General features: G+C 39.6%; 1 protein-coding gene and 1 pseudogene across 2 annotated transcripts; one reads left to right on the top strand and one right to left on the bottom strand.

Annotated features, from left to right (window-relative positions):
- The first annotated feature begins 24,434 nt into the window (after positions 1-24,434).
- Positions 24,435-26,096, top strand: LOC143621347 (putative receptor-like protein kinase At5g39000 pseudogene; annotated as a pseudogene). The gene is made up of 2 exons (XR_013151498.1): positions 24,435-24,502; positions 24,822-26,096. The product of XR_013151498.1 is annotated as a putative receptor-like protein kinase At5g39000 pseudogene (transcript).
- Positions 26,097-28,889: 2,793 nt separating this feature from the next.
- On the bottom strand, positions 28,890-35,957 carry LOC143621382 (monogalactosyldiacylglycerol synthase, chloroplastic-like). Its single transcript, XM_077092820.1, has 8 exons — positions 35,205-35,957; positions 34,961-35,133; positions 33,645-33,806; positions 33,423-33,564; positions 32,509-32,733; positions 32,268-32,330; positions 29,594-29,668; positions 28,890-29,387 (listed from the first exon to the last, which is right to left on the bottom strand). The coding sequence occupies exons 1-8, from the start codon at positions 35,733-35,735 to the stop codon at positions 29,151-29,153; spliced, it is 1,608 nt and encodes a 535-aa protein (XP_076948935.1). The 5' UTR covers positions 35,736-35,957; the 3' UTR covers positions 28,890-29,150.
- Positions 35,958-72,089: the final 36,132 nt, after the last annotated feature.

The raw sequence follows: 72,089 nt of genomic DNA, 5'->3' as shown, positions 1-72,089 counted from the left end.
ATCAGGCGAAGTTAAAGTTAAGGCGAAGTTGTTCCCAACTTCGCCCCACCCCTAACTTCGCCTATACAGTATAAATCATAACTTCGCTCATGGTAATAGGCGAACTTGTGATTTGACTCGACATTTCTCTAACTTAGACCGTTTGTGATGCAGATATGGCAGCAGTAGCGGGAGCCGGTGGTGCTGGTGGTGATGATGGAGGAGATAACAACCGTCAGTTTTTCCCGGGGCATAATATATATATTACTTTGGACCAGGATGCGAGCGGTGTTGATGATTTTCGCGAGATCATAACTTTTCTTATCCGCTCGCGTATCTTCCACGCTATTACTACAACCCTGCCCATCTCGTTACCTAACATAGAAGATTTCTGGCAGACGTTTGAGTATGATTGCAAAGTAGAGCCCCCAGTTATGCGTGCAACGGTTAACAATCAGGAAGTGCAGTTCTCTTCTGAGCAGATAAGGGTTGCTCTGCAGTTTGGGGATGAAACGAGAGATGATCCTACAGACTTCGTGGCTCCATTCAGGGATGGTGCCTTTCTAAGGATGGGATATTCTGGTCCATTGGGGGATACACAGAGACGCAAGGGTTTCTTGTTAGATCAATGGCGCTTTCTCATGCACGTGATGATCATGTGCATGTTGGGTAGAAAGGCTGGTACGGATGGAATGGGTGCGACGATGCAGTCGGCGATGACAGCACTGACTTACAATAAGCGTTATAGCTTTAGTCAGATGGTGTTCTACGAGATAGACCGTCAAAGACGAGCGGTGGCGCGTGAGAGATTCTTAATGAACCCAAGATTCCTTCAAATGATCTTGAATCACGTGGCTCCCTCGTTACCTCAGCGCCGTCCGATTCGGTATGTGGAAAGTGTCAGCAAGCGAATCTTCGCCCAGTGCAGATCATCAAGTGCGAGGAGTAAACCAGAGCTCCGTCCTCGACATACTCCGTTGTTTGGGTACTTGATCAATCCAGAGTATGTTGCAGCTCGTGGGGACGAGTTTCGGGATCTGGCACCACAACAGGCTGGAGCACCTCAACCACCACCTGAGGTACAACAATCTCCGCCTGCTGCACCTGTTGTGGCACCGAAGGAACACGTCGACCTTGAAGCTGCTTTCGGCGGTCAAGGATTTTTTGATATGGAACGTGTTGATCCAGCGGAAGAGGTACAGGTCTCGGCTGCACAGGTTTCTAGTGTGGGTGTGTCAAAGGCAGCTACTACCGTGACTGATACGGAAAGAACTGATTCTGATTCTTCAAATGATGATGTGGCTGAAGCTAGACAGATTTTGATCACTCAAGAAAGAATTCATGGGAAGAGAAAGAGAGACACCGATGACAGTGATTCGGATTTTGAAGAAGATTTACATCGGTTGGTTCGTAGAGCGAGAAGGGAAAGAGCGGGTGCAGGTTCGGGAGCTGGTGAGAGCTCAAGGGTGGTTCGTTTTTCGCCACCCGCACTGTCTAGTATGACTATGGTCCCCACATCATTGACAGTTACAGGGCCTAGCGCCGCGGATGTTCCCGTGGTGACTACCTCATCCTCCTTTGGCATACCACCCACTACATTTCAACTCCCGGCTCCGGATATTGTGTCCTTGCCCCCTCCAACTCCTACTCCATCGGAGGGCGTTGCAATGTTTGTTGAGTCGACGGTTGTTGCCACTGCAGGGTTGTCTGTTACGATACCACATGCGGTTACGTTTCCAACTGTTTCTGATGTGCCGGTTACCTTGGGAATCCCTCCTCCGTACGCTCAAGACATTTCACATATGAGGTTTGATTTCGATGCAACCCTATCCGACTCGGAAAGAATAGCAGCGCTTGAAAGGGTCGTGGCAGAACAGTCAAGAGTATATCTAATCCAGACTCACGCTATTCAGCGCCTCGTTGCAGAGAATCAAATTCAGTCGTCCCTCCTGATTGAGCATGGTAAAATTTTTGATGCCTTGAAACAGTTCTTGGAATCTCAGGGGGAGACGAGCTGTAAGGGTGACGAACTGAGGATGAAGAAGAGAAACGATCGAGACGATGATCCCAATGCATCGAAAGATGCAGGTGGAGAGTTGCCAAGAACTGAACAAGCTCTTGGGACTTCCACAACTCAGGGGGAGTCAACTGGTGCAACTGGCGGATCGGGGGGTGATGACGTGGTGGTAGTGGATGCTGAGGAGGTATTGGATGATGATGTTATAGGTGATGATGATGTGTTACCGATGGAAGAGATCGAGAAGATAGGGGCTGAGATTGTGATTGACAATGAAGTCGAAGAGGGAGAGATTGTGGAGGATAACGTTGAACATGAAATTCCAGCAGTTGAAGAGTCAGATCTGGGTCAAGATACGGGATGTGATGAGACAGAATGGGAAGAGCAGCCAAGATGGAAAGAAGGCTACGCTCAGTGGTTCGTAAAGACTAAGAAACCGGCGGTCCCTACTATGTTCAAGAAAAGTTACAACATCAAAGGGTATGCTGAATCGAAAAAGGGGATAATATGCTGGTTATATGATGAACAGTTGAAAATTTTTGTGATTAAACGGTATGATGGGGTTCAGTATTTCAAGAGATTGTTGAGGTCGTTGAATACCTTGCCTGAGTGTGAGGTGAAGGACTTAGCCAGGTTGGGGTTGATAAACAGGAGTGATGATAACATGGCTAGGATCATTGGAAAGATAATCTGGAAGGAAAGCATAAAGGAGAAAAAGTTCGAGCTGTTGAAACCGCAGAAAGGAAAGCTCGTTGAAGACAAAGGCAGAGGAATGAGAGCAGATGGCAAGCCTTGGATGATAATGAAGTATAAGCCGATCCGGTGTCTAAAAGAAGTGCCGATGAAACAAATGCCCAAGGATGTGCTCAAAGATCTGAAATGGTGGTACGTTGATAGTGAAACAGCTGAAGCAGTGATGGAGGATGAAGATGAACAAGAGTTGATGAGAGTGTATGATCCTATGCACTTAGTGAATTTGTCTCAAGCAGACTTGGAGGTGCTGAACGAGAAAAAGATATTTTACATTCCTGCTTGGAAAGAAGAAGCCAAGAAATATCAAAGAGTAGTTTCAGTTTTTGTACGAGAAGGCGTTCATGCTTGAAGACGGGAGATACGAGATTTTTGAAATTACGAGACACGTGATTGAAAATGAGATATGAAGCTACTACCAAGGGGGAGTCTGTTGGTACATGATGTCAGTAGTTCAGTATCGAGTGTCTGTAATAATGTTAGTTTGGTTTGTATTGGTGTTTAAGCGAAGTTGTCTCACAAGTTCGCCTGTTATAAGCGAACTTGTGGACAAGCGAAGTTATCAACAACTTCGCCTAGTCTGTTAGGCGAAGTTGTCGATTACTTTATATATTAGGTTTACGGCTTATTTTGTAAAGATGATGGAGGACGTGTAATTGGTGATTGGATATCACGTGTTATTAGTTGCAATACAACGTGTCTTTTGAGTATTGTAACGTGTGTTTACTTGTGTTTAACTTGTATCGTCTTCTACGCTCGTATCGTCTTACGTAGGGATTCCGCACCTACGTAGAACGAGATATTCCGTGTAGATCCGGCTGGGAACCTACAAGTACGAACAATGAAGCGGAGTACGAAGCATTCTTGGCCGGGATTAAGAATTGTGCGAAAGATGGGAGTGAAAAACTTGGAAGCCCACGTGGACTCCATGCTAGTAGCCAACCAGATAAACGGGACGTACACGGCCGTGAATGACATAATGGCCCTGTACCTTGCGCAAGCCAAAACCTTTATGCGCGATTTTAACGATTGCAAAGTGGTGCACATCAAGCGAAGCGAAAACAAATCTGCGGATGCGTTAAGCAAGCTTGCATCATTAGCCTTCACCCACTTGGGAAAGGACATCCGCGTTGAACTTCTTGGAGCACCATCAGTCCCGCACAAGGAAATTTGTGTCATCCAAACCGGCACGGAAACATGGATGACATCAATCATAAATTACCTTGCAGCGGGTATACTACCAGAGTCGAAGACACAGGCAAGAAAGATACGCTGTAAATCACTGAACTATCAACTTGTTGATGACATACTTTACAGGCGTAACTTTCTTGGCCCACTCCTCAGATGCGTTGACGACCAAGATGCCGACTACCTCCTAAGGAAGTACACAAAGGCATATGTGGAGTACACGCAGGTCCACGCGCAGTTGTAGCTAAGCTAAACAACGCGGGATACTTTTGGCCGGGGATGCACACGGATGCGCTGGCCTACATCAGAAAATGTAGGTCATGCCAGCTTTACGCACCCAACACGCATCGCCCGAAGAACGAACTTGTTCCAGTCACTTCTTCATGGCCATTCCAGAAATGGGCCATCGATGTGACAGGCCCATTTCCCACAGCAGCAGGGAACGTTCAGTTCCTAGTGGTAGCCATCGACTACTTCACCAAGTGGATAGAAGCAAAACCCTTAGCCCAAACAACCGCAAAACATATCAAAAAATTTATTTGGGAATTTATTATTTGTCGTTTTGGACTTCCACAGAATTTGGTGAGCGATAACGGCACCAACTTTGCTGACCAGAAGCTACAAAAGTGGCTGAAAGAGCTTCAAATCACCCACACCTTTACCTCAGTGGCACACCCGCAGGGTAATGGTGAGGTGGAAAGAGCAAACAAGAGCATCGTCGACGGCATAAAGAAAAGACTCTTGGAGCATAGATCCGGCTGGGTGGACGAAGTTCCACATGTCCTTTGGGCAAACAAAACGCTGAAAAAAGCAAGCACGGGCGAGACTCCGTTCAGCCTCACCTATGGCACTGAAGCCATGGTTCCAGTCGAGATTGGTCTACCCTCACCAAGAGTCATAACTCAACCAGAATACAATGATGCGGAAAGATGGTTAGACCTTATGCTAACCGAAGAGCGCAGAGACCTAGCCGCAGCGCGTGAAGAGAACTACAAGCGACAAATGCAAAAGTACTACAACACGCGGGTGAAACTCTGCAACTTCAATGTCGGAGACTACATACTGCGTAACAACGAGGCTTCGAACCAAGAGCGCCCAGGAAAGCTGGCCCCGGTCTGGGAAGGGCCATACATTATTAAAGAAGTTTTGGGAAAGGGTGCATACCGGCTCGAAAGGCTTGATGGCACCCCCATCCCAAGAACATGGAATGGAGCTCAATTACGCAGATGTTACATGTAGATCAATTCCAAACTTGTAAAGAAAAGGCCTAGAGCCACTTCTAATGGAAATGATTCTCCTTATCACATTGTGTTGATAGCCTTACCTTTATACTTATGAACTGACCACACTGATATGCCGGTATTCACCGCATAAATAAGTGAGGGAGGAAGTAAGTCGTTGCGTGTGGAAAGCGGCACAACCCGCATAAACACAAAAACAGTAAATATTTCTAAGGGGAAGATGAGGAAAACCTTCACGCATGTCAGATATAGATAAAGTTTGGTCATCCTACTAAGTGAAAGTGACGGTCCTACCCGCACAATCATGATAGAGGAAACAGAACATTAACCTATTATCTAACACGCGTCGAAAGGTTAACTTATTCAAAACACTTAGAAAATTGCTAAGTTAAACTAAAATATGCATGAGCAAATCATATAATGTTTACAAGGCAAGGCGTTAACAAAACATTTATATTCACAATAAAAGTTGTTCAAACATTACAAAATGGCTAGGTATCTACCCGCCTACAAAAAATACAAATCTATCCTAACGGTGGGAAGGAATCTCAAGATTCAAGCTTCGGGACCACTTCCTCCAAACCCACTTGAACCCGCACCATCAGTCGGCTGCGGCGGTTCGAGGAAAGCTTTGAGAACAGCTAGCCCGTCATCAGCAGCAGCAACTTCATTCACCTTCTCCACAACCGGATGTGGGAAGGCAGCATACTGGTTCACGGCTTGATTATAGGCAGCCTTCTCCCCATCCTCATGAGAAGCGTTGAGGGCGGCGCTCATGGCATCATCATAGGATGTGTTCGCGAATATCCGATGCACAATCTACAATAAAAAATATATATAAAAAACTTTTCTAAGTATAAAGAAAAGCGCAAAGCAAAGAAATTATGGAGCTATGCGTACCTGCGGCAACGATTCTCGTACAAGCAAATCCTTATTGGATAGAGCTTCTTGAAGGGTAGCTTGAGCTTGATCGCGGGCGCGTTCGGCTTCATTCTTGTTGAGGTTGGCAAGCAACACGTCCTTGGCAGCAGCCTCTTCAACGCCTTTAAGCTTGCGCTTAGTGCGATCAAGCACAACCCTCTGATCCAAGAGCTCCTGTAGCTTTTTGGCATCCTCTAAAGCCAAAGCCTCATGAGCCTGCCGAAGCTTCTCCAGTTTGGCTTTAAGCTCTTCATTCTCAGCGCGCAGAGGCTCAGCAACGGCTTCAGCTTTGGTGGCCATTTCGGTCGCATTACGTGCAGTTTCCTTGGCTAACCTAAGCTGTTCGTTAACAGCTTGAGTTGCCTTGGAACGGGCCTCATGCCTGGCTTGGATCTCGGCCTCAAGGTCCTTGAAGGCCTTTTCTTTTTCAGCAGCGGTGGCGGCAAGCTTCTTGTTCTACTCCCGCAGCGATCGCACCTGAGCCACCTCCAGGCTAGGCGCAGTCTTTAACTTGTCGTTTTCACGACAAAGTAACTCGACACGCGGCTGCATCCGGGCGAGAAGAATTCGAAGCTCGTTGGACAACCTGCCCTCCTGGTAGCTAGCCATAGCCTCCCCCAGTGCACCGCTTGGAGCGGCATGGCGCGCCCAGTCGATTCAGTCTGCAGCCGTCCTGAGAGTCGTGCCTCGGCGGATATTCCACCTTGGCGCATAGACCTCATTGGAATCTGAAACTGCAACAAAAAACAGTTAAGAAAAAATGAATCAGGAGAAATAACAGGCCAAAGTAACCCCACGCATCTGTAGGGTCGATAACAGGCCGATAGCCGCTAAACCCATCACCTGAACCTAAAGGATATCCATCCAAGAGGTCAAGGAGATGGGAAGGAGGCAAAGGTTGGACTCCCTCATCAACAGAGGTAAGTCTAGAGGTTCCAACTCTAAACATACCTGAAGAACTGGCCCCAACAGAGGTAGTCGCTGACGCCGAATGCGACAATGCAGAAGCCATTGAGGTAGACACCATCGGAGATGAACTCATTTGAGATGAACTCATAACCGTGGTAGCAGCCGCAGATGAGCTCGCGGAAAATGTCACCGCCGGTCCGGTGAAGGATGGAGTAAAGATGGCACTGACGGTCGGCGGAGATGACGTCATAACTGGAACAGTTGCTTCAACAGTATGAGCAACTGAACCAGCACTAGAAACAGGCGAAGCCGCCTCAGATAGGTTGACCAAACCTATCGTCGTGGGTCCTGAACCGCTTCCTCCCGCACCGCTCTCGAAAGCGGATAAGTCCACTCCTGCATGAAGAAAAACAAAAGATATTAAAAACAAAGGCGGAAGGAAATGCGGAAAAGGTACACAAAAAATATACTTACTGGCTTTCTTGATCCTGAAAGACCTGACAGGCGGAGATAGACCCGATGAAACTGGCCTCTTCGCGCCAGTCACCTTCGCAGCGCTTGGTGGCTCGGAAGTGACAGCCGTTGTCTCAACCTCTGAGACAATGGTCTCGTCACCACCACCAAGGTTCCCCGCCACCTCCTCACTTTCAGTCTGGGAATCAGACTGATTCCCCAGGTCGACGACGGAAGCAACCTTCGCCTTGCCCTTCACGCCAGCAGCCTTCTTCTTCCTCACAAAGAAAGGCCCATATGCGGATCCCTCATCAGAAGATGACAAAATCAGAGGAATTCCAGCAGAAGTTTGAGCATGGAGAGGACGAGGATTAAAGAACTCCTTACCTGGCCGAGTGGCGCTTAAAATTTCGTGGCCCGGCGGGTAGACCTCTACGAATCTATCCGACGTCTGCTCCAAAATGGGCAACTCGTTCTCATCGAGATCACGAGTACTCAACCGTGCGGGACCACCAGTCTCCCGCGGATGCAAGAGCGACTGTAAGTCGTTCCCCTCTGAAATAAAAAAAATACAATGTTAGAAGAAAAACCCTAAACCAACACAAAAATTGGAGCATACCGTAAGGGATATAGTTCAAACCGTATTCAAGGACGATGGGTATTTGCGGCGTCCCAGACCCGGCATCCTTCCACGCGCGGCTCATCCCAAGCATCACCATCCCAGACTCCGCGAAGCGATAAACCGGAGTCTGGATCTGGGAGATCTTGGTGAACCATTCCGTCATCGCGATGGGGACGACGAGAGCGGAGAAGTAGAAAAACTCCCGCTTCCAAGAACGAAGACTACGCTCAGTAACGCAGATCTTCAACCCCTTGATCCGAGTAACAAGGGTATATCAGCCCTGGATGCACCTCCAGGTGTAGATGGTCATCAGACGGTCGACGCGGTGCTCGATGTCCAAAATACGGCACACCCATTCGAAATAGCGAACTTTAGCAATCGCCATTGGGTGCACCTCCGTCAAATGAACACCGTATTTCTCCAGAACACGGTACACAAACTTCGTTAATGGGAATCTTAGATTCCCATATAGGAAGAACGAAGCGTAAACCCCTATCTTGCCCTTAGGGGCATCGTACGCCGTCTGGTTGGGCTCCGGAAACTCTGGCTCATACGGCTCCAGCATGAACTTCTTGACGATGTAATGGTATACATCGACAGAAAGAGTACAATGGCACTCGCCAGCGGTACTCTTATCGTCCTTATCGGACGTAGACGTCGGGTTCTCGAGGTAAACGTCAGACTCCTCGACGTTAACCTCAGGATCATGAGTAGAAGACGACAATTTTTAAATGTTAAAGAAAGCGGTTTCAGGAGAATTCTCGCCGGAAAAGATGAGTATTCGCCGGAAATCGCTTAAAAGGAAAAGAAGAGTGAAGTGAAGGTATGGGATGAGATACACCCTATCCCCCCTTATATACTCATCGCAATGAATGCGATGAATTTAATGCGGAGGAGAGAGAGAGAGCGCAGGTGCAATGAAACGGCGACACGTGTGGATAAAGCAAGCTGGCAACAGGTGTCGGAATGGCACGTGACATGAAACTCGCGCCCACGCGCCTGAAAAAGCGTCCTGATTGACCACATGCTGTCACGTCGTCATAACTTCCTGCACATCCTGAAACCGTGAGAAGACGCCAACGTCCCTTCAACCGTTTGGACTGTCCTTATCCTTTCACCAACTCTCCGAATTCCAAAAAGATTCAAAAATAAGAGGGAATATATCCCCCTTACCTTGGAAAACAAGAAACCGTAAGACAAGTGCGGGTACAGTGTCAAGGCGAAACCCTTCACATACTTAGCACCTGCAGGGAATTGAAACCAAGAAGGATCTTATGGGCCATGCTTGCGGAAAGAGAAATAGCACCCCCGCATGGCGGGAACGTTGAGACTAGATTGTTTGAAGCTTCAAGGTGGAATTGGTTGTTTAACATAACTGATCACTATGTCAAACTACCAAAACCTCGTGGAGAATCTACACAAGTGAAACTCAACGCTCCCGACTTGCGAGGAGGTTACACACCTACCCGCATCATACCCAAAGATCAGGCAGAAAAGTCAGGAATTTCTGCAAGTGACATTAGGAAAACCGCGGGAAGAATCCCCACGGAAAACCTTAAAAAACGAAAAACCCTTTTCAAAACCCCTTACTTAAAGTCCAAAAGTTCCCCTCATTAACAATTCATGAGAAGAACAATGGACTGGGGGGACTTGAAGAGGTAGGTCCCAGCAAAGCCATGTTGGACCCGCAAGACTCACCTTGAAGAGGGACGTCTGCGCAAAGACCAACTGGATCTGCAGGACCCACCATGCTCAGAGAGATGAAGACCTTACACGCAGTAAGCCAGCTGTTCCCGCAGGAAAGCCTCCCTTGGTAAAGTACCCTGCCTGTTCCCGCAGCTGCAGATACAAGCCAAGAAGGAGGGCTACCCGCACTAACAGTAAGGCTACACGCATAAGGCACTAACTCTTACTTCAGTAATGTCACCTGAAGAAGGAATGAGCAGGGCGGGAATATTCCCGCCCAAAAGAGCCAGTCCGTACGCTTCTAGAAGATCTTTTGTACTATACCTACCAAGGTATGGACAAATAGACAAGATCTGGCAAAAGCAACCCATGAACCAATCACAGGGTGACAGCTCACCGACAATAGTACGAGGAGCAGCACGCTCCAGTACAAAATGTCACTATCAGCCGCTGCCTATCCACCAACTCCCATCCTGGCACGAACATAGCCCGTATTTGGTGGAAAAGGAATATTATACAGCTGGCCGTACCTGCTTGGAAACCTACATTCGGCTATAAATACTCCAACACCTTGGAACGGTGTCATCATCTTATCTTCTCTAGCTATTTCTCTCTATATACACTTATATTCAGAGCAATCTAGTCTGATTCTCACGCCGGAGGGTGGTCACAAGGAGGAACCCCCCCTTCTCAGTGACGAGCTCACGGTGTCTGTTTTGCAGGTCGAGAAGAATAACCATCTTTGCTGGACCTAACCCTCGTGGGAAACATCTACTTAACCCCCAGATTATCCTTAACCTGCCGGGGTCTTTTAGTGTTTCTTCAACCATCCAGGCTAAGTAAAGTAGAGATTTTTTACTCTATTTTACATTATTCATATTTATGGTATTCTCATAGAACCATAAAGTTTTATTTTCTTGGGACGAGTGATCAAAAGACCATCTCTTCTTAATGTAAGTTGTTTGTTTTGTTTTTAGCTTCTTGATGAATACAAATTTTTTTAATATAACTTCTGCCGTTCAAAAAAAAATTAAGAAATATATATACTCACACATGACATCCAAAGTGATCAAAGTTTTTTTAGCATTTTGCAATGACGAGACACAAATCGACAAACGCAACATTATGTGGATTCGTTTTCAACAACAAATTTTTCGACATAAAATCTCTCAAACCTTACACTTCCAAAGATTTAAACACACCACCTCACATTTGTGAGGGGGACACCGTACGACTAGACTAATATGGCATGGGTCATTACGTGGATACATATCATTTTTCTTTTTTAAGAAAAAAAAACTTATAAACGTTTGGTTTTATTTATTTTTTAAAACGAACTTTCCATTCAACATTTGATTTTGCATGTAATTAAAACCCAAAAACGAACCACACATAATTTACAGATTTTTATTTTTTATTTTGTATTTTAAATAACTTAATAAAAATGTAACCTATTTCTATTTGCCCGAATGTATTATACTCAACTAGCAGAAGTGCCCGCGCGTTGCCGCGGTTCGCGTAAATTATCTTCACGTATTGTTTGTAGTGTTTGATGTGGTGCGTAATGGGTTATTAGTGCGAGTGTGATGTCGTATGTTCATATGGTTTGTTGGATGTTGTTTCTTGTGCGGGATGCGCACTAAAGTATTAACATATGCATATATATTTGATATGCGTGTTTTGTTAAATATTTCATAATAAAGTAGGTTTTTAGGTTTTGTGATTTTTAATCAGCATAAATGAATGAATGTGTGTTAATTGGAAAGTAGTTAGAGTTGAAATTTAATCAGGACATGAAAGAGATGCTCAAATTAAAGGCACAAAGTTTTTGGTCAACGAATTGTAAAAGGGTAAAGTGGTGGACATATGTGATTTGATTGACATGCATATATATTGGATATAAGGTGTTATAAAGTTACAACATTATTTCTTAACGTTGCGTAAACTCTTTTGCTAGCATTGCATAACCATATTTGATGATATAGCATACATTTATTTACAAACAACATGTAAATTTATATAATATGATATTTAGTAAACAAGACATCGCATCCTTATATAAACATGGTGCCCAGATCGGCAAACGACAACCCCCCATCAACAACATAGAATTGACACCCGCACATAGGAAAATGCATCTATACACGGCAGTATCTTTACATTCATTCCTATAATTCAATGCACACTTTGAAGCAAAAAAACCCAATAAAATACACCCTTCATTACCGTATCTCTGTTATTATACTACATATTTATCCCTTTCATTGAACTATGATTTTTACCATATGAATGTATTCTGAATCAACAGCTGATATGCAACATTGTCCATATCAACTTGCAGGACATTGGTCACTGCACGGAAGAAACAATGAACACCCAGATAATCTATCCTCTCCCATCTCGATTGTTGCTTTTATGCTATATTTTATTTCTTTCGGTTTATTCCGCAAACTATATTGGTGTAACCCTTTCTCTTGTATCGACTTGTTCCGACCCTAATCCAGTTTTACACATGTCTCGGGCTTGCCTGACTTTACATGTTGCCGGTTCTAACTGGCAGTCACGTAACTTGTAAACTTTTTAAAGCAAAAAAATAGTATAGCAGTACGATATTCAATTTAAAGAGAATAAAATACTCATTTTATGGTGATTTTTTATATATAAAATATTAACGTGTGAAAAAGTTAGGGTCGTTAAAAGTCATGGGTATTGTGCAATGGTATAGTAGGAGGCATTTCAGTTGAGAGGGAAAGATAGGTTGGGTCATCAAACTAACACTTGATGTAGATACATTTGGCGTAAAGATGTGTGCTTTGGATGTGCAAGGAACAAATTATAAGAAACACAAGCATGAAAGCAAAATGGGGTAAAAATAGGAACTTTAAAAAAGCAGTAACAAAAAACTTAAAAAATATATGAGTAAGTTGTTGACATGTACCTCTGAGTGAGGCTATTTTTTTAACATGGCCATATTGGTTCGTACTCCGTAGCAGAGAGCCCATCATACTAATTGTAATATACAAAATTCGAAAACCCTGAAATAATAAATATCAAATCTTTATGTCAGACTCCACCACCACCTGTCGTCTGCCACAACCACCGTCTACCACCACCGTCCACCACCACCACCGTTCAGCAACACCGTCCACTACCATCATCCACTGCCACTGTTCGTACACCAACACCCACTGCCACCGTTCATACACTTCGTACACCAACACCCACTGCCACCGTTCATACCCCACCACCTATTGATTTAGCAGTCTACAAACGTTAAGAAACAAACAGTCTTCTTGCAAATTACAGAGGTTTGGTCTGACTTTTCTTCTACAGATATCTATAGATGTAGTATGCAGACTACAGACATTGTACTTATGAAAAAACAAGCAGCACCGTAAAAATAATTAAAAAAAAAACTAAACTAAACTCCTTCATATTCTCAGACTATAACCCTAACGATTGAAAATTAAGAAGTACCTGGCGTCTACCACCACCCACCATCATCTCCACCACCACCACCATCGTCCATCTCCACCACCACCTATCGTCCGCCAAAACCACCATCTACCTCCACCACCTATTGCCACTGCTCGTACATCATCACCACCCACTGCCACCATTCGTACACCACCACCTGTTGATTTAGCAATCTTTAGACATTTAGAAACAAACAGTTTTCTTCTTGCAAACTGCAGATGTTTGGTCATTGTTATGATGTGGTCGTATGGTTTAAAATAAATTAAAGTTATTTATTTTAAGATAAGCATGCGGAGATGTACATGAGAGATGGCCTATGACTAAAACTAAAAGCATGGTCATAGTTATAGCATAGGTGTGGTAACAACCCCTCATGTGAATTGATTCAGTCTGGGCATCGAATAACATTCCGTTGTAGTTTAATTGGAGCCTTTGATTGTATAATGACAGCCATTGATTGCACAATGATGTGAGTAGGGAGGATGTTAATAACATTAAATTGATTAGTTTCCTCTCCTTGTAACAGTCGGGCGGCTTGATTGGAGGCTACAATTCAGCAATTGTGAGGGTTTTAATTGTTTTGCCTCCATATATTAGTCAAACCCTAAAACAGTTGTGACCGAATCGATTTAAGGTCATTGTTATTGTTATTAATTTAAGAGTGAAAAAACATAAAACTTAAAACAAACTGGTGTTGTGAATGATATAGTTATTGTAGTCATAAGTTTTTAAACATTGGTGTGGTTATTGAACATCATAAGTATTATGCTGTTTATTTTTGTATTTTATGTAACATAAAATCAACGTGAATTATTTTGTTTTTCTTGTTGATCGACCTTACACTGTGCCATTTTTATTTGTTCTAGGTTTTTGGACACTGCAAGAAAAAAGACATTTTTTAATGCCCGAGAATAAATTAGACCCTCGTAACTTGTTTAAGTTGATCAGGAGTGATAACTAATCAATATGACCCTATTCAAAAAGAACTTTCCTCATACATGCATGTCAACAACTTACTCTTACGAGTTCATTTTATGAAAAGAAAGACAAAGAAAAGAGAGTTTTCTCTTCTTATCTTTTCTTTTGGTATCTTCTATTTTTTTTTTCAAATCTTTTCAATTTTGAAAAATACAAATTCTCTTATTTTATTCATCATTTTCTCTCCCCTCCCTCCTTTTTTCTTTTAATGAAACTCGGAAACATCCGTTTTATTCGGTAACACACAACTATACACCAAATGTATATACATCAACTGTTACTACATAATTTGGTGACCCCCAACCAACATAATTTGATGACCCCCAACCTATCTTACCCTTCTAACTAAAATTGCCTCTCCTACTTTTCCGTTGCATAATACTGACTTTCTTGGTGGGATCTAATACTAATGGTTTACTTCAACGAGTCTGATGATGAGAAGGATGATCTCTTTGAAATTTGTTGTACACTTTCCAATTATGGCGGAGAAGTTTTAATGTAAGTACACAACATGTTTCTTAACTTCTACTTTGCATATGCATTGTTTCATTGCATCCATTTGTTGTTTTTACAACTTCCCACATGCGTGATGGCCCATATATGAGATGTTTCCATCTCACAATGCAAACAGGTTTCGAGACTTCAAAGATGTAGTTTGAAAAGCTAATGGGTTAATAGGGTCATTATTGCTAGCATGGTAGTTTTGGAATTTTTATAATATTGATAAAAGGGTATATCAATCAAAATTGCACTTAAAACATGTCAAGACATCATATTTTGTTGAAAATTGGCAGCAAACAGATTGATTGCAGATTACGTACGTGTCATTATTTGGATATGTAGCTGCTACGGGTAATTCAGGCAACGGTGGGACGTAGCCGTGTCGATATTTGGATATGTAGCTGCTACGGGTAATTTAGGCAACGGTGGGCCGAAACTATGAAAAGGTCACATGGGTACTCTCTCAGGACTGCGTTACAGGCTCGCATTTGGGTGAAAGGAGAGTGAGATTGCGAATTCTAACAGAAAAGCATGCGGTATGCGGCGGAGTTGTATGGCGTATTTTTTACTTGGCCAATTGGACCAGTCAAACCAGATTCAAGAAACGGATAATTTATAAATACTGATAATTGTTAGCTTAGAGCCTTAGATAATACCATAAACTTTATTTAGAGTATAACTAAATGAATTTATCACCCACGCTTGACAAAGCATGTCAAATGCATTAACATGCTTATATAACCTTTGACATGTTAAATTTAAAAATTTAACTAAAAAGATAACGGGTTAAACCAGGTCAAGAGACATCTATGAATCCATGACCAATGTGGAAAAAATATATTGGAAACTAATGCATGCATTTTAAATATATCTAAGTATATATGAATACTTTTTAAGCAGTGGCGGATCTTGAACATATAGTATGGATGGGCCGAAATCACGAGTCCTAATATTTTTTCCCTATTTCTAAGTTTCGGGTCGGCAATCCGGTTCGAGTTGGGTCGAATAATAATTCCAAATTCTAGCCTACCAAATGGAAAAAAATAAATATACAAAATTGTAAAATGCAAATTGCCGAACCTAGCCTTCGCTTGCTTCTGTTGATTGTTTCGATTAATAAGTTTCACACCTCACAAGTCAGTATGTCACACAACGGCCAATGCACAACGGAAATTCCATTTGTTGTTGTGTTCGAACATCGACCATATGGTAGAGTTGGATTTTGGGCTTAATGTTTGTTTGTTTTTTGTTTAAAATTTATTTGGGCTTGGGCTTGATTTTGGCCTTATGGAGTTGTATTTTTTATCATTTCTTTATCTTTAGGTTTATTTCGTAAATGATTTCTCATTCTTTAGCTTTAAACAAACTTTATTTTAAAAAAAAGTTGAAGTTGGTCCAGACTCAAATAATATGGATGGGCGAACTCAAATAATTTGGCTGGGCCAGACTCAATATATATAATTTTTTGTTTTGATTTTTCGTGAAAAATACACTACCGGGCCAAAAACGTGGTGGGGCCGTGGCCCGGTTTGGCCCGAGAGAAGATCCGTCAGTGTTTTTATGTATGTATCCAAATAAGAAATTAAAAGGAAAAACAAGGAAATGACGTTTTGTAGTGGAAAAGCATCGGTCGCTAGGGTTCGATTTGTTAAAGCAAAAAAGTGTCAAACTGCATAGTTTCCTCAAGTAATTGCCTTCCAATTAATTTAATTATCATAAAACAAAATATGCATACATCAAAAAATAAAAATAATAAAACTTCTATTGTAAGTTTAAATGATTGGTCGACAACAATGTAACATTGATGGCCACTTACGTATGATCAATAATATAACTTCAGCTCACATATAACTTTCTCGTCCTCGTCCAAAAAGTTTGAAAAGACTTGGTTTAATTTCATCTATGTTCTTCATTGATGACATAAATGTTTGTGGGGGTCCAACCTGTAATTTGATCATTAGCCATAGGCCTATAACGCTAAGTTGGATCTGTTCAAAGAGAAAATCAATAGCTATTAGAGCAAGGAACAAATGGTGAGTAACGGGTCAAACAAATCAAGGTCTTAATATGCAGTTTCTTAATAATGGCCGTAAAAGGGTTTTGGTGTTACGGTTGACTCCTGACCCATAGACTTATTTCTTTTAAGCTATTATTGATTATAAAGATAATGTATGTTGAGGCCGCATAATTGGTTCATTTGAATTAATTTTGAGCAGCATACCTCCTTTAACCTGAAATCAGTTATTCTAATGATCGAGACGTGTGTAAAGTAGTTTTACTTACACGAGTGGTTTTAACAGAAAGAGTGGCCTTAATAAAATAAGCAGGCTTACAGACTAACAGAAACAATCGAGCATACAATTAAACGAATATAGTTTTCTTGTTCATGTTCGTTAACTAAGAAAATGAACATGTTTGTAATGGAGAAAACTTAGCCTCACTACAAGATCTTTGCAAAGGCAGTCCCAGAAGTCCAAGATATGGTTGCCCGAGAAGACCTGGGACCATAACCGCTTGTATGAACAACATGCATGTTAAAGATGACTGGTATCATCCAACTGGTTATACATCCAATCCTCGACATTTTGAGTAGACAACACATGGTTATATGTATTGCACCTGCAAAAGTTATGATAAAAAGTTGAAGATTTGAAGTACATATATGATATAAAATCCATTACTCTATTCCTAAATTAGTTATGCATATGGATTTATATACAACTTCAACACCACTATTCTACTTATAACATATTATTTTTGTATTTTTAGGTAAATGTGAGGGCATACCTTAAATGAGACAAATGCACCACAACCAAGACATGACTTGTTGTAGCCATCAATGTAATTTGATAATAGGTAAAAAAAAGATCCGACTCAAGAAAAACCTTAAACCTTAAAAGTTAGTCGAACAAAGTGTATTGTTTTTAGCATGTCATTTTACCCTCCCTAGAGCCAATAGTATTAAAATAACCAGCAAAACAACATCCACTGAATGCCCCATATGAAGCATTCATTCTTCACCTCTAACCTAAATATCATACCATATAAAAAAAACAATGATAAAAAAAGAATACATTTGGCGAGAGAAGTCCAATTTAAAATCTGTTCCTCAATCCTTCCGATCACTTCACTCAAAATGACATGGAAAAAATATATTGTATACAATTAAAAAAATAAAAGAATGATCTATTTTTGTTTCAAGGCGTGCAGTTTAGGATGCACACAAAAGCAGTTCATGACTTTTAAGTTGTTTCACCTGTTTGACCCGTTTTATGTTCTATTATATACACTTGGTAAAAATAAAATGTATACATTAACATCCTAGAAAAAAAACCAAAAAGAAAGCTTTTAATTTGGTAAAACCTAACAAGCAAATAGAGTTAAGTTTTCACATTTACTGAAATCTAACAAATAACAAACACTCCCTTGCTATTCATCTTCTTTACCAATAACTAACAAAAACCATAAAGTAGTCGTTACAATGCACAATTCAAACTGTGTTTATAGACATAACAAATTATTCAAGCATAATTGCATTAGAAAAAAAAACAATTTGTAAGCTCATATAAAAAACGATGACGCTCAATCGAATACTTGATATCAATCAAGTAAAAAAAAATGCTTAAAAGGTAACTGTTGATTTGAAATATAACATCAACTTTGGGACCATAAGCTTTCAATTGAGCATAGTATACCCAGAATTCACAAGGCAAAGGACTATTAACAAGCATTCTGACATTAATAAATGTTAACTACACAACACATAATTACTTGCAACATCCCTAAAATGGCTTCAAAATCACTTACAATAATTTGAAATATAAATATAATTAACCTGTTCATTAGTCACCTGGAAAAGAATGAATGATTGAGGGATTGTATGTGACGTTGTGCCAGATTCAAATTATCAGTAAATTCTATCACTTACATACCTTGAGAAAGCGTTGAATCATTAGTATTTGGATACGAAAAGAATGAGCCACCACTTAAAAATGAATGTAAACCAAGCATCCCAACAGTTAGCTGCAATATCAATGAAGATTTCAGACTATATTAAAAAATATATGAAAAAAATGACAGCAAAATATATACACAGTAAGACATTCGAGTTCAAGTATAGTGTTATTCGAATAGCAAAGAAGAGGAAATTGAGATGCAATTGGAAAGTTTACCTGAGCAATAACGTTGAATTCGGAAGATTTTGAACTTGAACAGGAGGGTTGATGAGGTTGACATTAAAACATCATGAAGGGGCACTTTTACCCATAAAGTTCTTAGATAATCTTCGTCTCAATTTGATCTCACCCCTTCCATTAACCCTAATAACCTCCTAATCCGAATCACATATTATGTCTATATATATACACATAGGGTGAGGGATGAGGGTCTCAAGGGTCGTCGGTGCCTAATGATTGCGAACACTAAAATTTGGCCTTTATTATCATTCAATTTCAATTGATGCATGCAATTGTCCCTTCAATTGATGTTTTTATATTAAACATCACATTCAATTCATCCTTCAATACCATTTAATTGTTCATTGATGAGATTATCCGTTCAGTTTATACTTTCATGTGAAACATCACATAATTTCTGACATTCAATGATGTGCTTCTTTAATCCCAAAAGGATTGAAAAGTAATTTTAGAATAGGCAAAGCTTCATGAAATTGGACGATACGTTTAAAGAACTAAATGGTGCAACGACAAATTACTTTTTCTACCCAATTATGAAATGACGTTTGTATCTTCATGCTCTAAGTGAAATGACTATTTCGTCCATCACTTATGCTTAATAATATAATAACTAGCAAAAGTGCTCGCGCATTGCTGCGGGTTCGCGCAAATTATCCCCTCGTAATGGTTTGCAGTGTCTGGTATATTGCGTAAAAGGTTATCAAGACATGCTGCCGCATGTGCATATGGTTTGTTGGATTTTTTATGTGGGGGTGCGCACTAAAATAATGGCCTATGCATATATATTGGATGTATCGTGTTTTGTAAAATATTTGTTAAGGAAGTAGGTTTATGGGTTTAGTGATTGTTAAGCAACATACAAGATTGAATGCGTCCTAACGGGTTGGTGATGGCCGCAATCTCATATAGTGTTGGTGTGCCATTAATCAAATCATGTTTAACAATGTTAGAACTAATATGAGGTTAAAAAGCCGTCCAAAGCAATATACATGGTGTGAGAAGTCCAATGATAGAAAAATAATATATAACGTGCAAATAATGCAACATAACTAACCTCACAATTCATGCATGTTTTATTTTCAATCTTAACATAAACCACCCGGCGTACATTAAAAATGGGAAGAAAGTGACATCATATAGCCGGTGCAACAACACTTTCCAAGTACATGGCACCTACACCACCATCAAGTGAGTTGACGCTGTGGAAATAACGAAGGGGTCTCATATCAGTATCGATTTCATAAAGTGTCCGTGACTTACTCATGACAAACCACTTCCCATTTGTCATGTAGTGTGTGATTGAGCACCACAAACGCTCTGGAATAGAAGGGATGGGAGGAGGGGTGAAGAGATTGATCCAATGGTCTTGTCTTAGGATCCATAGCAGGAGCGTCCGATTCCGTAGGCCATTTGTAACAATCATGTAAAGATCATCTTAAATAGTAAGCATGTTAGTTTTGAGAACAACAGATGTTTGGACTGGTGGAAACAGTAGCTCTGTCACATGCCCAGAGAAGACAAAGACATCGAATGCAATGATGACATTTTTACCTTGTATCATGGGTTGGGTAATTATGTAGTACATGGTCGTACCACACTGAGTCCCGATGGACCAACAGAATTTGCGATCTAGGTACTCTACTTTTGCTAGGAATGGTATTTCCGTCCAAGATGCTAGTAAATGGGAGTATACATGGGCTTCAAAGGCATTTGATTTTTGGATCACGTGCATGACTTTGTAGTCTTTAAAATGGTCCTTGAACAAAGCAACTGTGTCTATGGAGTCTACAAATATGCCTTGGCCAGTAGAGTTTGATAATGTCTTGTAAGCAGTAGTGGTTGGATTCCACAAGAACAATTCATGTGTTTCATGTACCCAAGCACATAAGAGGCCATCCATGTGTGAGAGGATGGCAATGCATGTAATATCCGGGTAGTATGGGCATGTAATGGGTTTACCTGGGCCGTATTCACCAGTTGTGAAGTCAATTGGATGAACAGTTCCAATGAGGCGATTGATCACAAGTGTTTTTTGGTTAATCGGAAGAAGTGATCGATACGAATGGAGCTTTTCAAAATTTCGGGTTGATAGTAGGTCGTGCCATTCCTTGCATGCAACCTTAAACCGGCCAACAACTTTTGCCGGTAGTCTTGTGAGTATCTCAAGAACAACTGTGTCTAGAGACATCGTAAACACGAGGTGGGAGGCTTTCATGGAGCCTTGAACCAGCATATCTAAGTAGGATAAGAAACCAATTTATCATTTTTGGAGTGGTCTGCTACAAGTTATATGAATGAAATTGGGTAAAGAAAGGTCATGCAATAAAGAAATACTAAATAAAAAGAGGTTGGATGATCAAACGTGCAGTATTCACACCAAAAATTAATATCGATAACACCAAACAAATTGCAAACAAGAAATGAATCTTGACTTTCGCTTCGATGTCTAAAAACGATTTCAACAAACTAAATTTAGCTATGTTATAAATTGAAGCTTAGACGGGCATCTTTTTCTCGGCAATTTCATGTTGGATTGCCCATGTGGATTTCATAACAAAGTACATAACTCTGTTATTGAAAATTTCACTTTTACATTGATGGTCCTTTGTTCCTAGTTAATATTCGTTTCCGGTTCCAACTATTTTCAGACCCATGGTTTTAATAAGTACTTGTATAATTTAATTTTCTCATGGTCGCGCTTCACATGTAAAAGGGTATATTCATTTAAATATTGTAAGTACATCCAAATAGCATTAGATCATGTTCGTCATGGCAATTAATAAGCTTTAATGGGTTTTTAATAACATTCAATTAATAGTAGGCTTTTATGATAATAAATGGATAGTGGAGTATGATACCCAATAATAAACTTATAAACATACATATTTTTAATATTATAATAAATTTGTCAGGTTGGTTTTTTGTTGATTACCTTCCAACTAAGGCACATGCATATTTATAATTATCTAAAGTAGTTTTAGTTTTTAAATCGAAGAGTCAACGAATATTTTGTACCCCTATGAGGTAGTTGTTGCGGGTTCATGCAAAATTCTTTAAAGTTAACTCCTTTATCATTCACATGTTGCTCAACATATTTTCCATCAAAATCATAATAATAAGTGACTTTAACGCCATCTTTAACATACCCAACAAAAGTCAAAGTCAACGACCATGGGTTATCCAAATACTTAGTTTGACAAAAAGGGTCAACAATAGGATCAAGAAATGCCAATCCAATTGCATGCTTCATTAAACCAAGTAAAACATATAAAACCAAAAAGAACTAAAAACAAATAAGGAGAATTATGGAGTTTCTAGACTCTCTCGTCGTCGTTTTGAATAGTGTATAGAGAGCATAATAAGTAGAGAAAATGGAGATTGTTATTTATTGTATGTATGCATGTATATCTAATACAAGCACAAGAAGCCACTATATATAGGCTAACAAATTTAATATAAAATTAATGACACATGAGAGTTAAGAATGGATAGTCACCATAATAATAATAATAACACATTTAAGCCATAGCCTTTTGTTTTCTAAAGGATTGAAGAGTAATCTCACAAAAAGTGAAGCTTCATGATGTTGTACCAAAAGCTTTAAGAATTGATGGATACTTTTCACGTAGCTTCTTTCTAAACTCACATCTAAATGTTGCCCTAGTTATTTACACTTTTGTCACAGGTCATGCATGGATATCTGACTATGGCTGTTCAAATATAGAAGAAGAGTTTCAGTGGTTAATCAAGTGAGCAATATAAACCATTAATCCTCATGCAACTTATGATTAATATATATTTAATACAACTTAAAATTTTGGAACTTTTTAATTGTTATTGTGTAATCAGGTACTCACCATCGCATAATGTTAGGAGACGATGGGAGCAATCTAATGATCTCTCTCGTCAATATCCTCACACCTTATTGTTGAAAGCCGATCACGATGACAGGGTTGTGCCCTTGCACACCTTGGAATTATTGGCGGTACGCATTTCATTTTCGTGTATATATGGTTGTTGGGATAATATATAGGTAACCAACTTTGGTAAAAAAAATATATATATAAGAACAAGAAGCCACTATAAATAGGCTCACAAAGTTAATAGAAACATAATGAAACATGAGAGTTAAGAATGTGGATAGTCAGTATAATAATAATAATAACAACAACATATTTAAACAATATCCTTTTGTTCCCCAAGATAATAACAAGCTCGTGAATTAATTCGTGAAAGGTCTTTTCATTTTCAAAATAGGTACGAATTTCGTCACCGTTTTTATTTTCTTAAATTCAACTTACACTATTCATTTTATGAACCAATACCTTACTCTCAATGTTGCTTTCATTTAACCTCATTCTTAAAGTTGATTAAAATATACCATGTGTAAATGATAAATTTAATAACCTTACAATAAAAACCTTTTTTTCCTTCTCTTTCTAACTACCGAATTATTAGCTTATAATAATGTACTAATTTATACCCTTTAAACTTAATCATCTAACCTTAATGTTCTTCACAGGTTTTTACGGTGCAACTCGTGTACACCACATTGTAAACCGTAGGAGAACCAACCAAAAATTTATTGATTATATTTTTTATTTTATTTTTTAGTTGTTGACGCCCAATATCAATATGCTTTTCACAGACACTCCTTTTTAAATTTAACAACATAAACAGAAACATTATTTTTTCGTACAAAAACATCAAAACATTCTAATTTCTACACAACATTTGCTCCCCCAAATGAGAACCAACAATAACCAGTCCACCCTTCTGAATCCAAAGTCGGACCTTGCTTTACGTTAGTTGTCCTTGTCGTTGTCGTTTTGAATAGTGTATAAAGAGCATAATAAGTAGAGAAAATGGAGTTTGTTATTCATTGGTATGCATTCATGTATACACAAGAAGCCACTATATATAGGCTAACAAAGTTAATAGAAACATAATAGCATATGAGAGTTAAGAATGTGGATAGTTACCATAATAATAATAATAACATATTTAAACCATAGCCTTTTGTTTTCTAAAGGATCGAAGAGTAATCTCATAAAAAGTGAAGCTTTATGATGTTGTACCAAAAGTTTACATTGACAAATTACTTTTCTTGCCCTATTATGAAATGCCGGTTTTACCCTTGCCATGCAATTATGAAATTACTTTTGTGCCATCACTCCTCCTTTATATATAAATATAGATATAGATTAAGTATTATTTAACAAAAATATTGAAGCGTAAATTTGTTATTTTGGGCTCACTGTCTTTCAGGTCCAAATAACTACGTCTACCGAATAGGGCCGAACCAATCCAAAAATCCAAACGACTTTCATAGACATAAAACTGAAATTTCTGTATGAAGTTTGAACCCAAAACCAGATGGATAACATATTAAAGTGGGATCAAATATTGCGTGTTGAAGTCAACAAAGGGAGTGGCAGGGAAACCCCACACGTCCACCACCAAAAGAAAGTCCATAAGTATAATCCGCCCTTGAAATAATACATGCTTTTCCTCTTCTTTGATCAGTCTGTTCATAATTAATCCAAACTCGGTAGGTATATCTACAACTATCATTCTATTCACTGTAAGTTTAGCTATTAGATGAACTCCAGTTATGTATTTAACATCTTCGATTTTTGTCAACGTCTGGTCGATATAATCATGTTTACATAATGATCTTACTACTTACTAGTAAAACTTTCATCTGTACAGTTTACTTGATCATCAGACAATAGAAAATTAACTACCCTGTTTACAGGTTTAATATGGTGTTTATTATGCAACTAATTTTGGTCAAACAGAACGTTAGAGCATAAAAATGTTGTTTAGTATAAAGTATTTCAGAAGTGGTTTTGTTAGTGATAATTGCATGATATTTAAGTCATTTGGATTATGTGTTTTAGGGAAAAGCTAAGTGAACAAGATAACTTCGTATTTGCTGCAAGTATCTATTCGAAATGATGTTAAATGCAATCACCAAAGCCGAGCAGCCTGCATGCCGCTGCTTTTCAATGTCTGAGCTCAGTTCAGCAACGGATAACTTTGATGAAAAATGGTGCATTGGCCACAGGGGGTTTGGTAAGGTGTACAAAGGAAAGGTTTGCGATGGACCAACTAATTTTCTCTATGCCATTAAGAGGTTGCATTTTGATTCTCATCAAGGCTGAGTTTTGGGTTGAAGTAAAGATGCTTTCAAGGCTGCGCCATTGTAACATCGTGCCATTGATTGGTTATTGCAACGAGGGGAACGAGATGGCTCTTGTTTATGAGTACATGCCTAACGGAACCCTTTATGATCATATTCACAAGAAAGGTACAAATCTGACTTGGTCTCAACGGCTCAAGATTTGCATAGGAGCTGCACGTGGTTTGGATTACCTGCACACGGGTACTGGCACACGACAAGGAGTCATACATCGTGACGTGAAAAGCTCCAACATTTTGTTGGATCAGAATTACGATGCCAAGATTGCAGACTTCGGATTGGCTAAAATAGGACCGACAAATCAGGCATGTACATACGTTAGCACCACAGTCAAAGGCACCTTTGGGTATATGGATCCAAATTATTTCTACACTGGTAGACTGACAAGAAAATCCGATGTTTATGCCTTTGGGGTCGTATTGGTTGAGGTGTTGTCTGGAAGGCCTGCTTTGGACGAGAGTCTGGAAGAGGGTTTAGCTATGTGGGCTCAAGACCTGATCGAACGAGGAAAACCCACTCAGATTATTAGTTCTAGTTTGAGGGACCACATTTCAAAGAGTTCTTTGAAGGAATTCTCTAGTATTGCAGCTCGATGCTTGCTTAGTCTTCCAAATCAGCGACCAACAATGACTGAGGTCATAGGAAGTCTTGTCCGGGCATTGTCATTTCAAGAAACAAAGGCCTCTTCAACGCAAGGATCAGGAATCAACATCATGCAAGTATGGTCATTCATTAATTCACTTAAAGGCCATTTTGAACATGGAAGCCCGGGACGTGGCCCAGAAGGTTGGGGAGACATACTTGCCCTGACATCAGTAAATGATGATGTTGATTTAGGAACAGGACTAAGAAGATTTACTCTCGGAGATCTTGCCTGGGCAACCAACAACTTCTCTAATGACCAGAAGTTATGCGAGGGAGAATTCAGATGCATCTATAAGGGCTACTTACTGAACGATATATTATGGTAGTTGCTGAGAAAATTTCACAGGGTTTTAAACTTAGAAAGCAAGAGTGCATGACTGTAATGAAGATCATCAGTAGATTATGGCACCAAAACTTGCTGAAACTCGTTGGTTGGTGCCATGATAAAACTCAGTTGTTGCTAGTGTACGAGTTTATGCCAAATGGCAGCCTTGATTATCATCTATTCCGTGAAGAGGGTTTCCTTAATTGGGATGTCAGGTACAGAATCGCTACAGATTTAGCCTTGGCATTGCTATATCTCCATGCTGAGTGGGAACAATGTGTGCTGCATAGGGATATTAAAGCAAGCAGCATCATGCTTGATTTAGATTTTATCGTAAAGCTTGGATACTTTGGATTGGCTGGACTCATGGACCACAAAAGGGATCTAAAAACCACAGGTGTAGCCGGAACTCTAGGCTATATGGCTCCTGAGTATGCAATGACCGGGAGAGCTAGCACAGAGTCAGATGTGTATAGCTTTGGGGTGGTTGCATTAGAGATAGCTTGCGGAAAAAGGGCAACAGATAAAGTTGACCCGAACTCAGACTTTGGGTTGGTTGAGTGGGTTTGGGGTTTACATGCAAAATCTGAGCTGCTTTCTGGTGTGGATCAGAAGTTGAACAATGAATTCAACGCAAAAGAAGTCAAGCGTTTGATGATGGTGGGGTTATGGTGTTCACACCCTGAGCCTAGTCTGAGGCCGTCTATCCGTCAAGCAGTTAAGGTGCTCATGCTCGAAGCTGCGCTCCCAATTCTTCCAACGAATATGCCGGTGCCCAGCTATTTCTCTGAATAAGTACCATCGATTAATGCTACTTTTAATCAATCATAATTGTTGAACATTAATATATATTCTAGGTTCTTATCATATTTTGTGTATTATGTTAAAGATTGCTTGATTTGTGACCTGTTGTATTTATACAGAAGATGAAAAACTGACTGATAAACTGAATAGCATCTCATTGAATTAAATCAAATGATTATGGAGCTTAGATATAGGGGGGGTTACAAAGATAAAGAGTTAGCATCATCTATCTGAATAGCATTTAAATACTTGATAATTATAATTACTAGATAATGACAACTATCAAAATATAACCAATTATATAAATTGGCTAACATGCACCTGTAAGCTGAATGGGTCTTCAACGTGAAGCTTGGAGCGAAGATAATCGAACTTGTTGTGGATAATCCTATAGTAAATAAGTCTTCGCTCTGAAGATGAAGACTGGTACGTACATAAATAACCTGTAGTCTCGGTGCAAGTAGCTTGTCTAGTATAAAATGGAGATAAATCTCTATAATGATACAAACAAGACACCTGCGTGAATGCATTCACAGAAGAAAGGTCTCTCTCATTTCTGGTGTTACATTCGACAACTTACATTACTAATGGACCGGTGGCTGTTCCAACCAATTTGCACGAAACCCAGTTCCCTTACAAGCGCACAACTAGTTGAATCCTAAAACAAATATTAAGATTATATTTTAAATTTTATTTACAATATTCGAAGTAAATAGACACGTCAACCCAACTCGACCTATTGAGGCTACTTCGGCCCGCACTACAAAATTACTCATTCTGACTCGTTGGCATTGACATGAACAAAATATTGCACGTATTGTCCGATTACCAGACCCGCCTACTTACCACGTCTACTAGCGAAGGACAGTACTGAAGTTAAAACGACAAGAATATATTTATAACATGGTCTTAAAAGGCATGTTTCTTTAAAAATTAACCTTTCCAGCACAATTAACACAGGTTGAGTTCTAGAAGGTGCTTCACATAGCATGCTTTCACCAAGAACGAAAAACCTTGTGCCACCATACCATTTACACTATATGCCCATTCGAATCGTAAGAAGAACACGCAACGGGCGTCAGTTGCTGCAACAACCATCAGTACCAGACTAGCAGATATTCAGAACCAGAAGGTTGCGATCCCAACAAAATATAAAATCATTTTATAGACATACAAATACCACAAAGTTATCAAAAAATTACTCATTGCGCCACTAGAAAAAAACACATTTGGTTGATGTTTACTGCTTAAGAAATTTAGTCATTGTAGTTTTAACTTTATTAGCTTGATTATAGGGTTTTGATTAGGGGTGTCAACCCTGGTGGGTTGCGGGCTATATGTTCAACCCGAACATGACCCATATTTTTATTCGGGTCAAAAACATCAGCTCTAACCAGCACACTTAAAATCATTTAACCGAGCACGACCCATTTAACCATCAATTAGGCTTGATGGTGGTGGTCGTTCTTGTGGCTTAATTACTACAATACTACCACCGGTGGCCCAGTGGCGTTTCTTAAACATTTTCTTTTCATTGGGATTTGATAAGATATTATCAACTTATCTGCAGATTTTTCGGTTTTGTTCTGTTAAAACTTATAACTCGACTTATAGTTTTTTCGGTTTGATTTGGTTATAGCTAAAGTGATAATCTAGCCCATATAACCTAAAAAATCAATATTAATATATCCAAGATGTTCATAGCCTAGTTTGTAGCTTGTTACGCGTGGAAACCTATCCTATAGTATAGTAACTGAACCATTATGTTCACCTCTAGATATCGTTTGATTTTCATATTTGCTCTTATATTTATTGTTAACCTTATAGTTATATAATGCCTAATGTATACAAAAGATTGTCTCAGCATGATCAAATGTCTTTTCTGTATTACTGTATACACAATTTGAAAAAATGAGTTCAGATGCGTATATTCTAGTTAGAAGGTTCCTAGTTTGACCACAAAAGTCAAAAGTCAAATTGTATACCAATTTTACTTTGATACATGTTTTTCTAAAATCCAATAGGCACTCATTTTAACAACCACAAGCTACAAATCATCCAAATAATAGATGTTATTAATCATGAACATTGTTTACAAATTTCCAGCAGCAATCTTTCAAATCCTAAAAATCATACAACATATATAATATGATTCAAAACACGTATTTATCGCTTAAAAGCATTACTTGCTACTAACAAAAAACAAAATTGCATATAGGTTACACGAGTACCTTTAAAATAAATAAATCTCAACTAACTTGAACCCAAATACTGCATTGTTAAACTTCTTTGTTTAACAAGCTGGTGAAGATCTTGAACGATTTTGAAAACGGAATCAGGCCTTGCGAGACTCAATGCATTTTGTGACATGGCTTTGAGCTCATGTGCTTTTGGACCAAACCATTGACCAACAATATTTGCAATCTCTTTTGGTGACTTTGAAAATTTTCCACACCCATTTTCAACCACATATGGCACATTCCCAACTTCCTGCAAAATGAATAAAATAGTTATGTGTAAATAATTAAAAATATATATTTAGTACAAATATAATGTGCTTTGGTTTTTCATAAAACGATTTAGAAGGTTATACACGTTTGAATACATTCTTGTTCTACCATTATTAACACCAGATGACTAAAGATAGTAACACTAGCAGAATTAAAAAAAAAGTCAACTTTTGATAACAAAATTACCTGCCCAGCAATGAAACCGTTTAGAATTATGGGGAGTCCTCGGATCATAGCTTCTGCAATGGTTCCCGGACCAGCCTACAAGACACAAATAAATAAAACTAAATAAGTATTCATTAGACAATGTTCTTAGCCGATATTATTAGAATATATTTAGAAGATATATTATTTGTATTATTGGTATTTATCTTATGTAATTATAGGGTGATTATGTTTCCTCATTAGAGATAGGTATCATTGTATTCTCTCCCTATATAAAGGGATTATTGTTATCAATGAAAGGCAATCAATCTATTCTCCATAAACGCTTCTATGGTATCAGAGCGTTTCCACGGGTAAGGTCCACATTTCCCGTCATGTCACCTTTGACGAGCACACATTCCCTTACACCATCTCTACACCAACATCCCGCTACTCATTCCTTGATGATGCCATACCCCCCGGGTTCATTTTCAGTCCACCAGCATCTCCCACAGCCTACCCACAAACTCAGCCCTCACAGCAGCCCCACAGCAGCCCCACCCAGCAGCCCTCACCGCAGCCCCCAGTCCTATATACATATGCTCGTCGTCCTAAACCTTCACAACAGCCCAATACCGCTCCGTCCCATCCAAACCCCACCCCCACGCCGTCCCCTGCCACCACAACCGTACCCCTCCAACCTACAAACACACACCCCATGACCACCCGCTCCAAAGCCCACTGTACCTTTGTTACCACCACGATCTCCCCGGTCCCCACCTCTTATGCCAAAGCCTTTGCCGACCCTAATTGGATGTCTGCCATGCAGGCTGAGTTTAGTGCTTTACAGGTTAATGAGACATGGGAACTCGTCCCTAGACCGGCCGATCGGCCAGTTATCCGGTGCCTGTGGCTTTTTCGCCATAAGTTTAAATCTGACGGGTCCCTTGAGCGTTACAAAGCTCGGCTAGTGGCTAATGGTAAGTCACAAACTGCGGGACTTGACTGTGACGATACCTTCAGTCCGGTGGTCAAACCGGCAACTATACGCACCGTTCTCTCTATTGCTATCTCTCGTTCTTGGCCAGTACATCAGTTAGATGTCAAGAACGCCTTTTTGCATGGCAACTTAAATGAGACTGTCTTTATGCATCAACCACCAGGATTTGTGGATCGGCGTTATCCTAATTTTGTATGCAGGTTGAAAAAGTCTCTTTATGGACTTAAACAGGCGCCTCGGGCTTGGTATACCAGATTTGCCACATTTTTAGTATCGCAAGGTTTTCTCAGCAGCACGTGCGACAATTCTTTGTTCATTTTTTCAAGGGGATCTCAAACCGCCTATCTTCTTTTGTATGTTGATGATATTGTGTTAACTGCCTCGACCAATGACCTACTACAGGATATCATTCGTATGCTATCACGGGAATTCTCGATGACCGATTTGGGTCCGCTATCTCATTTTTTGGGGATCAGGGTCACACAACAATCTGACGGGTTCTTCTTGGATCAATCGCAATATGTGAAGGACATTCTCTCTCGTGCATCTATGTCTTCTTGTAAACCATGTACCACCCCTGTTGACTTGTCTTCCAAGCTTAGTGCTTCGGATGGGTTACTATTTGCTAATCCTACTTTATATCGAAGTCTTGCAGGCGCTTTACAATATTTGACGTTTACTCGTCCCGACATTTCTTATGCGGTTCAGCAACTTTGCTTGTTTATGCACGAACCTCGTGATCCCCATTTTGCGTTCTTAAAACGCATCTTGCGGTATCTACAAGGCACTGTTGACTATGGTATTCGATTACGTAAATCTACCATCACTTCTTTGGTTGCTTACTCAGATGCTGATTGGGGAGGTTGTCCAGACTCCCGTCGTTCTACTAGTGGGTACTGTGTTTTCCTTGGGGATAATTTAATCTCTTGGTCCTCCAAGCGCCAACCTACAATATCACGTTCTAGTGCAGAGGCGGAATATAGGGGTGTTGCTAATGCGGTTGCGGAGGCGACTTGGTTACGCAACTTGTTGCTGGAATTACATCTCCCGCTCCGTCGGGCTACGGTGGTCTACTGCGACAACGTTTCAGCTGTTTACATGTCCGATAACCCGGTTCAACATCAACGAACGAAGCACATAGAAATTGACATTCACTTTGTTCGGGAAAAAGTTCATGTTGGGGATATTCGCGTTCTTCATGTCCCCTCTCCATTGCAATATGCGGATATTTTCACCAAGGGCTTGTCACGCCAATTGTTTCAGTTTTTTCGTTCCAGCTTGAACGTCTGTCCTACGCCCGTTCAAACTGCGGGGGAGTCTTAGCCGATATTATTAGAATATATTTAGAAGATATATTATTTGTATTATTGGTATTTATCTTATGTAATTATAGGGTGATTATGTTTCCTCATTAGAGATAGGTATCATTGTATTCTCTCCCTATATAAAGGGATTATTGTTATCAATGAAAGGCAATCAATCTATTCTCCATAAACGCTTCTAAATGTGAGATTCAAACAAGTCATATTTTAACTTCAAAATTAGCAAGAATCTATCTTTTGTCTACAAAGAACTGAATACTGTATTGTTGGACACATGGATTCTTTCAATTGACTATTTTAGAGATTTAAAAACTACTAAAAATCGATATGAAATTATTTTTCTTAAGTTACCAAGTTGAAATCTTGCAATAATCAAGAGTGTCTAATTAATTACCTTGGTAATAATACAATCACAAGCGCCCATGCATTCTTCCATCTTAGTAACAAACCCCTTCACCTGAAATTAATTAATAATCTTTAAACTATAATCACTCATTTTCTAACACAATCCAAATAAATGTATGACAAAAAAACAACTTTAAAAATAATAAATAACCCATAAGGAGTTAAATAATAGGTAACCCATGCTAAATATGAGGATAATGATGAAATGATGAAGATGATGGGATATTCACCTGAACAGGAATCTTCCACTCGGCAGAAAGCAACTTATTGACAAGATTTTTGTTGCGTCCACAAATTACAAGAATCTGACCGATTGGCTCGCCAAGATTCTCATCATATAATGCATTTCCGAGTGCCTTGGCGGTAGCCTCGATGGGCCCCATCCCCTCCCCACCACCCATCAGTAACACGGTAGGTAGATCCTCATCCATACCAAGCTCCTTCCTCAATTCAACCTATGTAACACACAATAATTAGTTTGACTTAAAAAGTCAAAGCATGCACTATTCCCAGCCTTGCCTCGGTTAAGCTCAAATTGCAGTTAATGTTTTGTTTGGCTAGTTGTTAACTTTGTAAGATATAGAGATTTTGTATGCGTATTGACGCCTGACTGCATAGTAATCAATAATTTTCATTTTTCACTGATAATCTTGATCGTCAAAATTGTTGATGTTATGTTTGAACTTTGAACCAACCAAAAAGAGCTAAAATTTCAAGACTATAATGAAAGATATACAAATCTACACGCAAGTTGTGAATTAAGGTTGAGACTTGTGATTTAAGTAATTAGGAATTTGACTTTTGAGATATGGAGAAATTGAAATATTCAAAAACAAATTGCAGAAAATAAACGGGTTGACTTGAGTTATGTTTTATCTGTAACAAGTCAAACAGGTAAAACAAAAAAATAATAATAAAAATAAAGAAAAATTCTAAATAGGGGAATGGTTCAAATGGGTCAAGCATGTCGAAAGTCACCCAAAGTGCATTTTCTACATAAAACCACCTAATTCACTTTATTCAAATAATATAATGTAATCACATTTGAGACTCACTATATATACAGAGTTTAAACTTTAGAACAGAAAGTGTTTTGGTCAACCCGCCCCGTGTTGACCAAAACCCCTTTAGGGTCGTTACCAACCTTGGGCCGAACGGGCTTAACAAAAGAGGGTCGAACAGGGAGTCCATAAACTTTTATCTGAGGAGATTGGAGGCCCGCTTTTGAGGCCCGTTTTGCCACCTCTTCTGTAGGGCAATAGCATCTTGTCACAAGTTTATGAAACCTATCACACACAACTAAGATCAGCACAATCTCAACACTCGAAACAGCATGTTAACTTAAAATTTGGGACGTTAAACAAACCATGTAGGATGGCACGTGCTTAGATCTGTAACGACTGTAGTAAACACAATCTTGTCCAGAAGACCCCTTGACCTCAAGATACGAAGAGGTACATGTTGCATTAAAGGATGTACACTGATGATAATATCGGGCTGGTACTTCATTAGACCTCTTGCAACTTCTCTGCCACCATACATATGAATGATAACCAGTTAGGAATGACGGTTAAATCAGTTATGATGATAATAATCAAACATCTAGACAATAAAGTGTTATTCGGTTTGGACCCAGTTACTTGAAGACATGTGTTACCTATACGATATATAATACACCAAACAAGGGCAAATTAAGACACTTGATTTTAAGAGTTTTGCAAACACTAATGCATAAAGTACATGTGTAATTAAGGGTAAACTTATCTTTTAAACACAATTCACCCAACTTACAAGCTTGCCCCCTCATCTTTAACCATATCATATTTTTAGTTTCAACTTTAAACCAACTTCTCACCCACGATTTTTAAACGACAATAAGTTTTCTATACATTAATATTTTTGTAAAAATATTGCACCATAAAAATGAGTATTTCATTCTCTTTAATTTGAGTATAATATTATTATAATTTTTTCAATTGATAAAATTAATATGTTACGTAGGGGTGTTCGATGCCGATTTTGATTGTTTTTAAACGAAAACTAAACCATTGAAAATTTAAACCAAACTGTTTTTAACGGCTTGGTTCTGGTTTGGTTTAACACTTTAAGCTTTGATAATAGAATTTGCTTAAAATGATTATTAATTTAACCGTATTTTCAATTCAAGCTAAGTCAAAATATGATACTTGAAAGGATAAAGGAAGTAAAAAAAACGACTGAAAGTAAAAAACTCAACCGTGAAACCAAACCGATGACCAGTTTAAACAGTTTCAAGGTTTTAAACCGAACCATGAACACTCATAATTATTACGTGATTAATAGAGTCCGCATTCAAAGACCCGCTGCATCGCGCGGGCACCCGTCTAGTGAGGTTAATAAAGATTGATAAATGGGAAGTTTTGGACCGGCCGTGTATCTCTTTATGAAAGCCCATTTATGTTTTCTTGTAGGCTTTGTTTGTAAACCTAGTTAGGTTCTATTTAAACACATCATGTACATATAATTCTCTAATCACGAGAGCAATAATAAAATAACATGGTTGCAGCTCGTGTGGACGTAGGCCAGCTTATAGAGCGAACCACATGAATCCTCGTGTTCTTACTTTTCTGCAGTTTGTTTGTGTGCGTTTGCAACCCGATCCTAACAAAAACAACAAAAAGTTAACTAATTTAGAATCTTTACCGCGCTATAAACGTAGAAGTTGCTGCAAAATTCGATTGGTGAACCACACGAGGCGCAGACGCATAATACGTCATCCTCCATAAAGAACCATGTTTAACCAAAAAGTTATAACTTCTTGGCAACTGATTAAATGGCCACGGAGTATGATCGGCCCATAAATCAGTCACAGACACCTACAAACACAAATTCAATCAAATCCCGATACAATCACACCAACCCAAACATCAAAACTCAACAAACCAACCTCATATTCATCACCGAACTTCTCATTGAAAGCCCACTTAATCGCTTCAGCCGAAGCCCTATGACCACCACCAGTATCACTCATCAAAATCAAAACTTTCTTCTTCTTATTCCCCACTAAACCACCATCCAATGCCAATGTTCCATCCTCCAAACCGCCACCGTTTTGCTCTCCGAACCCACACTCACTCTCCGAATAAACCCGACCCGAATCGAACCCAAGCGGAATCCTATCACAATGGAAGCTAACAAACCTATTAAACTCATTAAACAGCTTATTCAAACTAGACCCACTTCCGGTTCCCGAAGAACTCAAAGAACCCACAATGTTTAACGACTTCTTTCGCCCGGAAGCCGAAAAAGCCCCAATCTTTTTATCTGATTTGACAAAATTAGGGAGAATTGAAGGATACCCATCTGAATTGAGTCGATGGGTGTTGGAATTGAATGCGAAGGTGGCTAACTTGGATAGTAAATTGATGGTCTTAGTGGTTTCTAAGGTGACAGATGACGATGAAGAAGATGACTGCATCGTTGGTTTCGACAAATTGGTGTAATTGTTAGTAATTAAGTCATTGACAGGAGAATTGAGAAAGATGGGTTTGTGGCCACATAGAGATGGAGTGAATTGGAATATGGAAATAATATTCGAGGGATTTTGGAAGTTAAATAGTGTGTTGGAATGAATGTAGGCGGAACAAGGAAAGAGAGAGTGAAATGAAATGAAATGAAATCAATGGGTTAATAATTAGCTACCACAAAATTGGTGACGGTGGGGTGTTGGTGCTCAGGTTTGTTGTTTGGTGTTTGTTTGGTTAATTAAGCGTTTGTATTTGGATTTATTTGGTTTGGCTAAAGTAACAAGTTTGAGTTTTAAGAAAAAGAAAGGTAACAAATTTAAGTTTCGTGCTTTCGGTTTTATAACGAGTTTAGGTATAACTTGTTAATTTCATTTTAAATGACGATTTTGTCCCTTTCTAAACTGAAGTTAGCCTTAAGCCCTTAATACCCAAAGTCATTACAAATTGAATGTACGAAACCAAAATTTGTTACTTTGCCCAAACCACGTGAAATATTGGTGTTACTATAATTTAGGGTGGGATTCAAGGGCAGGATCATATGTGATGGGGAAATACATATAAATATGATAGATTGGCACACATATTTTAACGTAAGAAATTGCAAATGTATAATGTCCAGATATAATTACATACCATGTTTCACCAGCACGTAACAAATTATATAATCATGTAACATATACTTTGTAATTGCATATCGCATATAAATAATCTCGTATCATATTTTATAAGCGTAAAACATCCATATGTTAGCGTAACGGATTGCACACAATCTCGTAGTACTACTCACCAATTATATAATCGCGCAATGGTTTAAAGAATCGTTAATAATTATACATGCATGCCATTTTTAGCAATGGTTATATTATCATTCTAGTTGAACTAGTTTAGCATTATAGACGTATTGCTATGTCTATATCAAACTTACTTGCAACACATGTTCTCGACACACATATTTTCGACGCAAAGGTACAATCGATTGTGGTTTTTGGGTTCTGTCGAGGTATGGTCCATTTTTTCCTGCAAGAAATTAACAAAGCCATTGACATATTAAGATGACACAACTATCATAATACTATTATTATTATTATTATTATTATTATTATTATTATTATTATTATTATTATTTATTTTAAATAATTAGAAGAGTTAGGTCTTAGATTAATCAAACCATATTTTTTTTTAAAAAAAAATCACATGTTGACACGTTTGCCTGTTATTCGTTAAGCGTGTTGTGGCCAAATATCCATTGACCATCTTTTAAAAAATATAATAATTTGAAATAAAATTGAATGGTAAAAGGAGGTCAACTTATAAGAATAAAAGAAACGTGTTTTTAAGGAGGAAGAACTTTAGACACTACAAAGTACAAAAGTAGCGGCTTGACATTAAAAACAATTGTGCATTGACTATCATAAGGACCACGGAGAGAAGCTTGACAGAAAAATTATTAGTTAATCAATTCAAGATGAATGAAAAGGAGAAAAAACATGTTTTTGTTTACAACTCACCGTCCAAAATGTTACTTAGATAGGTTAGTAGTAGGGGTGTTCATCGGGTCAATCTAATCGGGTTTCGGGTTAATCGGGTCGGGTTAGTTGGGTTTTCCTTAAAAAGTATTTAACCCGCAACCCGACCCTATTAAGGTTTGGGTTAGTCGGGTTTCGGGTTTGTCGGGTCGGGTTAGGCGGGTTAATCAGATTAACCATGTTACTTTATAATTTTGAGTTGTTTTTTGTGTTTATAACTTGTAGGTTGCTAATTTTCCATTCCACTCAATTTTCAATTTATTTTACAAGAAATTATCTTATAATTATATATATAGGCATGTAAACAAACCGAACGGACATGAACAAAGGTGTGTCCGTGTTCGTTAATTTTACTTTTAACAAACACGAACACTTAATTGAACAAATATTTGTGTTAATGTTTATTAATTAAAAACTAAACATGTCCGTGTTCGTTTATTTAAAATCTAAACGAACAGTTCACGAACATAAATGAACATAATTAAACAAAGATATACGAACATGAAGGAACATATATGTGCATACATTAACAAACACAAACATACGTAAACCAACATACATGAACACATTTAAATAAACACAAACAAACAAATATAACACATATTAGGGTGCAAGAATTTCTAAATGCAAATATAATTAATAATTTTCTATTAATATGTAAACGAACATGAATGAACTTAAATGAACGATTATAAACGAACGTTCACGAACATAAATGAACGAGTGAAACATGTGTTCATGTTCGTTCGTTTAATTAAATGAACACAACATAAATGAACTTTCCGCCGAACGGTTCATGAATAAGCAGAATAATTAACTCATCTATAAAGCTTACAGTATTGCCTTTATAATGCTTATTTCATCTTTTCATCATTGTATATTTAAAGTTTAGTATCACTATTAATCGGATTATTCGGGTTAACCCGAAACCAACTTTTTTCAAAAATAAACCCGAAACCCGACCCTATTAACAATTAGCCCGAATAACCCGATTAATACTTTTTGACCCTATTTAGCCCGACCCGAATTAGCTTATTTGGGTTCGAGTTCGGGTCGGGTTAACTGTGTTCGGGGATTTTGGACACCCCTAGTTAGTAGGATGTTAAGAAAGGGGTAACTATAATAAAGTAAAGAAAACCTGTAATAAATTATAATTATGTGTAACCAACTTTAGAATATCTTTCTTTTACATATTTAACTTTAAAAAATGTTATTTAGTGTATGAGGAGATTTACATTGAAGTTAGGGGGGTGTACGAAAACCCCCGAGTTTCAAATTTCTAGTGTAATGAAATATTAGCGTGAGAAGTTATTTATATCCATTGATTAGAATGATCAATAACCTACATTGATTATGACATTTTTGAAATTAATAATTCATTGTTTTAATGTCTTTTTAATTAAAAGGGGTAGTGCAGTAATTTTGTGTTTTGAAGATTTATTAAAATTGTGTGTTGTTATCCAAAATTCCCATAATCATGCTACCATCATCAGTTTTCCATATTTCCCAAAGATATCAAAATTTGTTTCCATATTTCCTAAAGATACTTTAATTTTGTGTTTATGGAAGTGTATTATAGTGTAGGTCAATGTGGGGAATTGTGATACACACGTTTGTTAACAATATTTACGTTTGTAAATCATTGTAGGGACGTTTTGGGAAAAGATTTATTGAACATAATTTGTATTTTTGTATGGTATTATAAGATAGTTTGAGTGATGTATGAAAGTGTAGGATAGTTGTGATACTAATGTGTGGTTCAATAAACTTGTGTAAGGTAGTGTAGGTAAACATATAGTTTATCTGATTACATGTAGTTGTTTCTATATTTGTGTAAGACAGTGTAGGGTTCAATAAATTTGCATAGAGCAGTGTAGTGATACAAGTAGTTGTTTAAACAAACTTTTTGACAACTCGTTTTATCTTACTATTGTAGTTGTGTCTGAATGGTGAATGATGATGACTACTTTTGTATGGCATTGTAGTGAATTGTTAGCTATGACTTATGCTTAAAATGTTTTTATGTATGGAAGTGTAGGGTGGTGTTGGACAGATTTATTGTGCATAAGGTGTTTATGTAGGGTAGTGTAGGGTTGATAATAATCCAATTCATCTAAAAATAATTGTATATAAATTGTGAAACTATTGACGATACAAAACTGAAATTGATATTGAGAAAATAACCTGATCATGGCTTCGTTATGTTGTCGAATCATGGCATGTTACGCAAAGCAGAATTAGGGCACAGTCAACTTAGGTGTGATTGAACGTCTTTGGTAGTCGATTTAGGTATGAATCAACATCTATGGTAATCAATTTAGTTGAAATTAAACCCCAAATACTTGAAATTAAACCCAATTACTTGTATGATTAATTGTTAATTGGAATAGTGATTTCAATATAATAATAATAATAATATATGATTAACTGTTAATTGGAATAAAGAGTTTTGGATATTATTGCCTATTAATATTTTTTTTCGAAAAGTTAACTTCTATAAACAATCGGCGACACCAGCCCCAGAGAAAACACAACAGCAAGACCTCTCTCCACAAGACGGAGAGGGGAACTAACAAAACTTACACCAATTCGTCCATTCTATAGACTTAAACTTTGACCTATATTTAAACCAAAGAAATCCAAGAGACATAATATCACCAAATAAATCAGCAAACTTGATCTCTTTACCTTAAAAAATTTCTTTCGTTCCTAGCTTTCCAAATCCTCCAACAAGCGACCACTATAATCCCTTGAAGAGCCAAACTCTCACACTCCCCCCCCCCCAACCCCGAAGAAACATGTAACTCCAACAAATCTTTAATTGAGAAAGCGAAAATCGGAGGAATTTTACACCACGAGCTAATAGAATCCCACGCGGCTGAGGCAATTGAACAGCCCAAAAAAACATGGTCAGCGATCTTGGTACCCCAATCACACAGCCCGCAACACCGAGAACGAACAGGAATATTTCTTCTTTCCAAGGCGATTTTAGTTGGAAGTTTATCCAAATACGCTCTCCAAACATGGACGCTGCACTTAATCGGGACCCAACTACACCACGTTATCACCGAGTTATTGGAGTTGACTCTTGAATGCTCGAGCAATCTCTTGACTGAGAAGGTACCATTTGGATCACCCAACCAAGTCCAAGTGTCACTTTTCTTTTTCCAATCCACTGAAAGCATGACTTTAAAACACTTTTCCATTTCCATCTTTTCAATATCTGAAGCAGGAGATCGGGTCCAATTCCAACTCCAAACAATAAAATTATCCTGCCAATAAAAACGGTCTCGCAATTTGCAACTTTTTTTCTTTTCTATCATATAGATATTAGGAAACATAAATCTAAGACTTGAGGTCCCAGCCCAAATATCAGACCAGAAACCATAATCCTTTTTTAATGTCTTGAAATGCTAGGCCCATTTGACCAAAAGAGAATTATTTATATCCTTTAGCCTAGACAGGCCAAGACCACCCTATCTTTAGGTAAAGCTACCCTATCCCAAGCCACCCATGTATCTTTTTACCGTTGGACGAACCTCCCCAAAGAGACCTCTTCATTAAGCTTCCAAGTTTTTCAGCCACCGTGGAAGGAATCTTGAAGATAGAGAGTTAATATACCGAAAGACTTTCAAGAACCGACTTAATGAGCGTCACCCTCCCTCCGATAGAAAGAGTGTTAGCCTTCCACATGGAGAGTCTTTTTTCAAAAACACCGATTATCCCATTCCAGTTATTCACGTTATTCATATAAGCACCAACCGGAACCCCAAGATAAAGAAAAGGCAAGGAGCTGGGCGAAAAGCCTAGAACCCTGGTCATATCGATAATTTCCTCCGCCCCGACCCCACACCCGAAGAGACTAGACTTCATCAGATTTATTTTGAGCCTCGAGCAAATATGGAAACACCTCAGGATCCTGGCCACATTCTTAAGGTTGAAGAGAGACCATTCGCCTATTAAAATCGCGTCATCCACGTAGAGAAGATATGTTAAACAAGGACCTCCTTTTGAGATCTCCACGCCTTTAATAATTCCCGAATCAGCCGCTTTGTTTATTGAACATGACAGTGCCTCTATAACGATAAGGAAAAGAAACAGAGATAGCGGATCCCCTTGTCTCATCCCTTTCTAGCACTGAAATTCGAACATAGGGGACCCGTTCACCAACACGGAGGACCTAGCCGAAGAAAGAATACCGCGAACCCATTGACACCACAAATCAGGAAATCCCATCTGGTGAAGAATTGAAACTAAGAAACCCCAATTAACATTATCATACGCCTTCTCGAAGTCGATCTTGAAGAAGAAATATTTATTGTTCCTTTTTTTCCCATGCCATCATTTCGCTAATAATTAGGGGCCCGTCAAGAATACTGGTGCCTTGGAGAAAAGCGTACTGGGTTTCCGAGATAACCAACCTTAAAACCTTTTTCAATCGATTAGCCAAAACTTTAGAGATAACTTTGCTAATGACCCCGACTAGAGTTATTGGCCTATACTCGTTGAGGCCAGATGGGTCCATAACTTTAGGAATTAGAGCAATAAAATACGATCCACACCTGCGATTAATCACCCCGTCTTTATAAAAATCGGTCATAACCGCCACGATATCTACCTCAAAAAGATCCCAAAAATGTTTAATAAACCTAAAGTTGAAGTCGTCCGGGCCCGGAGCTCGACCTCCCCCACATCCAAAAACCGCTTCCATTATTTCTTCTTTGAAAAACTCTGTAACAAGCATATTGGCAGCCTCTTCAGGTAACCTCTTCAAACCTGAACATAGCAATTCAGGCCTAACTAATAATTCTTCCTTAAATTTGTCTCTAAAATAACCTAAGACTTCCTTTTTAATGACTTTAGGGTTCTCACACCAGGATCCCCTAATATTCAGCCCGGGAATAGAATCTTTTTGCTTTCTTGGTGTTTATAACCCCATGGAATTGTCGTCTCCAAACGAAGCCCACCTGACCCGGGAACGCAACCTCAGATCTTTTAGTTTCAGACTCTCCAAAACTGAGAGGTCTTACACGCATTTCGATCGGACCCACTCTTCATCTTTCGTTAGGTTCCTGTTCTCGAGCTCATTTTGAGGTTTAATTCCTCTTCCCCTTCCTTGAACTTTGTGTTTCCCCACCAATCCTTGATAACGTGTCCGAGGTATTGGAACTTATTCGAAAATTTGAAACTTCAACAAAACAATTAATACTTACCATAAAAAAGAAATAATTAACTTACTAATATGCCCATACATCTAATTAAATGAGAAAAAAGAAAAAAAAATGATCTGATTGCTTTAAATTATTTCTCACATTTCTCACACTAATATGACTTTCTCACATGAACTTAACACCCCCCCACACACACATATATATATATAACTATCTATATAATTGTCTATCATAAAATCCTATGTGTCGCTCTTATGTTGTTCCCCCATTCTCTAACCAGATTGCTTGATTTCAAAATGAGGTTTCTCATGCATTTGACCCAAATTCGCGGGTATGAGTCTCACCAAACCCGGATAGTCTTTAAATGGGTTATAACATCTTATTTATTTGTGAAACTCTTTAATAATGAAACAAAAATTTTCGCGGGTCATGGGTCTCACCAAACCCGGATAACCCTTAAACGGGTTATAACATCTCATTTATTTGTGAAATAACCTCTTAATCATCAAAAAATAATTTCCACGAGTTATGGGTCTTACCAAACCCTAATATTTCTCAAATGGGTTATAAGATCTCATTTATTGGTAAACACTTTCATTATCAAACTCTAATTTAATTTATCTCCTTTACATGTTTTCCGTTGTTGGTCTATCATTTCCATCGCCAGTTAACTTCCGATATTACCCACCATCGTCAACTACATCGCCCCTTTTTTTATTAGATAAATATTTGTGTTCATGTTTGTTCATTTTAAAAAATCAATATGCTCGTGTTCGTTTATGTTTGTTCGTTAAAAATCTAAAAAACCCACACATCTCAATTGAAAACCCCAAACGCTAAAAAAATATAATAACAAACTAATATATATATATATAGAGAGAGAGAGAGAGAGAAAAGGGTTAATATATATATATATGTATATATATATATAGAGAGAGAGAGAAAATGGTTAAAATAAAAATACATAGTTTTGTAGGAAGAGTAGGAATAACACAAAATTTAAAGTTAAGAAACTATGTAGCATAAATCCTTAATCATAGGAAACTATTTGGTAGTTTAAAAACTACCAATCTCAACCATTAGATCATAAATCCAATGGCCTAGATTGATTCTTACTTTTCCTAGAAAACTATTTCTGTTTATTATAACTCACCCCTATATATATATATGTATTAATTACCACAAAACTACGTTAAAAAATAAAATAAATTATCATAAAATAGCAAAACGATTAAAAACAAAAACTTAAATAAACCCACGTAACAAGGGAGGATAAAACTAGTATATATATATATATATATATATATATATATATATATATATATATATATATATATATATAATCTGGAGTGTACCTCTAATAAAACTTGAAAAATGGTGAAGTGGCTAAAACATTGGTTGTTAATATGGATGTCCTTTGTTTGATTCTTGTTATTGGATGAATTTTCTTTTTTTAAAACATGGTCTAAGCAGGGTTTTAATGTTTTCAGAGTTTAAAACATTAACCATAGCCGCTTCTATCCTCTCCTTCTATATGTTACATGACCTGAGACAACATTTCCACAGTCGCTTTCCTCTTCGAGCTCTGAAGCCTCCTCCTATATAACTAGACCGCCCTTGCCACTCCCTCATTTCCTCAAGAGTCTATTCAACAGTTTGTTCAATGCCAGAGATTGTCAAAGAACATTGGCGTGGTTGTTTGGTCGGGAAGACCGAAGAACGCATGCCAAATCAAAAATCATTTGAGGCCACCACTTCAAACATGATCGTCGGTTATTGATGATAATGTCTCATATATTGTCCTCGTAACATGATAGGACACATTTGTCAAATGATATGGGTACAGTCGATGCAACCGAGCATCATTGTAAGGTGATGTTTATCTTCATGTGTTTGTACAAAAGTGAAATGATGTGGCTTGTTAGTCTACGTAAGAACTATATGTCATATAACTTAATAACGGCCTTACAAAATTGTTCTAGGAATCCACACGAAGTTCTGGCAGACATACAAAAATACCCATCGTATTCGTCAAGATAAATACGGGTTGCGAGATGTATAACCACCGATGTGCATTTTGTAATGCCGTGAAAATCTCTTTCATCCTCTTGTCTAAGCCTTCTTGAAACAATTCAAATCTCGCTTCTATATCTTCAATAAATTTTAAAAATAATGTCTTTGACATACAATACCTTGCTCGAAACGTCCCTGAAGAAACACTAAGTGACCCCGGCAGATTAAGGATAATCTCAGGGTTAAGTAGATGTTCCCCACGAGGGTTAGGTCCGGCAAAGATGGTTATTCTTCTCAACCTGCAAAACAGACACCGTGAGCTCGTCACTGAGAAGGGGGGGGGGGGGTTCCTCCTTGTGACCACCCTCCGGAGTGAGAATCAAACTAGATTGCTCTGAATATAAGTGTATATTAAGAGAAATAACTAGAGACGATAAGATAATATCAGATGATATATGATGATGATACCGTTCCAAGGTGTTGGAGTATTTATAGCCGAAGGTAGGTTTCCAAGCAGGTACAGCCAGCTGTATAATATTCCTTTTCCACCAACTGTGGGCTACGTACATGCCATGCTGGTGGTTGGTGGGTAGGCAGCGGCTGATAGTGACATTTTGTACTGGAGCATGCTCCTCCTCGTACTATTGTCGGTGAGCTGTCACCCTGTGATTGGTTCATGGGCTGCTTTGGTCAGATCTTGTCTATTTTGTCCATACCTTGGCAGGTATAGTACAAAAGATCTTCCAGAAGCGTACGGACTGGCTCATTTGGGCGGGAGTATTCCCGCCTTGCTCATTCCTTCCTCAGGTGACATTGCTGAAGTGTAAGAGTTAGTGCCTTATGCGTGTAGCCTTACGGTTAGTGCGGGTAGCCTTCCTTCTTGGTATGTACCCACAGCTGCGGGAACAGGTAGGGTACTGTACCAAGGGAGGCTTTCCTGGTGGAACAGCTGGCTTACTGCGTGTAAGGTCTTCATCTCTCTGAGCATGGTGGGTCCTGCGGAACCAGTTGGTCTTTGCGCAGACGTACCTTTTCAAGGTGTGTCTTGCGGGTCCAACTGGACTTTGCTGGGACCTACCTCTTCAAGTCCCCCCAGTCCATTGTTCTTCTCATGAGTTGTTAATAAGTGAGGTGAACTTTTGAACTTTAAGCAAGGGGTTTTAAAGAGGGTTTTTGTTTTATAAGGTTTTCCGTGGAGATTCTTCCCGCAGTTTTCCTAATGTCACTTGCAGAAATTCCCGACTTTTCTGCCTGATCATTGGTTATGATGCGGGTAGGTGTTTAATCCCTTCGCACGTCGGGAGCGTTGAGTTTCACTTGCATAGATTCTTCACGAGGTTTTGGTAGTTTTGGACATATTGATCAGTTATGTTAAACTACCAATTCCATCTTGAAGCTTCAAATAATCTAATTCTCAACGTTCCCGTCACGCGGAGGTGTTATTTCTCTTTCCGCAAGCATGGTCCATAAGATCCTTCTTGGCTTCAATTCCCTGCAAGTGCTAAGTATGTGAAAGGTTTCGTCTTGACACTGTACCCGCACTTGTCTTACGGTTTCTTGTTTCCCAAGGTATCTTGTTAGCTTCGATTCCCTGCAAGTGCTAAGTATGTGAAGGGTTTCGCCTTGACACTGTACCCGCACTCATCTTATGGTTTCTCGTTTTCCAAGGTAAGGGGGTATATTCCCTTTTATTTTTGAATCTTTGAATCTTTTTGAATCTTTTTGAAATTCGAAGAGTTGGTGAAAGGATAAGAACAGTCCAAACGAGTGAAGTGACGTTGGCGTCTCCTGACGGTTTCAGGACGTGCAGGAAGTTATGGCGACGTGACAGTATATGGTCATTCCAGACGCTTTTCCAGGCGCGTGGGCGCGAGTTTTCGGGCGCGTGGGCGCGAATTTTACGGCACGCGTCCTTTCAACAGCTGTTTTCCACGTGTCATAGTTTCATTGCACCTGCGCTTTCTCTCTCCTCCGCATTAAATTCATCGCATTCATTGCGATGAGTATATAAAGGGGGAGAGGGTGCATCTTAATTCACACATTCACTTCACTCTTCTTCTAAACGATTTCTGGCGAATACTCTAACTTTTCTGTCGAGCATTCTCCTGAAATCGTTCTCTTTCATACATCAAAAATGTCTTCTACTCATGATCCCGAGGTTACTGCCGAGGAGTCCGATGTATACCTCGAGAATCCGTCGTCCACGTCTGATAAGGACGATAAGAGTACTGCTGGCGAGTGCCAGTGTACCCTTTCTGTTGACTTGTATCACTACATCGTCAAGAAGTTCATGCTCGAGCCCTACGAGCCTGAGTTTCCAGAGCCTCACCAGACGGTGTATGATGCCCCTAAGGGCAAAATAGGGGTTTATGCCTCATTCTTCATATATGGGAATCTCAGATTCCCATTAACGAAGTTCGTATACCGTGTTCTGGAGAAACACGGTGTACATTTGACGGAGGTGCACCCGATGGCGATCGCTAAGGTTCACCACTTTGAATGGGTGTGCCACATTCTGGGCGTTGAGCCCCGCGTCGACCGCCTGATGCCTTCTACTCCTGGAGGTGCATCCAGGGCTGGTATACCTTGGTCACTCGGATCAAGGGTTTGAAGATCTGCGCTACCGAGCGCAGTCTTCGGTCTTGGAAGCGGGAGTTTTTCTACATCTCCGCTCGCGTCGTCCCCATTGCGATGACGTTCAAGAACGGGAGGGCGCTCCCTAGCCTTCACGCCTCCAATTACCAAGAGGCGGAATGGTTCGCCAAGATCTCCCAGATCCAGACTCCGGTTTACCGCTTTGCGGAGTCTGGGATGGTGATGCTTGGGATGAGCCGGGTATGGAAGGATGCCGGTTCTGAGACTCCGCAAGTACCCATCATCCTCGAATACGGTTTGAACTCTATCCCTTACGGTATGCTTCATATTATTTGCTAATTTAGGGTTTTTGCTCTAACCATTTCTTTCTTTTTATTCTCAGAGGGAAACAACTTGCAGTCGCTTCTGCAACCACGTGAGAGCGGTGGTCCCGCTCGGCTGGGTACTCGTGCTCTTGATGAGAACGAGTTGCCCATCCTGGAGCAAACGGGGGATCGGTTTGTGGAGGTCTACCCGCCAGGCCACGAGATTCTGAGCGCCACGCGGCCAGGTAAGGGTTTCTTTAACCCCCGCCCTCTCCATGCTCAAAACCTCTGCTGGAATTCCTCTAATTTTGTCATCTTCTGATGAGGAATCCGCAGATAGGCCTTTCTTCGTGAGGAAGAAGAAAGCTGCCGCAGTGAAGGGCAAGGCGAAGGTTACCTCCGCCGTCGACCTAGAAATCAGTCTGACTCCGAGACTGAAAGCGAGGAGACGGCGGGGAATCTTGGTGGTGGTGAGACAATTGTCTCGGAGGTTGAGACAGCTGTCACCTCCGAGCAACCAAGTTCTACGACGGCGACTGGCGTGAAGAAGCCAGTTCCATCGGGTTCGTCCCCGCCTGTCAGAACCTTCAAGCTCAAGAAAACTCGTAAGTATAAATTATATTCAGTTTAACTGCATATCTTTCCGCCATCATACTTATATATCTTGTCTTCGTGCAGGCGTGGATGCAACCGCATTCCAGAGTGGAGCGGGAAGGAGCATCTCTGGACCCATGACGGTAGGTTTGGTCAACCTACCCGAGGCAATAACCCAGGCAGCTGCGCCTGTTTGCAGCATTGGTTCAGTTGCTCACCCCGTTGAGGCAACTGTTCCAACTGTAACATCATCTCCGCCTGTTGTCAGTGCCATCTTCACGGAATCCTTCACTGAGCCGGCGGTGGTTTTTCCTGCGGGTTCTTCCGCAGCGACGGCCACGGTTGTGAGTTCACCTCCGTTGGTTTCTACCGCAGGTGCCTCTACAATGCCTCCTCCGGCGCCGCCGACTACGGCTGGTCCCTCAGGTACGTTCAGGGTTGGGGCTTCTAGCCCATCTTTGCCTCCTTCCCATCTCCTTGACCTTTTGGATGGATATCCTTTGGGTTCAGGTGATGGGTTTGGTGCCTATCGACCTCTTGTCGACCCTACAGGTGCGTGGGGATATTTTGGCCTTATCCCTTTTATCATCTTTTTTTTTTAACTATTAGTTTTTTTTATTGCAGTTCGTGATTCCAACGAGGTGTACGCTCCTCGATGGAGTCTCCGCCGGGGAACGACCCTCCGGACTGCTGCGGATTGTGTCGAATGGGCACGCCACGCCGCCCCAAGTGGTGCGTTGGGGGAAGCCATGTCTAGCTACCAGGAGGGTAGGCTGACGAATGAGCTTCGGATTCTCCTTGCCCGGATGCAGCCGCGCGTCGAGTTGCTTTGTCGTGAAAACGACAAGTTAAAGACGGCGCGTAGCCAGGAAGTGGCTCAGGCGCGGGCTATCCGGGAGGAGAACAGGAGACTTGCCGCCATTGCTGCGGAGAAGGAAAAGGCCTTCAAGGCCCTCGAGGTTGAAGTTCAGGCCCGGCTCGAGGCCCGTTCCAAGGCTACCCAAGCTGTTAACGAACAGCTTAGGTTGGCTAAGGAAACTGCACGGAACGCGACCGAGAGGGCCACCAAAGCTGAAGCCATTGCTGAGCCTCTGCACGCTGAGAATGAGGAGCTTAAAGCCAAACTATAGAGGCTTCAGCAGGCTCCTGATGCTTTGGCTTTAGAAGATGCCAAGAAACTCCAAGAGCTCCTGGACCAGAAGGGTATGCTTGACCGCACTGAGCGTAAGCTGAAGGGCGTTGAAGAGGCTGCTGCTAAGGAAGTGTTGCTTGCCAACCTTAACAAAAATGAAGCCGAACGCGCCCGTGACCAAGCTCAAGCTGCCCTCCAGGAAGCTCTGATCACCAAGGAATGGCTTCTACGAGAAGCGTTGTCGCAGGTATGCTTAGCTTCATAATATCTTTACGCTTTTCTTTATACTTAGAAAAGTTTTTGATACATATATTTTTTTGTAGGTTGTGCATCGGATCTTCACGAACACATCTTATGACGATGCCATGAGCGCAGCCCTCAACGCTTCCCATGAGGATGGGGAAAAGGCTGGTTTCCTGCTTGGTCTGGGGTTTGTTAAGAAGGGCATCCCGCCTTCCAACTTCCCTCTTTATGACGTAGACACTGAAGCTTCTTACGACCAAGCAGTGAACCAGTATGCTGCCTTCCCGCATCCGGTGGTGGAGAAGGTGAACGAAATTGCTGCTGCTGATGATGAGCTAACTATTCTCAAGGCTTTCCTTGAACCGCCACACTCAACTGATGGTGCGGGTTCAAGCGGGAGTGGTCCTGAAGCTTGATCCTTTAGATCTCTTCCCACTGTTAGAATAGATTTATATTTTTGTATGCGGGTATATGCCCAGCAATTCTTGTAATATTTGAATTTTGATGGAATATAAATTATTTGTTAATGCCTTGCCTTGTAAACCTTATATGTTTTGTTTCACGCATATTTTGGTTTAACTTAGCAATTTCTTGAGTACTTTGGATAAGTTAACCTTTCACCGTGGCAGATAATAGGTTAAAGTTTTGCTTCCTCTTTCGTGATTGTGCGGGTAAGACCGTCACTTTCACTTAGTAGGATGGCTAAACTTTACCTATATCTGACCTGCGTGAAGGTTTTCCTCATCTTTTCCTTAGAAATTTTTACCGTTTTTATGCTTGTGGGTTTTGCCGCCTTTCACACGCAACGACTTACTTCTTTTCACACTTATTTATGCGGTGAATACCGGCATATCAGTGTGGAAAGTTCATAAGTATAAAGGTAAGGCTATCAACACAATGTGATAAAGGAGAATCATTTCCATTAGAAGTGGCTCTAGGCCTTTTCTTTACAAGTTTGGAATTGATCTACATGTAACATTTGCGTAATTGAGCTCCATTCCATGTTCTTGGGATGGGGGTGCCATCGAGCCTTTCGAGCCGGTATGCGCCCTTTCCCAAAACTTCTTTGATTATGTATGGTCCTTCCCAGACCGGGGCCAGCTTTCCTGGGCGCTCTTGGTTCGAAGCCTCGTTGTTACGCAATATGTAGTCTCCTACATTGAAGTTGCAGAGTTTTACCCGCGTGTTGTAGTATTTTTGCATTTGTCGCTTGTAATTCTCTTCACGCGCTGCGGCTAAGTCTCTGTGTTCTTCGGTTAGCATAAGGTCTAACCGTCTTTCTGCATCATTGTCTTCTGGCTGAGTCAAGACCCTTGGTGATGGTTGACCAATTTCGACCGGGACCATGGCTTCAGTGCCATAAGTGAGGCTGAACGGGGTTTCTCCCGTACTTGCCTTTTTCAGCGTTCTGTTTGCCCAAAGGACGTGTGGAACTTCGTCCACCCAGCCGGATCTGTGTTCCAAGAGTCTTTTCTTTATGCCGTCGACGATGCTCTTATTTGCTCTTTCCACCTCACCATTACCCTGCGGGTGCGCCACTGAGGTAAAGGTGTGGGTGATTTGAAGTTCTTCCAGCCACTTTTGTAGCTTCTTGTCAGCAAAGTTGGTGCCGTTATCGCTCACCAAATTCTGTGGAAGTCCAAAACGACAAATAATAAATTCCCAAATAAATTTTTTGATATGTTTTGCGGTTGTTTGGGCTAAGGGTTTTGCTTCTATCCACTTGGTGAAGTAGTCGATGGCTACCACTAGAAACTGAACGTTCCCTGCTGCTGTGGGAAATGGGCCTGTCACATCGATGGCCCACTTCTGAAATGGCCATGAAGAGGTGACTGGAACAAGTTCATTCTTCGGGCGATGCGTGTTGGGTGTGTAGAGTTGGAAAGACCTACACTTTCTGATGTATGCCAGCGCATCCGTATGCATCCCCGGCCAAAAGTATCCCGCGTTGTTTAGCTTAGCTACAACAGCGTGTGGACCTGCGTGTACTCCACAGATGCCCTTGTGCACTTCCCTTAGGAGGTAGCCAGCATCTTGGTTGTCCACGCATCTTAGGAGTGGGCCAAGAAAATTACATCTGTAAAGGATGTCATCGATGAGTTGATAGTTCAGTGCTTTACAGCGTATTTTTCTTGCCTGTGTTTTTGACTCCGGTAGTATACCCACCGCAAGGTAATTTATTATTGGTGTCATCCACATTTCTGTGCCGGTTTGGATGACACAGATTTCCTTGTGCGGGTCTGATGGTGCTCCAAGGAGTTCAATGCGGATGTCCTTTCCCAAGTGGGTGAAGGCTAATGATGCAAGCTTGCTTAACGCATCCGCAGATTTGTTTTCACTACGCTTGACGTGTATGACTTTACAATCGTTAAAATCACGCATAAGGGTTTTTGCTTGTGCGAGGTACAGGGCCATTGTGTCGTTCACGGCCGTGTACGTCCCGTTTATTTGGTTGGCTACTAACATGGAATCCACGTGGGCTTCCAATTTTTTCATTCCCATCTTACGCGCAATTCTCAGCCCGGCCAAGAATGCTTCATACTCCGCTTCGTTATTCGTACTTGGAAAATCCAGTCGAATAGCGTAAGTGTATTCTTGGCATGCTGGGTTGGTTAGTTTCAACCCTGCGCCTGAACCCTCGTTGTTGGCTGCTCCATCAGTGTAGAGTCGCCAGACATCATCGATGTCCCGTGCTGGAGAGGGTTGGGCCTCCTCCTGGCACTCTTTCTCCCACGAAGCGGGGACTTCTGCAAAAAAGTTGGCCAAGATCTGGCCTTTTATGGCTGGTCTTGGCTTGTACTTTATCGCGTATTCTCCTAATTCTATTGCCCATTTGGCTACGCGTCCTGACAATTCGGGTTTGCCTAGAACGTTTGCAAGTTTGAAATTGGTGAGAATGGTGATTGGGTGACCTTGGAAATATCGTCTTAGCCTGCGTGAAGCCTGTACAAGTGCTAAGACTAATTTTTCCAGGGTAGAGTACCAGGTTTCTACGTCTGTTAGGACACGGCTAACATAGTAGATTGGCATCTGGATGCCTTTTCGCTCTACTAGCAGGACTGCCCCGGTTGCTCTATCTGTGGCGGAAAGGTATAGGAATAATTCCTCCCCCGCTTCTGGTGCTGTGAGCGTTGGGAGTTCGATCAAGCGTGACCGAATTTCCTGAAAAGCTGCTTCCGCTTCTGGTGTCCAGCGGAAGTGCGTTTTCTTTAAACAGTTTCTCAATGTTGACACGAATGGGAACGACCTATCTGCATGGTTTGCCAAAAAGCGGTTAAGTGTGACTAGTCGTCCATTCAGTGTCTGAGCTTGCTTGATGGTAGTAGGTGATTCCATTTTGATAATGGCTTCGACCTTTTCAGGGTTCGCTCTGAAGCCATCTTTAGTAACAATGACTCCTAAGAACTTCCCTTCTTCCATCCCAAAGGAACACTTGCTCGGATTGAGCTTCATGTTTATCTTTCTGAGCGTGTTGAAAGTTTCTTCGATGTCTTTCAACATCGCTTCTGGTTCAGGGCTTTTGATGACCAAGTCATCCATGTAGACTTCCAAGTTCCTCCCAATTTGGGCATGAAACTCTTTGTCCATCAGGCGTTGGTATGTGGACCCGGCATTCTTAAGTCCGAATGGCATCATTTGATAACAAAATGTGCCATCGGGCGTCCGAAATGCAGTTTTGTCCTAATCGTCAACGGCCATGTGGATTTGATGGTACCCCTTATACGCATCAAGGAAGCATTTAAGGCGAAACGGTGCTAACGAATCTACCTTAAGGTCAATTTTGGGTAACGGGTAACAATCTTTGGGGCATGCTTTGTTTAAGTCTTTGAAATCTATGCACATGCGCCATTGTTTGTTAGATTTCGGTACCATGACGGGATTTGCAACCCATGTTTGATATCTGCTAAAGCGTACGATGCCCGCGTCAAGGAGTTCCTTGACTTGGGTTCTACACGCGTTAGCTTGTTCCGCCCCCATTACTCTGCGCTTTTGTATGACTGGCGTAAAAGCCGGGTCACACTTGAGCTTATGCTCTGCCTTACTTCGAGGTACACCAGTCATGTCAGCTGGTGTCCACGCGAAGATGTCAGCGTTTTTCTGTAGTAAGCGTTTGAGTAAGGTGCGCGTAGGATCAGTGACTGTTGGGCCAATGGTAACAGCCTAGTCAGGGTATTTGCCATTGAAGGCCCATTCTTCTGGTTCGGTGATGGTTGGTTTAGCCATCTTTGGTTTGGGTTCAGATGAGACAGATGCGATGCATACCTGGGGAATACCGGTGATCATCGCTACACCCTCAGTTGTTGGCCATCCCATCATGCCGTGGACTGAAGATACCACGACATTGAATCTTGCCATCCCGTCTCTCCCGAAGAGAATGTCGTATGTGTGGTGTGGTTTCCTCATTACGACAAAGTCCACGTCTTCTGTGCGGGAGTGTTTCCCGTTCGTGAGAATGACGGGGAAAGATAGGATACCCAGGGGGTGTTTGTGCTGCCGTCGAACCCTTCCATCGAGGCGTAGACCGTTTCCAGGCGTTCCTTGTCTTCGTCGTCTAGCTTGTCGAAGAACTGCCTGTATATAACCGTTGATGAGGCGCCGTTGTCAGTAAGAGTGCGGGAAGTGATGTAGTGCCCCAGCTGGCTTTTGATGACGATAGGGCCTTCTTTGCTGGGTCCTCCTGGCACTCGCGGGAAGCGCACCTCAGCTTCCTTCCACACGCATGGTTCTGTCGTTCGTCTTTTTCTTCCTCTGACGTTACTATGAACCATGTGGATGCTGATGTCAACGGGCTTTCGTCCGTTGCCTTTGTATCGGTTATCATTCCTCCCTCCATTCTTGATTGATGCCACAAGGTGTGTAAGTTTTCCATCCTTGACGAATGTTTCAACAATATCCTTCAAGGATGTACACTCCTCAGTGGTGTGACCCTTTGTCCCGTGGAAGTCACAGGATTTGCTCTGATCCGCATTATGTCGGTGCCGGATCATTGGAGCTTTTGGCCATGGGAGTTTTTCGGTGGCAAATATCTCCGTGACACTTTTGGTGAGTGGCGTCCACCGGGGTTTTCGGCTTGATGGGTGCGTGTTATCCCTTCCGCCTACTAGAGGGCGAGAGCTGGATGAGGTGTCAAAGTTTACCCTTGACTGCCAAATACCTAGCTTCCTCTTTTTGTTTTGCCTGGCGGTCCGGATGTTGTTTTCTCTAGTCCTCTGCGTGTAGAGGTTTGTACTCTGGGGAAGATTCCTACCCAGTTGCTTCTCCGTTTCGGCAAAGCGCTTGGCCGCCGTCATTATGGCATTCCATGTGGATGGCAAGCCGTCTTTACCCGTCAATGTGCGGATAAGCTCTGGGTATTCGGCGCCCTGGATGAAAGCGGCGTGAACAAGATCTTCGCTTATGGTGCCCAGACTCAGCTTCTTCGAGTTGAAGCGAGTGATGAAGTCTAGTAAAGATTCATCCTCCTCTCTAACGCAGTTGAGGATCGTCCACTGCTCTTCAGTATATTTCCTCTGTTGACTGAAGTGCTGGCTGAACTTGTGTTGGAAATCCGCCCAATCATAGATGTGGTGGACCGGTAAACGATCAAACCACGCCCTGGCCGCTCCAACCAGCGTCATCTGGAACATATAACACCACGTGGGTTTCGTGCAGTTGCTGACGGTTGCCCCCGCTATGAATCTGTTCAAGTGATAGTCTGGGTCGGATATACCTTCATAAGTGCCGATGTTGGACATCTGTTTGGCACTCTTCGGAGCGATTGCTTCCGCAATGTCCCTAGCAAACTTGGACGTTCCCGCATTTTCAACAGTTGGTCTAAAGGTTTTGGAGAAGTCACGTGGGTTTCCCCCCGCGTTCCTTGGTTTGAAGGTTTCTCCAAAATTCCTTCTTGGTTGGAAGTCCGTTTCCTTGCGCTTCCCTTTCGCCCTATGACGAGGGTTTGCGTCACTGTCGGACTCCTCCCAATCATCGTCCAAGTACTCGCACTCATTGCTCATGTTGAGCTGTTGTCGAGTGCTTCCGAATTCGTCAGCATGTTGGAGTGAACGTAAGCGTTCATCCAACTCAGCTTGGAATTCCTTCTGACGTGCTTCCGCCCACGCTTTAACTTGATCAAGTGTTTGGCGGGGGAGCCTCGTTTGTTGTCTCTCCAACTGGGTATCGGTGAATCCCAGTGAAGGATTGTTTACTGCACTTGCCCCGGCTTGGGTAACCGGGGTAGTGTTCGTAAAAATTGTGTACTCGCCAGTGTTCCCCCCAGTAGCTGGGGTTGTGGTTACCGGAGTTTCTTGGTCACTCGTTGGCCTTGGCATCGGAGTAACCTTAACCATCTTTCCAGAGGTTTTGAAAAAACTGAAAAAGAATTAGTTCTAGCTTTTATGCACGGATGGCGCCAATGAAGAAACACTAAGTGACCCTGACAGATTAAGGATAATCTCAGGGTTAAGTAGATGTTCCCCACGAGGGTTAGGTCCGGCAAAGATGGTTATTCTTCTCAACCTGCAAAACAGACACAGTGAGCTCGTCACTGAGAAGGGGAGGGTTCCTCCTTGTGACCACCCTCCGGCGTGAGAATCAGACTAGATTGCTCTGAATATAAGTGTATATTAAGAGAAATAACTAGAGACGATAAGATAATATCAGATGATATATGATGATGATATTGTTCCAAGGTGTTGGAGTATTTATAGCCGAAGGTAGGTTTCCAAGCAGGTACAGCCAGCTGTATAATATTCCTTTTCCACCAACTGTGGGCTACGTACGTGCCATGCTGGTGGTTGGTGGGTAGGCAGCGGCTGATAGTGACATTTTGTACTGGAGCATGCTCCTCCTCGTGCTATTGTCGGTGAGCTGTCACCCTGTGATTGGTTCATGGGCTGCTTTGGTCAGATCTTGTCTATTTTGTCCATACCTTGGCAGGTATTGTACAAAAGATCTTCCAGAAGCGTACGGACTGGCTCATTTGGGCGGGAGTATTCCCGCCTTGCTCATTCCTTCCTCAGGTGACATTGCTGAAGTGTAAGAGTTAGTGCCTTATGCGTGTAGCCTTACCGTTAGTGCGTGTAGCCTTCCTTCTTGGTATGTACCCACAGCTGCGGGAACAGGTAGGGTACTTTACCAAGGGAGGCTTTCCTGCTGGAACAGCTGGCTTACTGCGTGTAAGGTCTTCATCTCTCTGAGCATGGTGGGTCCTGCGGAACCAGTTGGTCTTTGCGCAGACGTACCTTTTCAAGGTGTGTCTTGCCGGTACAACTGGACTTTGCTGGGACCTACCTCTTCAGTCCCTTCATCGTATTTAGGTGAATCGACGAAATAGTTTTCCATTAGAATTTGATGAGATCTTACACGATCATGTGAAAAATATCTCATTTTAGATGTTGTAGTGTCTACATCTTCGACTTGGGCGACAATACCCATAAGAAATTGGAGTTTTCTATCGATTGAGAGGTACTCATCTGACAAATTTTGCATAATAATAAACCTAATTGCCAAAGACTTCGTGGTGTTTGGAAACTTGATGTAATTATATAGAAAATGATTTTGGCAAGTTTAGTAGAGAAATGAGTAAAACGGGCGTCATTGCGTTTGTTACCAGACTCGAAATCGAGTAGAAAATGAGTTTTTGGAAAAGTTAGCAAATTAAATGAAATTTTTATCCCAGAAGATTCATTATATTATAAATGAGTCAAAAATGTAAATTAAAATTTTTAGAATTTCCTAACTCCTAACTATTAAAAGTGTGTTTTTTTATTTTAGTTTAGTGGATTTATATATATTTGTGACTAGTTGCCAAAATTCCAAAATTTAAAGTTTAAAAAAAAGAGAAAATTATGATTTGCTCAAAATTTAATGTTAAAAAAAGTGAAAATTATGATTTGCGTCCGTGTGTAATATGGGTGGGAGACACTTGGACCACTGATTCTTAAATTGTGTGTTTTGAACCCACACAGTTTCTCGACGGGCTCAATATGGCCCCTGCCGTCATTTGACCATATGTTGACTTAGTGAAGTTACCATCGTGTCCTTAAAGAATAAAATGAAATTTCCATTATGTCTTTCTATAATAATAATAATAATTATTATTATTATTATAATAAAAACAACAACAACAACAAACAACAAACCTAGATCTTCTTCATTAGCAAACCCACTCAAACCCAGATCTTCATCACCATTGATGCGTGCGCGCGTGTGGTATAAAATATGATGGATGGAATGATTTGCTTTTTGCACAAGATCGTGTTTTAAATTTATAAAAGTGATTTCTACAAAGACTAAACACACAGAAAATAGGCAAGTGTACCTATCGTATATGTAGAATAGTATTGGTAAGAACCAAGTATCGATCTGTGACCACAAATGTTTCTAATAATAAATTGTTGTTTTACTTGGATCGGAGGTTTTAGTCATTTTGGGGTTAATTTTTGAACTTTTTATAAAATATAAATACTTATATATAATATATAGGTGACCAAGACAAGAGATTCTAAACGAGTTGTTCAATTATGCGAAGGTTACCATCTAAGATCAAGAATCCACTCCATTTTAGCATTGATAATTAATATGTAGACATGTGATAAACTTGCCGTAGCAATATATGATAGATAGCTCCTTAAACCTTAAGTGAGCCTCTTTGGCACTAAGGAGATGGTATGCGCATTTTAAAGTCCACCCTTTCCTAATGTCATACCATCTCAATGATGTCAATTTAAGTTGGCAAGTAGTTTCGTAAAGTAGAAAGATTAGGATTGACTTCGATTTCTCAAATACCAATTCTAACAACTTCGGGTGGTTGTAGTTCATCACACAACCTCCCCTTGGTTGATTTATGTAGGTTATAATTACACATTCCGTTAACATACGGTTTCTTTAACTAATTTGATATCCTAAGCAAAACCATTTTCGGATTACTAAGGTTTAGAAAAATACACCATAACTTATATCTCATCATTTCTAAGTACAATATAAGGATCCATGTTTCGATAATGTATCAAAGTATTTCTATCTTTCAAGAACATGAATTGATCATGAACGATTGCCAATGAAATTGACAACCACCAACTTTGAATTAGTGATTTAAGATGGTGAAACATTTCTCTTCAAAAGATAATTGTAATATAACCATGTACTTTACTAGACTACATCACATGTCTTGATTAATTATCAAGTAAAACAAAGCTTCTTCATAGATTTTAGATGGTAAAAGGAGTTTAGCTCATAATGAGCATAATGATAGACATTAAGATGATTGATAATAACAAATACATGATTAAACTTGGAACAATCTAACCAAATGTAGATGGATCTTTCTTCTTAATGATGGTAATGATGGTTGATGATGATGATGATTAGTGGTGATGACTTCCAAACCTTCAAACTCTTCACTAGATCTTCAAAGTGAGTGTTAGTGTGTGTTTTTATAAGTGAAAACCGGAGAGAATTCTTTTCAAGGCACACCAAATGAATGTAACATGAGCCACTATTTATAGGCAATCTGGATGATGAGGCACGGCCCCGTGCTTGATGAGCACGCCCCCGTGCATTTTTATGACATGTGCCAGATTTGTTTTGTCTTTTCTGTGAGGTGGCAACGGCCCCGTGGTTGGTAGGCACGGCCCCGTGGTTTTTAGTGACATGTGCTCAATTCTTCTTTGTCTTTTCTGCATTCTTGTCCACGGCCCCGTGCATGATGAGCACGGCCCCGTGCTTTTTCTTCCAGATTTTGTCTTTTCTTGTGTCAGAAGCATGGGGGTGTGTTTCTTGAGGCATGGGGGCGTGTTTCTTTGTTTTCTTGTGTTTTCTTCTGTTTTTCTTCGTCTTTTTGCTTGTTTCTTCGTTTGGGGCTTGGTTTCACCTGAAATTATGTTTTATTATGATAAGTAGCCTTTTATGCTATGTTATTAGATAGAAATTGCAGTTTTTAGAGATTATTTGATGCCGAAAAGATGTATATTTCTATGTACATCAACCATCCCCACACTTGAACATTGCTTGTCCTCAAGCAATCTTCTTATAAATATCCTCTAAAAACAGCAAATTTAGATTATAGCTATCCCTTAAGTGAGCTCCAAGAAGACGAAACAAAATAACCAATCTTTATGTTAGTGATAAAAACAAAAGAGAACTTTTGTTTTTATGAGCTTACGTTTATGCAAAACGTCACGTTCTCACAATGATCACTCACACTCGGTTTTATATCTGATCATACCTGTGATGTATGTATATGAACACTCTTAGCCAAAATGCAACTTGTGATAAATAAGCTTGTAACAATTCAAATCTCCACCTTTTGAAGGGTTGCATAGATCAAAAGGTAAAAGGGTTTAGTGTGAGTAGGAATTTGGTATTTTGTTCTGGTTCAAGGGTTAATGAAGATGGTAAATACAACTTCCACTGATTGTTGGGAGTCTTGAGATGTCTTCAATGGCTAGCTCCTTTTCTCCAAATCGTGTTTTTTTATATACCTAATGACTCTTTTAAGGTCAAATCGTCAAGACCAGTTTTATCGAGAATGTGGATCAATTCTTCCTCAATCCTATTCTGAATATAACTTCCAACTCTAATGGATCATTCGGCTTTGAGCCTAATAGCCCCCACCCTCATTAGTTCGGTATATTCATGCTGAGACTGAGTTTGAATTTTTCTACATCTTCCTTCATGGGACCAGTTTCCGCAACCTAAGCATCGTTCATATCTTTTTGCTCTTCTCTTCATTGCGTTTTTGGAAATTCCACAGAATGGTGGCCTTTGTTCGTTTTGGAGCCACTTTTTCCTCACCTCATTGCTAAAGAGAAAGATTCTCTCCTTAAGTTCTGGAGGCAACCTAGGTTTTGTGAAGTGTATGCAGCAAAGAAAATTGAAATCGAAATAATGCATTTCCAGTTCCTTAGGGTCTGCCGGTAAAAGACCAGTGTTGTATTTTACTGGTGAAAATGGATAAAGTGATCGGGTTTTTGGGTTTTGTAATTTGATAATGGGTTTGATGGAATTGTGTAATTATTACCTTCTTCCTTATACAACGCTTCGTGCGGTCTTGAAATGAATAATTGCGACAACTTCTAAATCACACGAAACATATGACTCACTCAAAGCTCCAGAACAAAAAATATATATATATGGCATGAGGTTTATCTCATAGTAACGGAGGAATTGGGTATTAACGCCATATTTTTCATAAACTTATTCTCAATATTACAAAACTTCTTCTTACTTTTTCACTTTTATGTAATGATTGGTTGTTTGCAAAAAATTTTCTTGGTTTTCTCTTTAGGTTTTTAAGTAATCTTTGTTTGCTGCAAAAATATTTGTTTTAGAGAATTTTTATAATTAGCTGGACAAGCAATTGGTCAAGTAATTCCCCTCCCCACACTTGAATCTCACATTGTCCTCAATGTGACAAGATTCATGAAAATATAAAAATTCTAATTGAGTGTTCTAGGTAAAAATGGAGAGTTACTTCCCTATGGCTTAACGAAATTTCGACAGAGCGTCCCCTGTTTTTAGTCCGTTTTCCTGTTTTTGTACCTGTATAATATAAAACTGCAAACATCCACAAACAATCCAAGCATAAACTGCTGAAAATTAGGTATGGAATCATCCATCCCTTGCCCTATCGGGCTAAATTAGTACCTAACATAATGTCTTTGGCACCCACGGCCATAAAAGTATCCAAACCAACATAAAAACAAACAAACAAGTACGACGGAAAGTAAATTGTTTAAAACACACATAATAAGTTCATAAAGTACTACCAACCCGTGCCCGTGTCAGTGCCCGACCTACCAGTGCCGCAAGTCATCAGTTTCCCGTGTCTGGGTCAAACGGTCCCCACTGCCTGTCCATGCGATAGCCCAAACGATCAATCTCTCGCCTCGTCTCTGCATATTCGGCCGCTCGCTGTGCATCTGAGGCAGCCATCTGCTCTGTAATCCTGTTAAATGAGGCGGTAATGTTAGCTGAGAACTGATCAATAAGTCCATAAATACCTTCGAAAGAGTATCGGCTATCGTGTGACGAACTAGGGCCGCCCCCTGATGAAGATGGGCCCACTCTCTGATGGTAAGTCCGACGACAGTGTTGTCTGGGTGGTAATTGTCGTCTCTCATGCACATCCTGTATCATCATCTCTGACGGGTCTTCTGGGTCCCAAACTTGGTTGTTCTTATCACAAAATCTCCACACACCCGGGCTGATTTGCTGAACCATCTGCATGCTTTCACAGTAATCAAGGTTGAGAGCTATCGGATCTAGGCTTGGAGTTCCTTCTGTGTCTGCACCATAGGCTCTGTAGAGGTTGTAGATCCAGGGACCACCGAAGATCGGGGAATTTCCTCGGGCAGTGGCATTTGACATGAAAAGTTTGCAAAATAGCATAGTGATATTGCATGGTATTTCATTTTTCATGCAGTACAATGCCCAAAAATCCTTCAGGTTGACAACCCCTTCACTCTGGCCTCTAGCTGTGATGGTATGACTCAGCAAACGGTGGATGTACCTCATGAGCGGGTCACGCAGTGCTGTGCTTTTTGAGGCCCTCGGTCTATGCCTTGTTGTTCCATAACTCAACTGTTCCCAAGCTTCTTCCCTTATGGCACCTGCTTCAGCTTCATCATAATCAACCTCATCTGTAAATGTTGTTTTAGCCTCGAACCATATGTCTGTGTCAGTTTCCTCGGCCGTGTAAATACCCAAATCAACTCCCAGTTGGGTGACAAAAGTTGTATGCCAAACACCCCCACATCGGAACTCGATTGCCTTGGTATCCCACATGTCAAACTTTTTTTTCTTCATGTTGAATGAGGCTAGGAACTCCTTTGTAAGTTCTGTCACTGAATCCCCTGTTTGGCTAAAAACCCGTCTCCAAGGTCCCTTCACAATGTTCTGATAGCGGTCCCATTGGTTGACGTGTTTGAGGGTTTCTTCGCATGCATGGAAGTGGGCTTCTGGATATCTGTTGTTGAGATAAGTTAATCTTTCGTTTGCCAGTCGGTCCTTTGTCTTGCGGTTACCGAAGACTAGGCATGCATGAACTTCTTCTCCATACTCGGCCATCTGCAATTTACAACTGAATCAGTCAAAATTCGTGAAAGATTTGCAATTTTGCTGAAATAGAGAGCAAAGCACGACAGCGTGCTTTTAGAAGCATGGCCCCGTGCTGCTGCTTCTGGTTCAGTTTTCTTTGATGTTTGACTTTTTGGTTGACCACGACTCGTGTTGTTTTGGGCACGGCTCGTGTTTTTAATATCGATTTCTAACTTACTCAGACTCGAACCCTCGTTTCTAACCAACTATATCAATTGGGTTTAATGGTGTGTCGGGTATTTATGCTAACACCCAAAACCCGAATTGTTTCTTTCAGTTAAACCCTAACCATCAAATATTCAACAATCTATTCATCAAATGCAAGCAAATTAACCCATATCCTCTTTGGGTTTTGACCCGATTTGGTCGATTTGAGCGATTTTAGGGTTAAACTAAACCTAAAATGACGAATTGGACAATGCAAGTGTTAAATTAACATACCTTAGGTTTAGAATCGAAGATTTGATGAAGAAATTCGCAAAATATTTGAAGGTCGGCGGTTTTCGATTCAGAATGCAGTGATATTAGGGTTGGTGGTTGGAGAAAGTTGTTTTATTAAGTTAAAAAGTCGTAACTGCTCTGTAACCAAAAACACGGCCCCGTGCTTTTAGAAGCACGGTACCGTGCTGCTTAGTGCAGACAGTACTGTTTTGTTTATTTGCCGAGCTGGTTTGTTTTTAACTGGGTTTTTTTTATTTTCTGGTTATTTTAACATGGTAATTAAAAATCCTAGATTTCATTAAAACATAAAATTAAAGACATAATTAAAGATAGATGAAATGAAAAGTACAACAACAATTCTTGGGTCCTAACACATAGTACTAGCAGGAACAACTTAAAAACGAAACGAAGTCAGAACTTCAACGGCCACCACTCCCGAACAAGTCCTGGATGTGTGGTGGTGCTCGTTTGGCTTCCAAAAGTTCGTCAAGCTTTTTGTTGAGCGTAACTATTTCTCGGTTGAGAAAGTTAAGTTTGGAAGTCATATCTTTGTGGTGGCCATCCACAACATGGAAGTTCTCGAACCTAAGCAGGTCGACTTTGTTAATTAACTCGACTACTCGAGCCTCGGTTTGCATGTTGCTCTCAACTTGATCTCTTACGATGCATTGGAGTCTCATGATTTCCTCCTCAAGGATGGAAGATTCATGTTGTTTCCCTTTCTTCACTGGCATCCATTCAACCCGTTTTCCTTCCATTTAGGTAGTTTGTGTTTGGTGTGAATGGAATAGTGAATTTATGCATGCACTATATAGAGACTGGAAAGTTGAACACAGCACCGTGCTTTTAGAAGCACAGCCCCGTGCTGCTAGAGGAATAAATGTTTCTGAGTCAGAGAATTGTACGGAGTCAGTGCGTATCATGCTGAAGATTCTGGGGTGACCACGGCCTCGTGCTTAGGAAAGCACGGCCCGTGCTTTTTGTCACAGTGAATTTCCTTTTAAATTTTCAACACGATTCAAGATCCGGAATTTTTAGAATGACGTTTATTGTGATAATTTGGAAGTTTGGTCATCTAAAAATTACTTTTCATTAAATAAAGATGCTAGAACAATTACGGGATAAGCCCGGGTTTCCTAAGAAAAGAAAATAATCGGGTTAAGCCCGAAGTCCTAACACATTGTGCTTAATGCACTTGTTTTACACATGAAAACAGAAAGTTAAGTTTCCTAGAGTTCTCCGAAAGGCTCTCCTCCTCCGAATGGTCCTGGTGGTGGAAAATACGTGAAACCGAGAACTTGAAACTGGAGTTTCTCGTTGATGTCTCGGAGTTCCATTTTCATGTTTTCCACCGATTCGGTGAGTTACACGAGACGCATCTCCGCAAGGAGATTCATTTCGGTGAGTTCTTTCACGAGTTCTTGAAGTTTCAAGAGAAGCTTGGTTTTGGAAACATGGCGGGCATCGTTTCTCGGATGTCGGGAAACGGGAATTGCTTCATTCATCTCAGTTGGCATGCTGAATTTTCAGAGGTTTGTGGTTTTGGTTTTGGTTTGTGCAAGAGATGCAACGTCACAAGGTGCCTTTTATAACCAAACAGGAAACCGAGCACGGTACCGTGCTTTTGGAAGCACGCCCCCGTGTTGTTGTTCTGACAATTCTATTACAAACCAGTCTGACTGAGATTTTTGCAGCGTAGATGTCGGCCCGCATTTTTAGGCACGGGACCGTGCTTCTGAGAGCACGCCCCCGTGGTTTTCTAAAATTATATATATATATATATATATTTATATAAATATTTACAAGGCCTACTTTTGTGAAGGTCAGGGCCAGACCTTGTTTCCTTAATTTATTATTTAAAAAGTTTGGAGGGTTAATACCTCCAACACTTCTTTAAGTGGACCGTCGATGTATGGCTTTAATCGATGTCCATTTACCTTGAACTTTTGGCCGTTCGAATTCTTTTAAAATTGATGGTCAGATCACGAAATCCACTAGGGTTTAAGCTTGAAATTTGGAGATTGTGGGTAACAATGGAGAATTTGGGGTTTGATTGATTGAAGGATTGGTGGATTGAGGAAGAGTAAAGATGATGGTGGTGCATGGTTCCAGAATGAAGGTTTGCAATTGGAATTGATTTGGGGGTTTGAGGTGTTGACGAGAATTGGAAACTGTTTATTATTATTATTATTATTATTATTATTATTATTATTATTATTATTATTATTATTATTATTATTATTATTATTATATCTTTAGAAGCGAAAAAACAACTTTACCCCTTGAATATAACGGAGCTAACCAATGTTATGTAACGGCTGGGGTCATACTAAGCCTGCCGAGAAACTGTGTGGGTTCAAAACGCGAAATTTAAGAATAAGTGTCCAAGTGTCTCTCGCCTATATTACACAGGGATGCAAATCATATTTTTCTCAAAACTAAAAAAGAAAATACAATAATTATATACTCCAGCAAGTTAAAATGAAGTATTAGGAAGATGAAGTTTAAAAAAAATTCCCAGCATTTTAAAATAATTATGTAAAGTCTAACTTCCTATCCATCTAGTGAAATAAAATAATTGAATTAAAATGATTTATAGAAATGAGAATGAAGAGAATTTGTGGTATAAATTTAAATATATGATAAAAGGTATTTTAAGGGGGGAGAAATTTATTATCTTTCTTAAAGGTATCCAACGATCAAAAGATCGTTTCCTCACGTTAAAAAATTGCTACTTTTTTTTGTGAATTATTCCCATTGAAAGCTATCCAAGATGGGTACCCGAATAGACAGCAGTGCACTCACAATTGTAATATCTCGGATTTTTTGTATTTGAATTGATATTCGTTTACCCGAGTCGGGAATATATTTCTAATCTTTCTTATTGATAAAAATTTGTTTTTATTAGTATTTAGCTTGGTTTAACTAATTTAATAATTTTTAAAAATTGTTAAAAAATGCTTAGAAATCTTTAAAATTGCTTAAGATGGCTAAAAAAATGCATTTTTGGAACTTCAGTGACTAATTTTACAAATCTTTTCTATTTTCGACTAAATTAACGAAACTTAATCTCCAAGATATGTTAATTAATGTTTTAAAACAGCCCAATTCGTTTTCTTGTTGTCCAAGATTAATTTTGTAAGTTATTTTACCAAATTTTCTTGTTAATAACTTATTTCGTTTCCTAATCGAGTGGATTACTTCATAAATGCATTACATCTCCAAGTATTTAATCAAAACACGTCTTTAAACACTAAAAACTACTGACTTCTAGCCATTCTCCTCATATCCCACGAAATTTCCATTCCCCATCATCAAATTTTTTTCAAGATTTGATCGATTTCATTCAAGACTAGTTGACTTTGGTGTTCAAGACCTCGTTGACCATGAATTTCTGTTAGTTCCAATCCTTGTTTGGGTAAGTTGTCTTCTTCAATAATGTACGTTTTTATCTCCTTTACAAAATCCCTCAATCGATTTTTGAGATTTATGGGAACAGTGTTAATTGGACTTCGACTCGTTTAAGGGCAAAATAGTCAACAAGATTGACTAATCGATTTCTAACACTTCTGGTCGAAACTAAATTTCAGAACATAAGACTAGTATGTTTATTTTAAAATTTTGAGTGTACTGACTAAAACCCGACTCCTGAATCGCTGTTCGGATTATGGTCAGTACCAGCTCGCTTATTTATTAAAAATATCATAACCGGAGTATATACATTCGTTTGGATTGATTTCAGCGGCTATGTTCTCGGTTTTTACTCTATTTTATTCTGTATAAGTCTCAGGCCTGTTTGGATTAGAATATTTGGCGCGATAACCTTGCTCGTTTATTTTATCTCTTGGTTTACTCGATTAGTCATCAAAATGAGTAATCACTCTCCTATTTTACTGTTTTCAAATGCTTTTGAGGACTTTATGCGTACCAAATCTTATTTTTTCATACTACATATATTTCATACTAGCAAATCATGATTATTGTGTTGTTGATCAATTAAATGCTTATTTGCTAATTGCTTATCTGCTTAATTTTAGCAAGTCCTCATAGTAGCCATAGCTGTTTGTGAGGCATGATCATCTGACACAAATTATTTGTTTTCATTTAATTGTTGATACTAATGATATTGATTTGTAATATTTATCTTATATTATATTTAGTGTCGAAAACTGGTGATTTTCTCATTCAACCTTGTATTGACAAAGTATATATATTTTCACACATATTGCAGGTTATTCTTTGGTTTGAAGTGAAGATTGAAGATCACACAAATTGGCTTTAGGTTATATTAGAAAGACAATTGGTTTGATTGATTTGTTTTGTCGATTTATTTGTAACAAGTTGAGACGATGTGTACTTGTTTGAATTTAAATAAATGAATTAGAAATTGTCATACTTAATTGTATGATAGTACCCTGTGAAATGTGATCAATCATTTTGTGAGGCATGGTCATCTGACACAAATTATTTGTTTTCATTTAATTGTTGATACTAATTATATTGATTTGCAATTTTATCTTATATTATATTCAGTGTCGAAAACTGGTGATTTTCTCACTCAACCTCGTGTTGACAAAGTATATATATTTTCACACATATTGCAAGTTATTCTTTGGTTTGAGGTGAAGATTGAAGATCACATAGATTGACTTTAGGTTATCTTAAAAAGACAATTAGTTTGATTTATTTGTTTTTTATTTGTAACAAGTTGAGACGATGTGTACTTGTTTGAATTTAAATAAATGAATTAGATATTGTTATATTTAAATTGTATGATAGTACATTGTGAGATGTAATCAATCAGTTTGTGAGGCATGGTCATCTGACACAAATTATTTGTTTTCATTTAATTGTTGATACTAATGATATTGATTTGCAATATTGTATTCAGTGTCGAAAACTGGTGATTTTCTCACTCAACCTCGTGTTGACAAAGTATATATATTTTCACACATATTGCATGTTATTATTTGGTTTGAAGTGAAGATTGAAGATCACATAGATTAGCTTTAGGTTATATTAAAAAGACATTAGTTTGATTTATTTTTTTTATCGATTTATTTGTAACAAGTTGAGACGATGCATACTTGTTTGAATTTAAATAAATGAATTAGATATTGTCATATTTAAATTTTATGATAGTACATTGTGAGATGTGATCAATCAGTTCGTGTCCCGAAATTTTCGCATTAGGTTGGAGTGTGACAACAATATCCGTCCAAACTGATGTCATTACCCACATGCACCCCTTCGGCGCCGTATTGGCATATGCATAAGACGGAGAGGGTCCCCATTGATTTAATGCATAGGTTCATAATGCCCCACTAATTGATGTATTGCAAATTTCAGGTCATGGCCGGCAATGAATATGCTAAATAAAGTTGAATGATTATGAACCAAAAGTGGAAGCACAACACGAGGGTCAATGCAACAAGCACGTGCTAAATTAGTTTTTAGAAGTGGGGTCTTTCAAATGAAATGTTAATCATAACAAACGTGTTAGGTCAACAATTTACTCCATTCTAACATTTTGTAACCTAACTTTTGATTATCAATTTAGAACACAATTCTTTGGACGGCGCACTATCAAATGTACAATTTCGACTGTTTGAAAATTTTGTCGTTACAGCTGTATAACGGCTCGCAACAATACTCTTCAAGAATCTATGTTGTCTTTCAAAATCATATTATTAAGTATTAACGCATGAAAACATTCTAACAATAAGATATATGTCATATGACAAGATATAAAGGCAAAGGTAAAAATAGTAAGAAATTAAAAGTATAGAAACATTAAAAAAAAATAACTTTTGAAAGCTTAATCAATTAGATGCGTTATGCTTATGGTGAAGCTAGATAGATTTAATTATTCTAGAACTTCCTACATAATAAAATGAGACGTTTATATGTAATAGTCACATTAAGGTTGCAACTAGGTCCTTAGGTATTGCATAACATGCTAGGACCTAAAACACCGTATAGGTAGGGCCTCTGGTGTTGGTTAAAATCGAGAGCTTCTCATCATCGCTATTCATCTATCAATGTAGAACACATCAATTTTCCCTGCCAACATAGAAAACAACAATGTCAGTTCATAAGATCATCTTTGGAAATACCTGAAGCTGACCAAATTAGTTCATAGCTTACTCGAGCGTTTGAGGAAAACTTGTGCCATAAGGTAACCAACAAATTGTTAGATAAATCATATAAAAAGAGAATGTTTGGGGTGGGGGGTGGGGGGGGGGGATCAAAGCTAGATGGAAGTAAAATCTTTTTTCCAAATTGGCACGCCCTCGATTCACACAGTATACATAGGAATTAGAAGACAAAATTAGAGAAATACAATGAACACTGAAATACCGAAAAACTTAAGGAAGACTTGGGCTAGGTCAATCCACTTAAGATATTTACACATGGGTTTGGCCCGTCAAGACTTTTACATGGGCTTCTTTCTTTCCTGACTTCATGCCATTCTGTCAAGACTCTTATGTGAGCATTCTTTTATCCCCAATGACAGTTTTCATTAACTACGATTTTCATAACCGGAGAGATGCACATCGAAAGCGTTTTGGGAGTTGAAATCGATTCTTAAATTGAAACTGATTTGATCTAGAAATCAGTTAGGGAGAAACCAGTTTGGAACCCAATACTCAAACCAATCCATTCTTAAAAACCAGTTTCTAAACTGAAACAGTTTGGGCCAAAATCTGATGACAAAGTCTTATATATCCAAACTTAATTTGGAGTGTATTCAATTTTATATATCTAGAACTAAAACAACAATGTTTTCAACTTAGATGACAGTCTCTTGTAGCCTTATATCACTTAGTCACTTACGTCGTCATATTGTGATCGTGAATGACGCAATACGACACTTACATTGTCTACAGACTTAGTGTGCCGTGTTTAAGTTGCTTGTCACCAAATGCAACTGCACAAGGGTTTCAACTTTCAAGTTTGTAAAATGTTAAAAGTATCACCTTATCTGATACAAATATTGTATATCCTTCCTTAGTCTATACTCAATAATCCTATATGTAGAGATGGCAAGCCTCTTAGCAATTATTTACTTACTACTTCCTCCGTCCCTTTGAATATGTCCTATTTTGAATTTTCAAAGTCTTTATTTATAAACTTTGACCTTAATTATATACTTTTTGTGTTATATAAAACTTGATAAAAATTATACCGATAAAAACATTTTTTAAAACATACTCAAATCATATAACTTTCATCAAGTGTTATCTAACGCAAACAAAATTATTTAAGGTCAAAGTTTATAAATAAAGACTTTGAAAATTCAAAATAAGATATATTCAAAGGGACAGAGGGAGTATTATAAAACCAAATTGATCTATTTAAATATATGTATAATAAACTAGTATTCTTTTAATAGAAAGGTATATTTTATTTTAAAAAATACAGTTTGGTGAGGCACGACAATGTTATATTAACAGCCATCCATTTGCTTGTGGAGTATGACTTGATCCGAGTAGTTCCCTCGAGTTGAACCCATGGCCTTGACCATGCTATTAAGCTCGTTGGCTTATGAAAGGAGTACCAATATCCTTTTTGTAAACCTAACTTTTGATGTTTCCTTAAAAGTATCACCAAAGAACATCTGTGCGCATTACTAGGAGTGAGGAGAGAGATGATCCCCGGTTCGTGACTTCGTTAGTGGTAAACTGGCCTTGGAATACAGTCGAAGGACAATCTACTAAAAGTCCGACGTTTAAGTGTCTATGAAGCATTGGTTATAAGTGAGTACTTTCGACTAGTCGACTAGAGATGGTTTTTAGTGGGTACTCAAGAATTTTAAAATTACTTATTGGTATAAAAAATCTAGAGTTTATTGACGATCTGCCACATGTAACACTAGAGTGGTAGAATTACATCCAAAAATGACATTAAGTAGATGTTGAGCGTTTATGTCAAAACGTTGCAACTTCTTTGTGAAAAAGGGGGCATGCCGGTATAATTTGCATTAGGGGTAAACTTCATTAAAGAATAACCCCAGCACTTAGTTAGTATTGAGCATCCCTACCACTAAACAACATTACCATTACGTAGTGTTTCCACTTAACTTAAGTAAGTACTGCTCAATGGTAACATATCACTAATAACCAAATGCATTGTTTACAACACTAATGAGTGTTTTCATTCAAAATAACACTTTCCATGATTACCGAGCAACAATACCTTGGTAAGAAGCTTACAACAACTTATTTGATTTTAAATAAATCTAATCACACCAAAATAGCACTGATGACCCTAAAAAAATCATCAACAAACACGATTGTGACTCCACCCCAAATGAAATGCTACCAGTATCTTGAGCATATTGGGGCTAGTTGTTAGCCACAAATCTACACTATTGTTTTATCACTAGACTTGTTTGATTATTTAATCAATTAATTAACACATCATAAATCTTATAAGTATCCTAATTCCTTTGTACAAATTTTTAGTGTGGAATTTCATCTCATGAATCTCACCATGTGTTTAAACAAGAACGAACAAAGTAAAAGCTTTAAAAAAAACAAGCTCACAAACTTCCAACAACAACGACTGATCCAAACACACAATTCAACAACAAAAACCTTTCGATTCATACAATCGATTATTCATGATCATAATTATTATACAAACCTGATCAATTAACCAGCAAGAGTTCCAACAACCGGATACTTAGCTTCGAACTTCTTCTCCCAGTCATCAAGAACACCGATCTCCTTCTCAGTGAGTCCATCCAGCGATCCGATAACATCTTCTTCGTTCTTGCTCATCTTGGCCAGGGCTCTGGTGGCGTCTTTGCCGGCGAAGATCGCGTAGGAGCCGCCTGGGCCGTAGAAGGATCTGCCGGTGGTGACATCGAAGATGCGGCCCTTGACGCCGATGTATATGGGTTTGGAGGAATCGGTGCCGTCGTATTGCTTTAGCTCCATTTGGTTGGTTGTGATTAGTTTGGGAAGTGAGGATATGAGATAAAAGGGTGGTTTAGGTTAAACTGGGGAGGTAATATTCGCTACTGTTTTTGGTTGTATTTTATTCCAACATTGGAGAAGGGATTTTCTTTTGAGCAACAAAATTTTCTATATATTTTGTATGGGGTGAAAGGTCATCGCTAGCTAGCCCTGTCCAGGCGTACAGAACTCTTAAGCGCCTCTAAGTTATATTCAGTTTCAAGAAAAAACACTTGCTTACT

The sequence above is a fragment of the Bidens hawaiensis genome, unplaced genomic scaffold, assembly GCF_021521415.1.
Source record: "Bidens hawaiensis isolate Kalapana, Puna unplaced genomic scaffold, B.hawaiensis_p1.1 tig00002839_1, whole genome shotgun sequence".
Taxonomy (NCBI): Eukaryota; Viridiplantae; Streptophyta; class Magnoliopsida; order Asterales; family Asteraceae; genus Bidens; species Bidens hawaiensis.
The sequence above is the reverse complement of the archived record's forward strand: the minus strand, read 5'-3'. Positions and strand labels throughout refer to the sequence as shown.

Bases quoted from the DNA above. Each gene is read 5' to 3' on its own strand.
- LOC143621382 (XM_077092820.1), bottom strand. From the start codon at position 35,735: ATGCAGTCATCTTCTTCATCGTCATCTGTCACCTTAGAAACCACTAAG. The intron at 32,331-32,508 runs GTGAATATCCCA...AATTAATTTCAG, and splicing joins AGTGGAAGATTCCTGTTCAG to GTGAAGGGGTTTGTTACTAA. The intron at 29,669-32,267 runs GTAATTAATTAG...TGTGTCTTGTAG, and splicing joins GTGATTGTATTATTACCAAG to GCTGGTCCGGGAACCATTGC.